This window comes from Chanodichthys erythropterus, chromosome 10 (assembly GCF_024489055.1).
Source record: "Chanodichthys erythropterus isolate Z2021 chromosome 10, ASM2448905v1, whole genome shotgun sequence".
Taxonomy (NCBI): Eukaryota; Metazoa; Chordata; class Actinopteri; order Cypriniformes; family Xenocyprididae; genus Chanodichthys; species Chanodichthys erythropterus.
In genome coordinates, this window is record NC_090230.1 from 10369786 (window position 1) to 10441874 (window position 72089).

The window sequence follows — 72089 nt, forward strand, 5'->3', positions numbered from 1 at the left end:
AATACATTTTAAAAACACACACACACACACAAATTGTTATTAAGTCAATAAAAAATTATGTTATGTTATGTTATGTTATATTATATTATATTATATTATATTATATTATATTATATTATATTATATTATATTATATTATATTATATTATATTATACATTTTCAAGTTTAGCTTATTTATATAGCACCATTAAAACAGCAGCAGCTGACCAATGCTTTACAACATCAGATAAAATAAATGCAAGCAAAAACAATTAAATAATAAAAAATAAAATAAAAATAATGTTATGAATAAAATGTCACATATAAAATTAAGACAGTCTGACCAACAAAATATCAAAAGAAAATCAAAACACCAACAGAAGTCAAAATACAAAAATAAACCATCAAGGGACATTAAAAGCAATGGAAAAAAAAAAGTTTTAAGCAAAGATTTAAAAATTTGCAATGTCGGAGCAGATCTAATATTAACTGGTAACCTGTTCCAGAGTTTAGGGCCCGCAACAGTAAAAGCATGTTCTCCTCTTTGTTTTAGTCTAACTCTGGGGACAGTGAGCAATCTAAGACTACTAGATCAAAGAGCTCGGGAAGGGTTATGTAAAGATAAAAGTTCAGATAAATATGAGGGGACGGAGTTATTTAGGGACTTAAAACCAAGAACTAGAATTTTAAACTCCACTCTAAACCGCACAGGAAGCCAATGCAATGATGCTAACACAGGTATAATGTAAGTGGATTTACGGATATTATATTACCGTATTATATACAAATTATAATAATATACATATTATATTATTATTATATTATATTATATTATATTATATTATATTATATTATATTATATTATATTATATTATATTATATTATATTACTTTAGAAATTAATAGAATATTTTCAGTCTGTTCAGTCTATATATATATATATATATATATATATATATATATATATAAATATATATTATATATGAAAGAAATGGAAAGCTTGATGCAGGGTATAGAATAAATATCATCCGCATCATCACTAAAAGAAAATTAATAATTGATCAGGCAAACTAGACGCCAGGGAAAAAGTGATTTTCCTTGAGGGCCCCTGGTGACAGATGGCAAACCACCGGATTCAAGTCTCCGCCCAGTAGTCTCCCAGTCCCCGCCCCTCTCTATGACATCACCGGAGCTCTAGCCCCGCCCAGATGCGATGCGAGACGCGTTTGCCCAACAACCACAAAGGAGCACAAAGTGACCAACTCAACACTACAACTGCGCGCTGCTTTGGATACACATAAGAGGAACGCAGAGGTGAGTTTATGCCATCTTTGCGCTTTTGTCTCTGTTAATCCTCTTGGCTGCTTTTGAAATGATTCGGATTATGTTTTGAAACCTCCGAAATGTTTGTTACTGTCTATAAGCGCTCTGTGTTCAGTAGTAGAACATGCGTTTCTTGTAACATTTCAGCTGCTTTTACAAGCCTGAAGTTGTAGTGATGCACACATATCAGGTGTATTCAAATTTTAGGCAACACAACATGAATTATATATATACATAAAAAACTCTATTTTTAGTACTAGAAATGATGGATTTTATATACTTATACAGTTAGGCAGTATAAAGTAAAAAGCTTGAACAGTCTTATAATTGATATTTCCAGAATTCCCTATGTGAACCATCACTAATTATTGTATGCAGCAATGTAGCCCTTCATTGAGATATGACTGTGCCTGTCTGTAAAATGTCTTTATTTTTTGAATAATTATAGTGATTTCTCCCAACATATCTTGTAAGTTGGCAAAATGGTCAAACCGATTTAAAACCAGTAAATACACCAGCTTATGCCAAAATATCAAAGTGACTGCAGTTGCTACTACTAAAAAAGAATTAATTAAGAATGAATTTGGTAAAAGTGTCTAATTTTGAGGAATAAACTACTGAAACTATGGCTACAAAGGCACAGTTTCATTAGGAACGACTTGGTCTTGTTTGACAGTTGGTTATTTGTTACCGTGGTTATCAGTGTTTGATAGTCACGACCACCCTGGTGGTAATTTCTAATGGTAAGGACATCCTATACATTCCTCCTCCCTCTCTGCTCCCATTCCCAGCCGTCGATCCCCTCTCCTCTTTCTCCCTCCCCTTCCCACATTCCTTTCAGACTTTGAATGGAACAGGATTGACCTGTGGCATAACTCAGCCTCGTTTTTTCTACAAGACCTCAGCTTCCCCCTGTTATATTAACAATTTATTTTCAAGTTAGGTTGTTTATTAAATATTCATGGCTCGCAGAACAAATGGCTGCAACTTTAGATCAGTGTGGTTGTGTGTGTGTGCGTGTGCGTGCGTTTTTGTGACATATCAGAACACAAATTTGCATAATGACAAGGGTATGATATAGGCATTACAAGGAGAGGGTGACTTATGAGGATATTACCCCATATCCACATTTTTCAAAAGGCTTATAAATCATACTGAATGAGTAAAGAAAGTAAAATTGTGCACAGTTTTCTGTGATTGGTAGGTTTAGGTCTAGGGTTGGTGTAGGGCGATAGAAAATACTGTTTGTACAGTATAACAACCATTATGCCTATGGAATGTCCCCACAATTCACAAAAACAAACGTGTATGTGTGTGCTTATGTATTTTGAATAACAAAATTATATTCTATATCTGTATCAAATGTTTTTTTAATTGTAGCATATGACAGTAACTTCTTTTTACAAGCTTGCTTGCAGCAAAACCATGTTTAAGTCAGAAAACATCTATAAATCTTGACATGTCAAGATATAAGAGCCTTTCCAGCTTTAAGCAATGTTCCAGATTCTATACAAGTTAAATCTGTCGATAACCTGCTGTGGATAACCACATAAAAATGGTCTTATTTGATTTGGACTTGTCCTTCAGTTTGTAAAAACAAACTAAAGATACTTGTACATTAACACACTTACAATGGAACTAAACCTTGGCTTCAATATGACAAGTCATGAGTTTTAAACAATTATATGTATGAACATGAAACTAACGATTAAAATAACTTACTAACCTTGCATGTGCTAAAGCATGTGTCTAGAAAAGAGAACAGATTTTAATTGCGTAAGTGTGTAAGTGTAAATGTAACGCAAATTAAATATATTTGTTTTTACGAACTGATTATCAATTATTTACTGTCGTAATTGACCAACGATGTAAAAAACTATGTATTTTAGTTGGTGGATTGACCGAATGACAATTCGACTAATCAATCTTAAAGGTGTCCTAGAATTAAAATTGAATTTACCTTGGCATAGTTGAATAACAAGAGTTCAGTACATGGAAAAGACATACACTGAGTTTCAAACTCCATTGTTTCCTCCTTCTTATATAAATCTCATTTGTTTAAAAGACCTCCGACGAACAGGCGAATCTCAACATAATACCGACTGTTACGTAACTGTCGGGGTGTAACTCCATTATTTGCATATGCCAGCCCATGATGTTCCCAACATTATGAAAGGCATTAGACAATGGCAGCCAGTAACATCTGGATCTGTGCACAGCTGAATCATCAGACTATGTAAGCAAGCAATAACAACAGCGAAAAATGGCAGATGGAGCAATAATAACTGACATGATCCATGATATCATGATATTTTTAGTGATATTTGTAAATTGTCTTTCTAAATGTTTCTTTAACATGTTGCTAATGTACTGTAAAATGTGGTTAAAGTTACCATTGTTTATTACTGTATTCACGGAGACGAGCCGTCGCTATTTTCATTTTTAAACACTTGCAGTCTGTATAATGCATAAACAAATATTCATTCTTTATAAATTTCTCCAACAGTGTGTAATGTTAGCTTTAGCCACGGAGCACCATCAAACTCATTCAGAATCAAATGTAAACACCCAAATAAATGCTATACTCACATGATCCGAAGCATGCATGCAGCATACATAACGAACATCTTGTAAAGATCCATTTGAGGGTTATATTAGCTGTGTGAACTTTGTAAATGCAAAAAAATACAATAACTAAAATAAAATACAGTGTTACAAATGCTATCTTGCGTAGTCCAAAAACAAAACAACACAAGACGCATTGTCCAAAGTCATCCGTCTGAAATATCATTGGCTATAGTGTCCGTTATTTAAGGGTGTGTTAACACTTGTAGACCAGACCTAAAGATATAACACACACACAGAAAAAAAATGCTTTTATGATGTATATTTTGCGACTGAACTTACTGAGAACTCATGAAGAGCTTATCAAAACAGCACCAGGATTTTTTCCTTCACACACATAAACGAATGCCTGCGTTATGGCTTTTCAGACACCTGTACCGAAATGTAATGGGCAACGTAGCGCCTATGATGAGAAAAAAATGTATGCTTGAGAAGTAGACACATCTTGTGACATCACATCCTGTTTTTGGTTCGTTTACATGTCTTTGGTCCGTGTTGCATTCATATTCCATTTGAATTGCATCAGAGTTTGTCTTTTCAGGGGTCTCGGTCTGTTTGTTTGGTGCACACCAGGGTTCGGAAGGCAGCGTTCACACTTATTCAAATGAACCTGACTAACAATCGCACCAGAGTTCATTTTAATCAAACCAAATATGCCAAGTGTGAACACATCCTCAGGCAACCTTTAGCACAGCACGCTAATTTAAGAATCACCACTAAAATGTCAAAACTAAATGAAAAAATGCATATCTAGCCTGTAAAATAACTAAAAAAATAATAATACAATACATTAAATAAACAACAACACACCACCATACAGCTTAACTTGGATCAAAGCTGAAACATTCCTTTCACAGAAGTGCCTATCAGCCAAAAAACACTCTTCTATTATTTGTGTCATGTCCACTGTACATAAAGCCATGTTAGTCCAGCTTAGAACAGCAGTGTTAAAATCCCCCTTGAGTCAGATGGCAGTAGACTGTGAAAGACAGGACATAAAATGGCAGATCGTTTTACGAGGATTTAATGTTTCAGAGTTGGCCATCAGGAGAGATTACATTATAAGTAAATTGTGGCTTTTACAGTGTTTATCCTGAGGCAAGCAGGCCTGATCTAGAATCACTTTGTTCATCCAAATGGCCTTTCCATTCCCGTAGCCTTTGGCCGCTCTTCCAATATGAATGCGACGATTATAGACGCTCTGCGTTATGATACTATGTTTAAAGAAAGCCACTAGTTTCAGTTCAGCTAAGGGTAAGTATTACTCAGAATAACCTAGAATTATATATTCTCTTTTGCTTTTTCTGTGTGTCAGGATGAAGGAGTGTATTGTTGATGGTATCAGTGGGTGTCTTTAGCTGGGATCAGGACCAAGACCTGGGCGGTTTGTTTTCAGGACTCATAAGACGCTCAACGGTCTGGGGCTCCTATTTAAGCCTGTTGTCTAACTCTCTGATTCCTGGTGATTCATCAGCCACAGATGTGTTTATATATAAACTAGACATCTTTGTTCATTTTGCTCAAGTAGAAGCATGAAACATGTCAAGAATGGCTCATATTTTAAGCCTAAAATCAAAATAAAGAAACAAGAAATTGGTTTGTTGGAGAATTTTTTTTTAATTTTGTTGTAACGTTATTCATGACAATTAAACTCATTTTCTCCAAAATTCTATATATATGTGGTTAAAAATCTGAGGATTTAAATAATAAATAACATTGTGAAAACCTGCCTAATTAATAATTTACAGTAAGTTATATTTTTGTATTAAATAATAATTATATTATTAAGTTATTATATTAAAAGTTATATACAGCATGTGTGTATAATATAATTATTACTATTATTTTGTTTTTGGAATAAAAATGTGTTTTAGGAGCATCACTGATTTAGCTGACTGACATGTGCTTGCCATCTGTAGTTTGTCAGCGTTCTCTGGCATTTTTGCTTCCTAGATTTGGCCCAGAGGAAGCTCAGGGTTATGAGTGAGATTCTTGTGCTGTTTATGTTCTATCAGCTGAGGAATGATATTAAATTCCAGTCTGTGGCAGCCGATTTCCAGCTGGAGGGCTTCAGATACACGTAACAGCAGTAGGAGAAGATGGGGAGGGACGCGAGCTACTCATCAGCCAAGCATTTCCTCTCTTTCTTTTTCTCTTTTCCTCTCTTGCTGTTTCTCCTTTACTCTGTCAGTCTCTCCAGAGCACTTCCTGTCATAGTTCGGCCACTTCCTGTTTAAGTAAACAGAGTCGTTGTACAGGAGAAGGTTTGACCCTTCTGAAATAGTTTACGGTATATTTCTTTTGGATGGATTTTTAGATATTCACCCTTAATCCTGTTTAATCCTGATAATTGGTTTCTTTCCACTTTCCTCAGGAGAATAAGGCATTCTTATTTTGTGTTTTGATGATTAATTTAGTTAATGGAAGCTTTTGAATGTCTAACCAGACCAAGTACATGTTTATGGCCCATTTAATGAAGTGTTTCTAAGATAAAGTCACAGCAAACGAACTCTGACAGTCAAAGATGTAGAAATTATGCTATAGTGCGCAACTTAATGATTTTCTTTAAATTGAAAGATCTACTCATTAGCCTTTGTGCTTCCATTTGTTTTCTAGCCAAAAGGGCCTTTGGGGAAGTATTTGGCATCTGAGAAAGGCTCTCAGCTGAAATGCAGACGCGCCACACAATACATGCATTTGAGATGCAGGCTGTCTGATATCTGAGACGTGGAATCTGATTGGCCCTTGCTATTCTGGAGTTTGGCCAATCAGGTTTTTGATTCTGTCCAAATGAGTGAGAGATTGAAGTGTCTGCTTGAGTTTCAATAATGCCTTAAATATCCAAATTTGTGGTTGACCGATGTGGATTTCTAAATGGCAAATCTAGATTTGGACATGGTCAGTTTATTACCTTTGTCACTTCTTGTTCCTGGTGCTGCATGGTTTTGAGTTTGGCTTTCCAAGCTTTAATTATTTTTAATTTAATGTATAAAATAAGTATATTTATTATATAAAATAATGTTATCATAGTCCTTAAATATAAATAATACATTTATTAATAAGTATAATGAATTATGTATAATATTTTATATTAATATATTATTAATTTTGTTTTGATGTTTAATTTAAATTTATGAAGATATTTTATTTGAATGATAATTCTTAATTAAATTAATTAATATAATTAATAAAACAATTATATAATATAATGATTGAAATGTACATAATTTAACAAATGTTTATATATATATATATATATATATATATATATATATATATATATATATATATATATATATATATATATATATATATATATATATATATATATATATATATATATATATAACATTTGTTAAATTATGTACATTTCAATATATACATAATTCATTATACTTATTAATAAATATATTATTTATATTTAAGGACTATGATAACATTATTTTATATAATAAATAAACTAAATATTTTATTTATTTAAAATAAAATAAAATATTTTATTTTAAATAAATATAATATATAAAATAAAATATATTTTTAAATATATTAATATAAAACAGGAAATTATAAATATGAATATTATATTATAAATTATTACTGATTTATTTATATTTATGTAATTATTATATATTATTATATAATATTTTAAGTTATATTAAATAATCAGTAATAATTTTAATATATTAAACTATTATAAATAATTTAGTAGAAATACAAAATTATTTATATTTAATATAATTATTTTATATTAAATAATTATTTAAAAAAATAATAAAATTACTAAATTATTTATAATGTAAAATATTATTAATATAAAATTAAATTACAATAATATTCATATAAATATTCAAATAAATAAGACAAAATAAGTAATAATAAAATATTAACTAATTATTTATATTAATTATATGCTTATGTAAATCATTTATTAATAATAACATATTAGTATTTAAATAACGCAGATTGTTCTTAACCTCATAACATTTCATAGACAACAAAAGACACTCTAAAAACTATATCTTACAAACGAGAAAGGAACTTCAAAAATAAAGACACATTTTGGCATTTTGGCATCGTCATTTTTCTTATTACAAGTTGTGGTTGCATCATGAGATGGGGTACAAAATATCTCCACGGTTGTGTGATGATGCAAGGCATCTGATGTGAAGACTGCACCACCCCAGTAGCCAAACAGACACTCGTGACAAAATACACACAGACATCATGCACTTTTTTTTCCCCATCATGCAGGTTTTATTTAATTTCAGGCCACATTTGGTGTGTAATGTAAAATATGATTCCATTGCACCATGAACATGTTAAATGATGAAAGTGCAGGGATGCTGGCTTCCTGTCAGCACTAGTCTCCAGAGACGTGTGTGTGTGTATGTGTGGGTGTGTGTGTGTGTGTGTGTGTGTGTGTGCCATTATAATTAGGTTTCACTCCATGGTTTTGCTCTGGTTAGTCTCTGCAGGGTTTCTCCTCCCACCAAGGGCTTCACTCTCCCCTAAACACATGTACAGTTCTGCTCAAATGTTTACATACCCCTTGCAGAATCTGTGAAAAAGTGAATAATTTTAACAAAACAAGAGGGATCATATGAATTTCAGATCCATCTTTTTACACTGAAGACAATTGAAGGACTCAAACACAACTATTACAAAAGATTCAAACATTCACAGCGCATTAAGAGCCAGGGGGTGTAAACTTCTGAACAGGATATCCAAATTGTTCTTATATTGTTTAAATATCATATTTTTTTCATTTAGTACTGCCCTTCGAAAACAACAAAAGATACTTATTTCCCGGAAGACAAATTAAGAACAATTTACCTTGATCTTCAAATTCAAACAGTTTACACCCTCCTTCTGGAGCATCAGTGAATGTTTGAACCTTTTGTAATAGTTGTGGATTTTGATCAAATTAATCACATTTTCACAGATTCTGCAAAGGGTAAACTTTAGAGCACAACTGTCCGTGCTAAACTCTGAAAATAAATGATTATGCACTTGCTGAATCACTGAAATCACATCCTGTAGAAGGTCATGTGTCCAATTACTAGAACTACAGCCAGAATCTATACAAATACTCTACGAAGTAAAAGTAAACATTGCCAATGTACAGTCTTGTTGAGTATATAATATTGTGTGTTCTGGATGGGTTGTGATGGTTGACTTGTCAACTAGTTGCTCAACAACATACATGTTGGCTAGATTTTGTTCTTTAAGTTGTTGTTGAGCCAGAGCTTAATTAGCCTGCTCTGTTTTATCACTTAGCATTAGCTTAATCAGTTAGCTAGCTGAAGTCCCATTTAATTGAAGCTTTCTTCACAATATTATTTTCTAACTGTTGCCCTGCCATGACAGTAGTTTACCTGAAAGACAAACTGACTATAGAAGAAGACGACAGATGCTAATGCTTGCTTATATTGTCTCTTTGCGCTTGTGTAGCTAGATATTTGCATAGCTAGTATTTGACACCTAACATTGACACAAAAATGATGCACATGCCTAAATTTTAACAAATGATTGTTGACATATCTACTGACAGCAAATCTCCTGAATCTGATTTTAGTGGCCGAAAGCATGACTTCTGCAGCGTTGCGATCTAAACCTTGCGAATCCCTCAGGAATAGAACAAACCTTAAAAAGCACTATCGTCATCAGTTTCCACAAGCACAATAGTGTTGCATTGTGTTTCATAATTAATGGGGACTCAGCACAAATTCAGTCCTTGTAATCCCCCTAAATGCCCCTGTAACTCTTATTGTCAGTCGGCGTGCCTCCCGAGGCAAATCTTCACTGGCTTATGGTGAATGCACCGAGGTATATATGTCTTTCAGAGTAGTCGGTGGTGTTTGTGAGCAACGCTAGGGAAAAGTCTTCATTGATATGTAGAACGTTTCTTGAGAGATGGCCCGACTTGAAGCAAAACAACACAGCTCATTTACAGAGGACTTTGTTTAAACCTTGGCTAATCCAGACCTCCCAACAGGAATGAAACCTGGCATTGGGTTCTTCTGTCTTTGGAGAGACATTTGGGAACACAGTTTACTGGCCTTGAATTCTTTCTTTTTGTGTATTCATGTATGCAAATTAAATTCTGAGTGTAATTGAAACAACAATATGATGTGTTCTCCTTTGACTTGTGGTACACCAGAAATAAAATTAGTGCACATGCTTCAGCACAACGAGCCAGCTAGGATGAGCTTGTACATGTGGCAACATTCGTTGTATTTTTGTTTGTGATACTGACATACATTTTAGAAAATATATAGAATTTTTACGTATCTAAAATGTAAATGATTTTATATATTTTAAATCACAGCAGCAGGTTTATTAGGCTGCTGTCACTCTAAGACCTGGCAATGCTGCACATGACGAGTATCTGACACATCCATTTCAGACTTCATTTAACTCATTTAAGACTGTGCTTACGAGGATACTTGACAGCTGAAGCATCTGAAGCAGCTTTTTGTGCGCACGAGTCATGTTTCTGCCACAGGAGATTCACAGACACCGCACCAGTACTGCACTGCATTCTCTTTTGTGTCTTGTCGCAATTGAATCGGTTGAATGGTTGGTTTAAGCATTAATTCAAGCATTTGCATGAATTATAGCATGGTCAAATAATGCAACGCTAGCCAAAGGATGACGGGAATAAAAGGACGCTGCGTTAACGGTGTTAAATATTTTTAACTCGTTAAACTGAAAAAAATCATCACATGTGTCAATACAGTAACGTGACAATAACAAATAACGTGATTTATGTAATCAGATTACTTTAAGTAACTAGTAAAGTAAAAAATTACTTTTAAATGATCTGAGTTACTTTTTCAAATAAGTAATGCAAGTTTGGGTTTAAATGGGTACTTTGCTTTCCCATTTATTGACTGACAGCTTTCCTGTCTCTAAAAAAAACATGGTTCTATATAAAGTGGTTCTTTGGCTCGTAATCATAGGGGAACAACCAAATCTTCAGTGGTTCTTCAGCAGTTCTTCACCAGTTTTTTGGGATGACTCAGGTGCTATATAGCACCTCTACCATATACAGAACCTGTTAAGCCCCTGTATGGTTCTTCAGCGGTTCTTCAGTGGTTCTTTGGGGTGGTTAAGGTGTCATATAGCACCACTGCCATACAAAGAACCTGTTAAGCCCCTTTAAAGGTCCTTTATGAGCCAAAGAACCACTGTTGGTGCTGTCTAGCACTATTTTTGTTGAGAAAAAAAAAAGCGATATGGCACCTCTTATGGGTTCTAGCACCAAAAGTGGTTCCCCTATTATTATGAGCCAAGAACCACTTTTAATGCTACCCACTTTTTTTAGTGTGTTAAATGAAATCAAAAGTAACGCTGCTTTCCTGATGAGGTTGGACATGGGGATTTCCCAAATTAAATGTCCCACTTCAGACCTCAGTGAGTTTTTCGCAATCAGATTCACATTCACAGTCGCATTCACTTGCTAACCACATGATGTTGTCACAACACAATGAGAGCATATGGTGTTTTTGTGTCAATTATGGCGAAAACGGAATAAAAACAACATAAAATCGCTTTGACAAAGCAAAAACGAAGGTATTATTACATAAACTTAATGTCTAATAAAAAAGTTTGTTTTTACATTTGAAGAGTTTCGTTGCAAAACGAGATAAATCCGTTTTTAACATTTTTGTCAAAACATGTTTATTATTATGTTATCATGTTATTATTTTGTTTTATGGTGCTACTTAGCTGTATTTTTTAAGTTATGAAGGTTTAAATCAAAACAAACCAACTGCAGTTGAATTGATATTAATTGGAATGCACAACCAAAAAACAAGATTATTATTTAAAATTAAAAAAACAGAGTTATCTCGTTTTGCAACGAAACTCTTCATTTATGCTCATTAGAAGCAGGATTTGCCGACATCTCGGAAGTGAATTATTATAATTATCAAAAGATATGTGCAATAAACATTTATGTTATGCCACTATGTCCCTTTTGACCAATCTTTTTATGCAAATATTAGACAAACAAACAAAAATAAACCAAACTTAAAAAAAAAACTAAAAAAAAAACGATGCGCTTGTTTGTAAGGACGGTTGTGAATAGCTGTCACATCACGTAAAAAAAAGAACGAAGGTCTCGATCAGACCTGAAAGACTCAAGAGATGAACTAATCATTCAGTTTCTGCATTCAGCCTATGGGGCTGTGACGTGATGAACGAAAGACTCGAGAGGTGAACTAATCATTTGTGTTTCCAGTACAGACTACATAGCTTGACTATGGGGCTGGGACTTGATGAACAAATGACTCAAACCCGAAAGAATCAAGAAGTGAACTAATCATTTCCGTTTCCTGTACAGAACCTATGGGATGTTGCACATGCGTGGTCAACAGAAAATGAACGAATCGCTCTCTGGGACAATTTGTTGTTCTCGAGTCATATTAAAGATTCGTTAAAAATGAATGAATCGTTCATAAACGACACATCACTAGTGTGTGTGTGTGTGTGTGCATTTTTGTGATTTGTATAATAACATGGGTATTACACTGGTATTATGACGTAAACATAAAAGTCTTTATTTAATATAATAATTTAAAATAGCTTTAAAAACATACTAAACAAGTTTTATTAAAAATGTACAATGTACAGTTTGTACAATATAAAAACCATTATGTCTATGGAATGTCTTCACTAAAATAGCAAAACAAACCTCTGTGTGTGTGTGTGTTTAAAAAAAAAAAAATAATAATAATTAAGTAGTTGGGTGTTGTGTGTTTACTTTACTGATCCCTAGTCAGAATGATCCAGTTTGTACTGAGGAATATGTTTGATAAAGTGGCTTGTAATGTCAGACTCATTTGTGTTAGCTGAACCTTGTCAGGTAGAATGACCTATTCACGTAGAGACGATAAATGAAGTCTGTCATTTAATGGACTCCTGAAATTAGCCTCTTATAGGTGCTTTGAAATATTATCTTCCATCCACACCCCTCTGCACTTTACCTGAGTAAAGCTTTTGTTTTAGAGTCAGTGGTGAAGTATGGACTAGCGGGGCAGTGGAGGGAGAAATTGCTTTGTCCTCTGCTATATATATACCAGGTGGTCATATTTACCAAGTGATGAGCTGTCGGCGGAAATCCCACTCGTCTTACTCACCCAATTAGCTTGTCAAAGTAATATAAAATTCCTCTAAATTATCAATGGAACTAATAATAAAATTTTATAACCACAGGCCGTAACGTGCCACATTATCTCTGTTATTGCCCCTATGCCACGTTTTGGAAATGTAATTATAGTAATTCAGTTGAAATGACAGGTGTTTTAATGCGAGGCGGAAGGTTAAGTTTGATATGGATGTCGTAATGCCGTTCTGTTTGAATGAATTAATTCAGCCAAGCACCGTGTATCTGTATGAAGCTGTCTGAAGGACGATAATTAAGGAGGAGTGCTTGAATTTAAACTCATGAGGTTTCTGCAGAGCTAACAATGTATCTAAGAGCATCTAAATTCCCTGGCCTCCAGCTTGAAGTGCTTTCAACTCATCCTCTGCGAGTTACGTGCCACATCCAAGATAAGAGTTCTCTCTTGTCTTATGGGACACCCGAGAGTTGTGGATTACCAGTGTTTCATGTTGTAGACGGATGGTTAAAAATGTCTCTTTGGCTGAATTATACGACGTTGTGACTATACGGGAATTGCAAGATTTTGTTTTCGATTTCACTTCCATTAATGGTTCTTGTAGTACTTTTGAGGAAGTATTGAGATTTATTTTGTAGAGCATTACGCCATTCCGTCCATGTTGGTGGGGAAAAATGCATCTTTTAATTAGTTCACTTTCAAATGAAAATTAGCCCAAGTTTTACTCACCCTCAAGCCATCCTAGATGTTTATGACTTTCTTCTTTTTGATGAACACAAACAGAGATGTTTTAATAAATATTCTGACGCATCTGAGCTTTATAATTGCAGTGAGCGAGACAAATGTGTACGAGCTGAAGAAAGTGCTTCAATTGTAAACGTGTACTCCACAAGGCTCCGGGGGGGGGGTTAATAAAGGCCTTCTGAAGTGAAGTGATGCGCTTGTGTAAAAAAAAAAAAAATCCATATTTAACAAGTTATGAAGTAAAATATCTAGCTTCCGCCAGAACACCTTCCGTATTCAAGTTAGGTAGAAAGTGTAAACTTGGCTTCAGGTCAGTTAAGATTTTTGTAAGTTGAATAGGGAAGACTCCTGATGTAGTGTAAGCTTTTTGAACTGCAAGAGTTTTACAATTTCTTCGTACATTGAAAACAGAAGGTGGTCTGGCAGTAGCTACATATTTTACTTAATAACTTGTTAAATATGGAATTTTTTTACACAAATGCATCGCTTCACTTCAGAAGGCCTTTATTAACCCCCCACCCCCCCGGAGCCGTGTGGAGTACGTTTATGATGGATGGATGTGGATGTAAACACTTTCTTCAGCTCATACTCATTGGTCCCGCTCACTGCCATTATACAGCTTGGATGCATCAGGATATTTATTAAAATATCTCTGATTGTGTTCTTCAGAAAGAAGAAAGTCATATACACCTAGGATGGCTTGAGGGTGAGTGAAGCTTGGGGTAATTTTTTATTTGAAAGTGAACTAATCCTGTAAGGCTGATTTATACTCCTGCGTCGGACCAACGCCAGAGTCTCTGCACCGTAGGCTATGCGTATGTTTTCATTTATACTTCTGAGTCATTGTCCACGTCGATGTGCATGCAGACTGCTAGTAGGCAGTGTCCGCAGTCATGTTGAGTATCAAGGGAAAAGTCGAAGAAGAAGCAGCTTGTCATGTACATTGTCAGAGAAGCTTCAGCAGTTATGGTGGCAAATAGGCAACAACTTTTGTTTTTTCATTCCCATGGAAGTTAAAAATACTCGCTCTTCTACGCTTGCTCCCCACCAGTTCTTTGACCTGCGGGAGGGGTTCTAGCAGACCAATTAGAGCACTTCCCAATTTCACTGACTAGTAGAGTTTTAGGGGCGCAGTCACGGCCAAAAAAGGCCACCACAGTCTTAAAAGATAGATGAATGTGTTTGGGCCCGTAGAGACCCAGTCTAACTTTTTCATCATATCAAACAGATGAACTGAAGGTAACATGTTGGGTCTGGACAACAATGGCTACATACATGCAGGGCTCCAAGTTGTCCAGCTGAACTTGAATCGTATCACCTTAAATGTATGCTTGTGGAACAGGAGAATAAGGACCCTCTTTATAGTCACTTCTTACACACAAAACCTCAGCCATTGGACTTTCACGTCAGGCTACATCGCAGTACGTTTTGTGTTACAGGGATGTGCCTATATGGGAATTGCAAGATTCTGTTTCCAATTCCAGTTCCATTAACAGTTCTTGTATTACTTTTAAAGTAATATTGAGTGTTGTTTTGTATTGCACAGCACCATTCCATCCATGTTGGAGGCATAAATGGGGAGCAGATCAGTGAACAAGAGAGTAGCGTCACTTTTTCCAGTGTTGCCCAGCACGGCTATACCACGCATGTTACAGCACATACATAGAAATTTGATGTCGGCGCGTTATTTGAGTGGACTTTTCCGATGAGCATGAGCGGTACATGAGTGGAGCGTTTGCATAGGCCATGAGCAACTGAGCTGAGCGCATGTGCTCGTATTTTCAACCATTTTCCTCTCCAAAAAATGAAAATGTGGTTTTTGACCAATAATTTCCGGTAGCTAAATTTTGGTGCAATCCTTACAGAAAAAGTGTAGCGATGTATGAAGCACTGCTCACAAAGAAGTCACTCTCAAACCAAGCAGCTTACTGATGGTCAATGCGGCAAATTTGTGAGACCAATGTAAACATGAGCAAAATCCTCACACGAAACTCATGGTTGTGTGGATTCCTATATAAATGACTGGATATTGCACACAAAAGTTCACCAAATAATGGTAAGTGTGACTGTACCTTCAGACCGCAATTGATAATAGCAGTCTGATATTGTCAGATCAATGACTAAATAGCTTTATCACCAGAGTCTGTGACAATAGATGCTAAAGATAGGAGGGAAGGAGGATAGAGGGATTATGGGTAGGAGACACTAGTCTTCAGTCATTGGAGTGCCCCAGGTGATGTTATCAGAAACCATGATTACATCCGTGTCAGACCTCTAGGTTTCTAATCCATCAATTGCTCTTCCTCTGCTTCCTAATACCAAAATCCAACTGTGTCAGTGATGGCCTCGTGCACCTTTTATATGTGGGTGCTCCTAGTGTTAGAAGAACCATAGACCTTGATGTGACATTTCTCCAGCTCTGATAGAGCTGGGGGAGGTCAGTGTTGTAATTTTTACAATTTCATGTTATACAGGAATGCACTTTGTCCATCAACTTCTGATGGCCTGAATTATGAATAAAATAAAAGCATTTTTGACGGGTTGGACTGAAGGAAATGAAAGATGAGTGGTATTGCTGACCTACTTCAGCATCTTATGTAGATAAAAAGAAATGGACATTTAAAAGGGAATGAATCCTTCCACAAGTCTTTTGTGAGAAAGGCTTTTAAAACATACATGTCAAAGATGCTTTCCTTCTTTTGAAGGGTTCATTAAGCTTTTAAGAAAGACATGAAAGGTCCTTCCAAGGCCTTCATGGATTTCTTTCCAAAGAGCCTAAAAGTATTTTAAAGCATTTTTCACCACAAAATTGTGCATTCATATAAGTAGAAGTAGTACAGAGACACACCATCGTGTCATTTCAACCTCATTTATAACTTTCTGAGGATAACGCTTTTGTAGAAATTGCATTATTATCAGCTACTCTGAGTTACTTGGTCCTTTGGTCTTGTTTGATATTCTTATCATGCTTCTGTGATTATTTAGTCCAACTAATTATAGCTTGTTTTACATCTCTGTGTTGTTTTGCATGTCTGTCACGTCAAGAGCAGATTAATAGCACTCATCATCTCAGACATAAGTTGAGGCAATCATGCATGGAAATTGAGTCTGTTTCCTCCTCCCCAAAAGCCAAACTGTTGCTCAGCTAAAGAAAGCATAAGTCATAACAGGAAAAATAGCACCTCTAATCCACAACAAAGTGCAAAAATTGATCATTTTATAAGAGTTTGCGAAAAGTTTGCTTTTTTTTTTCTTGGAACCATGCTGACACAAAAGTAATGTATTCACTTTTAGAATGGTATTTATTCTTTGCCATCACCCAGCGGGTGTTTTAGTCTGTTTAATTGATGGAACCCCTGCTGCACCGTATGCATGTGATTTTTAGTTCAAGGTGTCCTTTGATATGCTTTGATATCTTTCTTTCTGAACCCGGCAAATCAAACACTACCAGTGATAAAAGACTGCTTCGTTCAGATCTATAAATTAGTAAATTTTACATGGTTGTTGTTGTTTCCAGCCAGGATAACTACCTTATATCTGTTATTTTATTGATGGTGTAAACGACACATCTCTAAGTGATTCTATTACATTGTTTTAGGTAGTGTGGCTTTTTAGGAAATGTGCACAGGGTGCTATTATAAGTGCCTTTTTATGCTGAATTAAATTATTTTCTGAAATGCTGTTTACCTCCGCAATCTGTCATATTTACAAATGAAACTATTCAAGATAAAAAAAAAATAAAAATAGTCAAAGAGGAATTAATGGCATTAGCTGAAATAAATGTTGTCTCAGAAATGCAGCAAGGCAATACATTTTGATAAAAGTCTTGATGATGTTTTTGTTGTTGTTTAGAGTAATGTACACAATGAGACCAGGAAAGTGCATTAAGTAAGCAAATTGGATCAATTTTGATTTCATGCTGGCTTTAAGCTTTATTAGCAGTAAGACGTCACTAAGACATTTTCTGAGAGATTAAGTAAATTAAAAGTTGAAGTCAAATGAAGTTCAAAGATTAAACACATATTGTCATTTCCGGAGGTTACAGCACCTTTTTATGGCTGTAAATGTCTTATTGATTGTTCTTCTGCCTCCTTCATTGTCATCCCTTGGCCATAGATATTCCATCAGTTAAACCATGATGTGACTGGACTGAATGTTATGAAATTAGCAAAGACCATTAAAAAATACTGAGGTATTCAGAATTCACCAGGATCTTTTGTTTGTCTAAACTGTTTCAGACTGTTTTCAACTTCTAAATAGACGTCAATGCATAAACCTCTTCCAAGATAGATTAAATGGAATAGACTTTAAAGATCTTTTAATTTTATGCAGTACATTTTGAGTTGCATCTTGTCCCAGTCTGTCCCTTTAGCTATACTAATCTCTAGGTACAATCTCTTTGAAGAGTTTTGCCTTAATGATCCAATAATCTGATTGGTGCATGTCTCATTATTGTCAGTGCATCAAGTGTTTGTCCTGCCACACAAAACTAATCAAGATTGTCCCTTTCCTTTTTGTTTTCTCAGCAGAAAAAAATGGAAAACTGCCAGTGTTTGATTGTCAGGTTTGGAGCAATGGTAAAATAGCTTAACCAATGCAAGATGGCCGCCCACAGGATCAGAGTAACCAACAACAACAATGTGCTCCCTAGATGTAAATCAGAGGGCACTCTTATTGACCTTGATGAGGGAGTGACTGAGGCGAGTCTCATAGATGTCAAAGGTCAGTTTATTACATTGCAAATAAATAAAGGGGACATGTGATATGATTGTGCCATGTACATTGTAAATCAGTAATTCTTATTAATATGTTTATCTTTACAGTGCCTTCTCCCAGTGCCTTGCGTTTGGCCCCCTCAATGTCATTTGGGACTGCACATGAAGTAGTCGCCATAAAGGATTACTGTCCATCTAGTTTTACCACTCTAAAGTTCTCCAAAGGTGATCATCTCTATGTGCTGGACACATCTGGTGGGGAATGGTGGTATGCCCACAACAACCGAGAAATGGGATACATTCCTTCAACATATGTGCAACCAATTAACTACAGGAACTCATCTCTAAGTGACAGTGGGATGATTGACAATCTTGGGGACTGCTCGGAGGAGGGAGCAAAAGAGCTGGACCTGCTGGGGGAGTGGACTGGAGTGTCGCTGAAGCCCTCCATGCCTTATGACAACAACAACCCCTTCTCCATGCTCTCCTCAACCAACCCATTCCTAAATGGGTCCATGGATGACGTCCTTGATCAGAACAGCAATGAGAAGACGAACCAATGCAACAGCATGGATTTGCTTTTTTTTGACTTGCCTTCAGCCCCCATCTCCACCACCAGCAACACAAAAGGGTACAGCAATAGTGTCTTTGATGGAACATCCACCAATGCTGATCTTGAAGCCTTGCAGATGCTTCGCAAGGACAATCCATTTTTTCGGAGTAAGAGATCTTACAGTTTATCAGAGTTATCAATCTTACAAGCTCAGTCGAATCCTCCGTTGCCTTCATCAGGGTTTTTTACAGGGCTTAAAGCTCCCTCACCGGAGCAGTTTCAGAACAGAGAGGACTTTAGGACAGCATGGCTAAACCATCGAAAGTTGGCACGGTCTTGCCATGACCTTGAGTCCCTTGGACAGAACCCAGGCTGGGGTCAAACACAACCAGTAGAGACTAACATTGTCTGCAAGTTGGACAGCTGTGGAGGGGCAGTCCAGCTCCCAGATACAAATATCAGTATTCATGTTCCCGAAGGCCATGTTGCAGTGGGAGACACTCAGCAAATCTCTATGAAGGCTCTTCTAGATCCTCCCTTGGAGCTGAACAATGACAGATGCTCGACTGTCAGTCCAGTGGTTGAAATCAAACTGAGTAACATGGAAATAAAGTCATTCATTACCTTAGAGATGAAGGTATCCGTCACGACTAGGACAGAAAGTCCAATGGCTGAGGTTTTGTGTGTAAGAAGTGACTGTAAAGAGGGTCCTTATTCTCCTGTTCCACAAGCATACATTTATGGTGATACGATTCAGGTTCAGCTGGACAACTTGGAGCCCTGCATGTATGTAGCCATTGTTGTCCAGACCCAACATGTTACCTTCAGTTCATCTGTTTGGGATCATATGATGAAAAAAGTTACACTGGGTCTCTACGGGCCCAAACACATTCATCCATCTTTTAAGACTGTGGTGGCCATTTTTGGCCATGACTGCGCCCCTAAGACTCTACTAGTCAGTGAAGTTGGGAAGCAAGCAAAGTCTGCCCCTCCTGTTTCACTACAATTGTGGGGGAAGCACCAGTTTGTCCTTGGCAGACCTCAGGACTTGCAGATAGGTATGTACTCTAACATGTCAAACTATGAGGTCAAAGCAAATGATCAAGCTAGGGTTGTTCGTGGGTTTCAGCTCAAACTAGGCAAGGTGAGCCGGCTAATCTACATGATTACGTCTCGGAACGCAGATGAGATTTCTGACTTCACGTTACGTGTCCAGGTAAAAGATGATCAGGATTGCATCCTCGCACAATTTTGCGTTCAGACACCACAGCCGCCCCCTAAAACTGGGATACGGAACAATGGCCAGAGGCGGTTCCTAAAGAAAAAGGAAGTTGATAAAATAATTTTGTCTCCTCTGGCCATCACCACCAAATACCCACAGTTTCAAGAGCGCTGCATTACCAACTTGAAATTTGGCAAACTGATCAAAACGGTTATCAGGCAGACCAAGAATCAGTACTTGCTGGAATATAAAAAAGGAGATATTATCGCCCTACTAAGTGAGGAGAAGATCAAACTCAAAGGACAACTATGGACCAAAGAGTGGTACATTGGATACTATCAGGGAAAGATTGGTCTTGTACATGTAAAAAATGTGCTTGTCTTGGGAAAGGTTAAGCCTATATACTTTTGTGGGCCAGACCTTACAACCACAATGCTGATGGAACAAATCTTAAAGCCCTGCAAGTTTCTCACTTACATTTACGCCTCTGTGAGGACAATACTTATGGAAAATCTGGGGAACTGGCGAGCATTTGCTGATGCTCTGGGCTATGTGAATCTTCCTTTGACGTATTTTTGCAGAGCAGAGCTGGATAGTGAACCGGAGAGGGTTGCCTCAGTGCTGGAGAAACTAAAGGAAGATTGCCTCAACATGGAGACCAAAGAGAAGAAATCTTTTCAGAAGGAACTGATGATGGTAAGCCTATGTGTGTGTTGGTTTGTCCAAACTGCATAGTTTTCAGATTATTGTGGTTGTGTTTGCTTTTAGAAAATAGTAGAAGTCCGCTTCTAAATGGATAACTATTAGAAATTTGGCCACAGAGTACTTGATTTAAACCTGTTTTTATGCTGTTCTGCTTATCTGCCTTTTCTCTTATTAATGCTTGAGGCTAATTCTGATGAGAGTGCACTTAGCTGCTCTGTGCTGCCTTTCTTATCTGTACAGCTGTGGAAACCTGCAAGTACAGCAGCCTGATCCCTTCTTGGCTCACTCAAATTCAGAAAGAAAGATTGCATTTGTATTAGTTTTTTTATCACTGGGCACAGGATGTCCAGGGTTGGTAATGTACAGTATAAACTGCCCCTGTTTAATCCCCACAATGTCCAGAAATATAAACTCTTTGGTGTCCTTAAAAGATTAGTTCCTCTAAAAATTAAAATTGTCTTTTTACTCGCCAATTTTGCTCATGTTGTTACAAAGCTTGATGGTTTTCTTAAATGTGAACTTAAATTTTGATCTGTTCCTCACACAAAGTTATTGTATGGCTTTAGAAGACTTAAAATATCATTCACAAGTCATATGGAACACTTTTATAATATGTTCATGGTACCTTTTTTAAAATGCTATGACAGCCCCAGACCTCATTCAATTTCATTATGTTGAAAAGAAAAAAAAGTGTTTGTTTAAAGTGCTCTTTTCCACTATTGTAGAGTTACTGTCAGAACAGCACAGCAGATGTAGTCATTTCTAACTTACATTCTACGAGTACTGACTAATATCCCATTCATAAGTAAACAATTTAGCCCCCTACTTGTGTCAGCTTAGGTCTTGCAGATCTGAGAATACAGTGCATGGAGAAAGATGTATTATTACTTGTTCAGACTGGACAGCAGAAGAGAGAACAGATGTAGTAAGTCCAGTCTTATCTTTAGCAAAACTCTAGCTTCAGCATCTTATCTTGGATAAAAAAATAAATAAAATAATAATAATAGTAATAATAATAATAATAATAATAAAAAAAAACATTAATACAAGTTTTGCTATATTGCTAAGTATTTTTGAAGGTTCAAATGGGGATGCTGACTATTCACTGACCTCAATGTTATAATGTGATATATCCCTGGAAGGAATCTTCGTTTTATCTTTCCATCCACAACAGGCAGAGCTTTTGTTAACGTTAAATTATTCAAGACTTGAGTGGGCGGTAAGTGCCTGTTATATCTCAACAATCATTTGCGTCTCTTTCAGAGTGTTTCTGCTTATGTTTCTGCTGGCTAAGAGGGAGCTTCATCATTGTTTCCCTGCCGTGCTTCTAGTGCTGACACATTCATCAAGTGGAGATGAGGCTATTAGCTATTATTCCCATCCCAAGGCCTGACGTCAGAGGCTAGCCGATTGTCTTTTGTGGTAGTGAATCGATTTTGAAATTGCAGCTTGTAGTCCCTGATGGACGCACACCCTTTCCTTGCCTCCCCTTGATATTATTTAGCGATTTATCTTTTTGAGTTTGGTAATTACACCCAATACTTCTGAGCCTGGTGACATTTTGAGCTGTGCAAACAATGAGATGGAAGAAATTTTGCTCAACGTTAAGTCTGACATGCCAGCTATTAAGCTTAGCATAGCAATTTATAGGTCTTTCAAGCTAATACCTGCCTGTATTGTGATAAAAATTCTGTATGCTGTCTCAGTATCCTAACTTAGAGTTAGCATTCCACACACACAAATGTGCTTAGCCTAAATCCATAAATATATGACTTTTCCTATTAAGCTAAGTTTTATCGAGTCAAATGGCAGCTTGCCACCTTTACTCAGCAAGTAGTGTGTTTTCAAAACTTGTGTGCTAGGTGGTTGTCTAGGCCTTCTGGAAGCTTCCAAAGACTGAAAGAGCTTGGCAGCTGCCTCAGCCATATCTAAACACTCCTAAAATAAAACTAAACAGCAGGGGGGCACTCCAAGGCCATCAGACTAGTAAAGAAAACAAGCTAAACTGAGCCTTTTTTAATGTGCTTGGTTTAAATATTTGGAAAAGGCAGAACTGGGGTTATCGCCAGCTAACAGTGAGCCACCTGCTTTGGGCTTGATGCAGCTTCTTTATATAAATGTCACTGTAGTCACAATAGCCAAAGCATTTTGTTGTAAGATAGCATAATTAATTTGTTTCATTTTTTTTCTTCTATTTTTTCTTTTGCTCTTGTATAACTCTGGAGAATTCTGTAACATCAAGCTATTTCTAAATAACATATTTTATCTCAATTTGCTGAGAGTTTTTTTCTGTCTGTCTGGTTTAAACTGGCCATCTCTGCCCCTAAGGGTTAAATAATGCTTTTATAAGAGATTTTCTACAGCTTGTGCCTGAGGAGTGGCTGAGCCCTGACATTTTTCTCAAATAGCCATGGTGTGATGGGACACATTTTACATGCTTCTTTAGAAATCAATGTGAAACATGACCTTCACCTCTCCCTGCCCTCTGGTAGCACAGCTAAAATTAGATCATTTTCTGTGGCTGTTCAACCATATCCGCAAAACTTTGACTCAATTTACAGTAATTATTGTGAGTGGAAGTAGTATATTGACGCTTTGTGTCCGCTACTGTATTCAGCAGTATCATTTATAGTGGCATGAAAAAGTATGTGAACCCCTTGCAGAATCTGTGAAAATGAGAATTATTTTAATAAAATAAGAGGGATAATAAAAAATGCATGTTATTTTTTGTTTAGTACTGTCCTGAGTAAGATATTTTACATAAAAGATGCTTGCATTTAGTTCACAAGACAAAACAATAGCTGAATTTATTAAAATAACCCCATTCATAATCATCTGACTGGATCTCTGACCATCAACAACACGAGAGTCACAGACTCGAAATTTATAAAGTAGAGAGTGAACCATTGATTGTCAATACTGTGTGTGGTTACCTGATGATCCACGACTGTTTTTATGTTTTGTGATGGTTGTTCATGAGTCTCTTGTTTGTCCTGAGCAGTTAAACTGAGCTCTGTTCTTCAGAAAAATTCCTCCAGCTCCTGCAGATTCATCAGTTTTCAAGCATTTTAGCATATTTGAACCCTTTCCAGCAGTTACTGTATGATTTTGAGATTCATCTGTTCACACTGAGGACAACTGAGGAACTCAAACTCAACTATTAAAAAAGGTTCAAACATTCACTGATGCTCCAGAAGGAAACACAACGCATTAAGAGCCGGGGGGTGACAACTTTTGAATTCAAATATCAAGGTAAATTGTACTTAATTTTTCGGGAAAAATGCAAACATGCAAGTATCTTCTGTTGCTTCCGAAGGGCAGTACTAAATGAAAAACAATGATATTTAAACAAAATAAGAAAAATTGTGACATCTTCATCCTGTTCAAAAGTTTTCACCCCTCGGCTCTTAATGCATCGTGTTTTCTTTTGGAGCATCAGTGAATGTTTGAACCTTTTTTAATAGTTGTGTTTGAGTCCCTCAGTTGTCCTCAGTATGAAAACACAGATCTCAAAATTCTACAGTCACTGCTGGAAAGGGTTCAAATATGCAAAAATGCTTGAAAACTGATGAATCTGAATCAGGAGCTGGAGGATTTTTCTGAAGAACAGAGCTCAGTTTAACTGCTCAGGACAAACAAGAGACTCATGAACAACCATCACAAAACATATAAACATCAGGATCGTGGATCATCAGGTAACCACACACAGTATTGAGAATCAATGGTTCACATACTTATGAATGGGGTTATTTTAATAAATTCAGCTATTGTTTTGTCTTGTGAACTAAATGCAAACATCTTTTATGTAAAATATCTTACTCAGGACAGTACTAAACAAAAAATAACATGCATTTTTTTATTATCCCTCTTATTTTATTAAAATAATTCTCATTTTCACAGATTCTGCAAGGGGTTCACATACTTTTTCATGCCACTGTAGCTCTGATGAGTTTCAAAGGGAAAAGCTGAAACTTTGCTCTCCCTTTCACCTACTCACATTCTAATTTGCATACTATATGTTTATAATAGTATGCAAAATTAGAATTTTTGGATTCTAAATGATAGTATGTTGATCATGGCATTGCAAGGTGCCCACATGGTATAGTATTTCCAGTAAATTGTCGAAGTATGCATTTTGGCATGCTTTTTCAGGTTGCCCACAAATCTTTGCACAACAGGCGTTTATAATATATATGACCCATGCAGGCAAAATGAGTCAGAATGCCCACAGGCTAATTATGAGCTACAGGCAAAAAAAAAGTGGGGGGAAAAAAAACTCAAATTCTACCAAAATAATTTCATTAAGCCTTCATCTAGCAATCCCAATGTTCCAAATAGCAATTAAACATCATAAAGTATCTTTATTTATACGTTTTCTGTAAGAGGAGAACCTTTCTTTTGTCCATGAAAAATTTAGTTTTAGCTCTGCTCGATTCTCGACGACTGGTGCTTCCCCTCAGGACCAGTTTGGTATAGTTTTAAAGTGCAGCATTCCAACTTTGTGAATATTCATAGTGAATTCTCGATGGCATGAGTCTGAACCAATGAAATGTGATTTTCAAAACTCATGCTGATGTAAACAAAATGATCTTACTCATGCTGACACGAAGTGAATGCACAAAGACACTTCAGACAATAAAAATAACAAACTCATTTTTGACAATTTGCTTATTGCAACTCATAATACATATGTTTGCATATATATATATATGTGTATGTATGTATGTTTATGTATGTATAGGGTAAGTGTACCCATTAAGCCCACTTTCAACTCTGAAGTCAAATTTAAAAAAGAGAAAATCATATTTTATGCTGGTCATTATTTTAACAAATCCAATGATTTGTTATTTCCCTGACATTTTTTATTGCATACCAATCACTTTTGTTAATGTCGAGTTAGCCCCACTCATGTTCATGCTGTCCTAGGCAACCTCACACAAAGACACCCAAAAACTTCAAAAAAACACATTTTTGCAATTCAGCCAGTTCTTTGGAAAGTACACTGATATTATGTCAAATAAGAGATAAATGTTTTAACCTAACTAACCTTTTACCTTAACTTACCTTATTACTACTTTAATTTACAACTATATTTAGATAGGCCTACATATTGGTTCAGACTTTGTCCTAAAGTTTCCCTGTGTATAACCAGGCATAACTCGAGAGCCAAGCTGAGTTAAAGCTCCAGACTTCTAGCATGGGGGGCCCACTAGGAAGCCCAGAGTACGGAGCCCAAACTCGGCTTGGATCCCGAGATACACCCGGTCACACTTCCAGCTTGACTCCATCTACAACTCCAGAGTCAAGCCAACTTAAGGCTCCAGACCACTGGCCTGGACCCCCAGCCACTAACACCTACCCATCCCACAACATTAGTAAAAGGAATGTTTAAATACTTCCCTGTCACTGAATAAATATATATATATATATACTATATATATATATATATATATATATATATATATATATATATATATATATATATATATATATAGTGAATCAATCATGATTTGGGCATATTTGGAACACATGTGGGCTTAAATGGTGCCAAAAGTACCAATTAATCCCATGCCAGATTTCTCACCTTATTCACAAAATATCTTAATAATATATTCTAAAATGTACATCAACTACTTAATATTTTTTTAAATGATAGGGAAATCTTGCATTTTAACAAATTATTTTTCTTATAAACCATGTCAATATCTATGAAAAACACCTCAATAGAGATCTCAACTACATCACACACTATGCTTAGATGTTTCTCCTTAGCTAGAGATTCTGGTGGTCTCACATTTGTCTCCCCTATAGATACAGAAAAGATCTCAATATCATGGGGGGGTTATCTTTCTCTAGCAATTTTCCTGAACGGCATCTGGTACATTGCTATTTCCAACAACAAATGATTTGCCCTATGCACATGAACTGTACAGCTTTCTTATTGTATCAACAATTAAGAGTAACGTTAACCTCATTTCTGCATATTTTCACTCTCAATATAGGCTTAAATAATGAAATTATGGACTTTTTTTTTTTTTAATCATAATAAATTTCAGTCAATTTCTTCGAGTTAAAAAGCGGTCTTTTATTTTGACGGGATGTAGTGAAGAGCTTTGAGTTTCAGTGTATTTGACAATGGTTTTTCTCAAATAAAATTATGAAATGCTCATTAAGCGCTATCTCAGAGCATGGATATGTTTGTGTTCATGTCCTCTGATAACGAGACGGCAAACACTGAAAAAACAATAAGAGCGTCGCACATACTTGAGTATGTAGTACAGGAAACGGCGCAGCTCATTCACACAGACTGACACGCAAAACAAACAGATTTATACAGCCGTCTTTTTTTATTCACAGACCCCGCCTAGACCATGTCACGATTTTATTTATTGTACAGCTCTGCTTTCGTTTTATTCATCAGTCCAACAAATCGCGCGTTTTTACCTGACATCGCTGCTGTGTTCACACCAGACGCGACTTGCGCGAATAAATCTCGCTATTCGCGCGTAGTTGGACGCTTGAACATTTTGAGTTTACTCGCTTCATTCGCGCGTGACATTCGCTTCATTCGCGCGTGAAAATCCCTTCACAGACGCGAATTCGCGTCATGAGAGGGGCTCTCCCGCTCTGTGTCCCAGACTCTCCCACTGCTGCACACTTCCTCTGAATAAACACAACTTGTCAGTGGGGAAATAATTGTAAATTACAGCGAATAAGCTCAATTGGTCGTCTTTAGTTGGCTTGTCTTAATATGTATTTATATATATATATGTATATATATATAGCTCAAATTGAGTAAAGACCGTTTTTTACAACTTATCAGATTGTCCGACCCCCTCACTCACTTTCTTTCAAACACGGTACTTTTTATTTCTGTTTCTATAAATGTATGAAGATGTACAGCGACGATGATTTTGTCCTCCATTGTTGTTTCGAATTTCTGCCTCAGCTCGCTACGTCACGTCACTACTAGAGCAAGCTCCCGATTGGTTAACGCGGCGCGGAAATTCGCCAAAGTTCAGATTTTTCAACTTGCGCGATTCGCGCGAATCGCGTCATTCGCGCGAATCGCTCAATTCGCGCCGCGTCATTCGCGCGAATCGCTTCATTCGCGCGAATCGCGCCGCAGGATGTCAATTCGCGTCTTTGCATTGACTTAACATGTAAATCACTCGCGCTTACCGCTTCATTCGCGTCCGGTGTGAACGCACCATACTGTACCATTTTCATGACTGGATTCTGGGATTCCATCTCCATCACGCATATAATACGACCTAAGTTATAAACGGAACATACCTGCATCTACACGGATGGTGTTCTCGAATAGGTGAACATGTTCGATGCGTTTCCTCCTTTTGCAGGTAGGCCTACTTTGCGCCCACATTGTTTTTGGATATCTACACTCGAGAACAGCCCCGCGTTTGTTTTTCAATACAAGTATTCCCATAATGAAAAATTGTAACTTATTTTTCAACGGGGAATAGATTAGAGATAGCAACTTCTGTTTCTGACATTGTCTGCTGTATGTGTGGAGCAAGTTTAGAGTGTAGTGAAGTAGAAAGTTGTCAATGCGCAAGTGAAATTCTGCGTCTTTTTTTTTTCTTTTTTTTTTTTTTACAATACCGTAAATAAGCAAATCTACACGATATGATAATCGTACGTGTTCATACCGTGGTATATCGTCATACCGGTATATCGTTACAACCCTAGTTAGCAATAAGATAAAATGTTTATTTCCTAACTTTTATGAAATAAGAAAAATTAAACGAATTTAGCTAGATCCTAGAACGTTTAAATATTGACACTGAAGTTTTGCTAGATTTTAGTTAATGATAATGCTAGATTAAGCTAGAAGTGTGTGTGTGTAATATTGATATAAATAAATAAAATATTAAATATATTAATAATTGATCCAACTAGTGCATTTGCATGTTCTAGAGAAAAGAAAAGTTATATCTTAAAGGCAATTGGCTTTGTTTATATACATACATACTTGCTTCAATGGTTCGCTGTTCATACTTTTAATGCCTCATATAAGAATCCATTGTCTCAGTCTCATAGCTTAAATGTGTTAGCAAGTCCAATTAGCATTCATCACAGTAACCTTTTCAGAACTGCATTCCAAGACTTTGACTTATGCCAACTGCACTGCTGCATGAACGATTCGAAATCAGTTGGAATTATTGCTAAACTATATCACTGTGTTATCAAGACCTTACCTAATAAGTCAAATCTTACAAGTGAGATCCGGCCGGTCTTGTCGACAGAGGTCATTCATTTCCTAGAGTTACTTTTTCCCTCTGCACAGTGTGTTCTGACAGCAGACATTTGCCGTAAATTTATTTCCTTAACCCTGCAGACTACAAAACACTTTTACCTCACGGCTTTCAGTCAGATCTGTCTGATCGGGGTGTCATGTGTGGTGCCAACAGTTGATCTTGGCAGGTGTAATCTATCTGATGATAGAGGAAACCAGGTAATGGGAGGATGCCAAGGGTAAATCCAGCAACTATGATTCATTTTCCATGGCATGATGGATGCCGTGATGTATCACTTGGTAATTGAATGCTTGAGATATCCAATCATTCCCTGAAATGAAAGTTAATGGGAGGAAGTCAGCTAGACCTGAAAGTAAAATGCAAACATAGATTCAATTTTGGAATGATTGATAAAAAATATATAAAACAAAAACATTCATTTTTTTTAAGCTGAATATATTTTAAGCAGTATTTTTTCTAAACCTGAAAAAAAAATATTCTGGAAGTTATTCAAAATTTAGAAGTAATAGAAATGTATAGTGAATACAATACAAAAGTCTAAGATCACTAGTTACAATAATTCTGTATTTTTCTAATTGAATTCAGATGTGTTCATTACAGATTATATTATCGGCATAATATATACATCTGACATTTCCAAAATCCTAAAAATGTATTTGCTGGTTTAAATTAATTTTTGAATCAGATTTTCTATATGGTTTCAGACTTTTGCTATTCTTGCTTTGAAAATTATGCTTGAATGCCATGTTCACTTTTTATTGCATGTTCCACAAAAGAAAGAAAGTCATACAGAAAGACATGAGGCTGACTAAGTGATGAATTGTCATTTTTGGGTGAACTATTCCTGTAATATGTTGGCCAGAATGCAGAACAAATCTGATATTATAGATTCTCCCGCACAGGCAAAAAGCCTTTCAACTAGAAAATAAAACTAGGCTCATTATTCTTGTCACTGGAGAGATAGGAAATCCTTGGCGGGTTCATTTTATTCAGTTTTACAAGTAAGAAAGAAAATCTTTCGTCTTCCTCCCACTCATTGGCTTGCCTTCCCCCCTGCTGTTCCTTTTCTTTCCATCTTTTTTTGCTTCCCATCTCTCTCTAAACTACCGAAACGCAGGAAGCCACAGCAGACATCTAAACTGTAGAAAATGAGATGCCACTGTTCCTAAGCTCACAGGTCAATTTCATCTGTCCATCATTCCCATCAGGTTGTCTCTGGAGAAAGTGGACAACATTGTGCAGAGGGTGAGCGGCTCAGCAATCCCATTTGAGAGCATGTCTCTTATAGTCAGCCGTTCAGCCACTATTCCGACACCCTTAATGGGGTTTTTTTTAGTGATTGGAACTTTCCTGTAAAACCTGAAATTGGTTTCAATCCCACTTTCAGGTCTGAGTCCCTGAAGACCGGTTTGTTGCATTATAGCATGTTTCGCTCAGAACTGAAGGGCTACTTCAGTCTTTAATGAAGTGTTTTCATTTATAAAGCTAAACCAGGAGATTTTCATCCATTATAATTTGTGGTATATCTGTCAATGCAAGTCTTGTGAGAAATCCAGCCCAGTCCTTGAGTATTTTAAAGCAAGTTAGAGTTAGCAAACATGGCTAAATATGTAAGGAATCGCATGCTAGCATACTTTTACTTTGCATGTGGTGTAGAGCATTGTAGCATTCCTTCCATTAGGTTTGTGCACAATATCAGTGTGAACAGATATTTACATGGGAGAAATAGGAAGTGTAGTATGCTATTCTGAATCCAGTGATAGGCTTCTTGTTAAGGTAGCAGCCCATTATTTGCTCTGATTGGTCAGATAACACAGTCTGTTTTGATTGGTCTACCGCTTACAGCGCGTGTCGGAAAAGGAACGACCATTACATATCTGAATTTCAGCTCTGGATGTTCATCAGCACCTTTATACACAGTGATACAAACAGTAACAATGGTGTCGGTTTTACCATATAAATTCAAGCTTGAGTCCTTGTCTTTTTGAAGTGCATGCAAAGGGTATTCCCAGCGCAGAAAACAGCTTGTTCTTGACATGTCGGCAACACGAACCAAACTCTTCCAGATCTCAGCTATCTCCTTAAAACTGCAATGAAAAAAGACAATCTCAAAAATGTGGTGTTTTTTGCATCACAAACTACCTTGTAACCAATCATGTGAACGTGTGGGCAGGCTTTAGCATATCATTAACTATGCTGCAAAGTAGGGGGGTCTCAAGAGAAGCCAGGTTATCCCGGAATATTTTTCTGTTGATTATGAAAACTCGGGTATATTTAGCAATATAGCAGGTGACTTATGTATAATATTATGATGAACTATATGCTTTTCTCCACTGGCAAGTTGTTCAAAGCATTTCTAAGGATGCTGATATTTGGAAGAAAGCTGTCTGAATCTGAGATGGCGAACAAGAACATGGTTTTTGTAACATTAGCAACACATTATTAGCTGTTTGATAACATATTCAAGAAAAGGGCTAATATTAATATTAATTCATATTAATATTAACCATTATGTGTCTGACAGTCTAGAGAGCAATACATAAAATGCATTACCTTTCTGATACATAGACTTGTAGATGAGCCTGTATAATTCACTCTTCCACTTCTTCTGAATCAGTTTCTTGTTCAAACATATATGGCTGAATTAAACCAGTATTTCCATTTGCGCTAAAGTTACGTGATTTCAGTAAATGAGGCTTCGTTACGTCATTAGTGTTTCAAAATCTCAATAGTTCATGTGACTTTGGCAGTTTGATATGCGATCCAAACCACTGATTTGAAACAAAAGATTCGTAAAGCTACGAAGCAGTGTTTTGAAATCAGCCATCACTAGATATTGTTGCAAAGTCGTTATTTTGTTTTTTCTCATCATCGTCACTTTATAATATTAAGGTTGAACCACTGTACTCACAATAGAGGCCTCACTGAGCCATCGGATTTTATAAAAAATATCTTAATTTGTGTTCCGAAGATGAACGAAGATCTTACAGGTGTAGAACGACATTAGGGTGAGTAATGACAGAATTTTCATTTTCGGGTGAACAATTTTTTTAAAAGGAAAAAAAAGGTTTAAATATGCCATTTTAATGATTAAAGATGAGTTTTAAGGGATAAAATGATTGACTACGGGGGTGCAAACAACTATATTACACACTGCATGAAAGGTAATATTCGAAAAAACATAATTGGGGCACTTTGTATTGACAAAACTTTGAATTTCACCTCAGATATTTGCCTACATAACGACACCATCCCAAAGCCGATCATCTTCCCGTTTGTGTATTGAAGCATCTTATTGAGCTTGGCATCTACATTCTGATATTTTGTTTGACTTCGATAACACTGTGGTAGTGGCTTTAAGGCAGTTTATTTAGATGTCGCCCTGCACAGACGCATGTTAACATGCATAGAGTTCTGATGTTTGCTCTATTCCAAATTACATGTTCTGTTTTAGCCTCATTAAAGTGGTCACATTCCGAACAGGTGGCCTGCTGGCCTCCGGAATGTTCCGTGTTCTAATTCCGGAACATTCCTTTGTGATGGATAAGCACAAGAATTCTGATCATGCCTTTGGTCCTATTCCTTCACAATTCATTATTTTCTTATTAACCAGGTAATTCAGGAGGTATTCTGGTCTAACTGGATGCATCTGTAATGCTCTTGTTACATTCCAAACACATTCCAGTAGGGAATTTACATTCCTGTGAGTCTGGAACCTGGATAGGTATTCTAGTGAGGCGATTTAGGCTCTGCAATTTCAAGTCAGATTTTAATCAGAAAGACGGATAGGAACCCATTTTTGCTTTAGCAGACATCTAATTGAATTCTTTATACAAAAACATTCAATCAGTTATGCTTTCATGTTTCGTTTTTCACCTCTTTTTTTGTGAATTCCTTTGGGCCTGAGTACTATATTAGGGGATACTCTTTATGGTCTTGTTAGTAAAACAAACATTTTAGAGCTTGAAACATTGTTCCCATTGTTTATAGAGTTAATTTTGGAAAGACTTACAAAGATGAAAAAGCTCAGGAAGTGGATACATAAATACAAGTCTATTCAGAGAGTGCCAGTTCACCAAACCATCTCTGGAAATAGACGCTTGACACCAGGCAGACTAGACACATTCAAACAATAAATAAACCATCCGCCATCCATTACTTTCTAACTTGGCGTAAATAACCACTGGACACTGGAGATAGTGGGAATTCTGTCATTTTCTTTGACAAGGTTATGGTAATGAATACCACCTACAGTTCTTCAAATCCAGAAATGGTCCCGTGTGGTCCAACTCTTGACAGCATAATAATGATTCGTATTAACAAGATCATTACATAACAATGATTATTAATGTCAAACTATAGGCCTACATGCATTTAATCATTGCAAATCCTTGAACAAGTAAAACATGCATTTAAGCCAATGAGACATTTAACAACAGAAGGTGTATATGGCGAGTGTATGATATTTGGTCATGATGTGGTGAACAAATTTATATTTATATATTTATATTAAGTGTTTATCTGCTGTAGGCTATTGAATCTGTTCACGTCTTTCGCATTTTATCATTAGAGATTTTTGTCAAAGATATTTATCGTGTTAATATTAAATAAATATTAAATAATAAAACTTATTCATTTAGTTTTCATGGATTAAAAGACAGGGCTTATAATTTTTAAGTGTTTTAAGATGATTTTTTGTTGTTTGCTTGTTTTTATTTTATTATGAGCAGTTTAAATATGTTTTAAACCTATTATTTTAGATATTTTTTTTTTTAATATCCTATTTGGTTTCATACAGAGAAACACGTTTCACTTGTTCAAGGCTTTTTAAAAAAAATGGTTATATTTATTTGACATTAAATAGCCTACGTTACATAATCTAAGTATTATTTGTTACAATTTGAACATGAAGGAAATAATACGATCAAATATACAGTCAAATGGGAAACACTTTACAACACACATTAATTATTATTTTTAATCATTTAAAGGCTGTTTTAAAATTTTGCTTTGTACATCATAATATCTTATGCATATTATTTGAACAGAAAAGTGACTTTATTTAAAAGTATTGTTGTTAAATATTGTAGACATCAATCTGATCAAAATCCGTTTAAAAACAACTTGTATTTAACAAAAGACAATGACATGTATGGGCAGTGCAAATTTGGCTGTTAAGCCCCGCCCCTCAATTATGTTCAGTGGTTGTGGTTCTGAAACTGCTGTTGTTGCGGGTCTGCAGCTGGATTACTATTGCTTTGATGCGTTATTGAGTAGTTCACACATAAAGACTGGCGAGCGCCGATCACCCGCTGATTTTCCCCCAATCACAGCCTGACCACTCGGGGAGCTCGTTAACTTGCAAATCGGGCTTAAATCGGGCTTAAAATCCTGTAGTGTAAACTTGCCATTATGAGGCAATCATGTACTCACCCTCAAACTGTTGTATGAATTTCTTTCTTCAGCTGAACACAAAATAAGGTATTCTTGAAAAATGTCTGTAACCAAATAGTTTTGTCCATAGTTTTTTCTTCTCCCCATACTGTGGAAGTCAGTAGGCCCTGGGTCTGTTTGTTACCGATATTCTTCAAAATGTCTCATTTTGTGTTCAGTAGAAGAAAGAAATTCATACAGGTCCTGAACAACTTTAGGGTGAATAAATGATGACAAAATTTTAATTTTTGGGTTAACTATCTTTTTAAAGAACCTTTTTTTTTTTAAGCAAATAAAAAACATACTGCACAACCAGTGTAGTATGATTCCTGAATGAATGTCTTTTATGAGTCAATTCTTTTTTTCATCAAAAGTACTATATTCACCATGAGTCTTACAGTATGAATCAGTTCTTTTAGTGGATCAAAAACATACAGCCCTTACATTTGAATCAATCTGTTTAGAAATGATGAATTCAGAACAGCATACTACTACTATTTCTGTCATAGAAAGAAATTATAAAAGTAGTAAGAGTAGTATACTAGTATGCGGTTCCGAATTCAGCAAAAGTTTTACTATGGCCACCGTATTCTTATGCCCCATGACGCTTTGCACGAATTATGGGTGTAACTTCCATTAAGCTGTAAACAATCAGTGAAAGTCTTGCTCTATGAACAGTGAACACAATAATATGTTTGTTTTTTAAACTGGGTACAATGAAATGACATTATTCTACTCACCCTTCAACCACTGAACATTAAAAGGACATTTAAAAGTGTAAAAGCATCAACAAGGTACTTTCAACAGACCATGAATAACCCCAAAAGCACAACTCTTTCCACAGCAATAACAGATGGGTTAAATATCACAGTAGAAATGTGTATGTATATATATATATATATATATATATATATATATATATATATATATATATATATATATATATATATATATATATATATATATATATATATATATATATGTAACCCCTCACCTAGGTCCTACTTGCCCCAGGTTCGCTGTGTGGGCCTCGAACCTGGGTGTCTGGCATGGGAGTCGGACGCTCTAACAAGGTGGCTAAAGGCTGCAACCTTTAGTATCAGTCGCTAGAGCATCTCTTGAGATCAGGGGAGTGAGGTTTACACACACAGCTCTTACTAGCCTACGTCTGTTACACTCACCCCCTAAACCTCACTTCCATCTGGGTCACGGCACCAATGTAACCCCTCTCTTGCTGGCCTCCATTACATATTTCTCTATTAAATAACATACGTTGCCTTAATCATGTGAAAATGTTCATAAACTTCAGCATTGCGTGATACTATTTCAAAGTGATTTCTGTCATTTTGACAGATAATAAAATTGTATTTACTTTTGAAAACAAACCTGAAAAGAGGACTATTCGATTTATTCCAGCAAAGTCCCTTTCAAGGAAAGTCTGTTCACTCGGCAGCAATATTTGCAACAACTCCGGGCAGCTATTTCAGGCATCCAAGACCAAGTCCAATATATTCGAGTGGCGGAATCCTGAAATCTCAAAAACTGCTTGGCGACCTCCCAATTAAATTACATATTTCAAATCAGCAACAAAATATGACATGAACCATCCCATAAATGTTGTTTCTTATGCTAAAATAGCATTAAAAAAGCTTATTTTTCAGGCTAGACGAGCTACTGCACATGTGCATGGGAACCGGAGCCTCTAACAGCAGCTACAATGACTTTATCATTCGGCAGTTGGCTTTTTTACTTAGAAGGTGGGACGTATTCCACCATATTGCACGTTGCAATTTTTCCCATTCATAACTAATAGGAGTGAACCGTCTTTCTATATCTATCTATCGTCTTTGATTCCAGTGAATTATTAATGGGATTAATAATTCACATTAATTAAAGTAAATAAAATCGGGAGAACAGGACAAAAATGTGCAGTATCTGTTGTCCTTTTCATACTATTACAGCGGAATGCAAATGGGGAAAAAAGAAAGCAATCATGAGGAAAAGGATGCAGTGATAAGAGCTCTTGCCATAGATATACTTGTTATAACATCACGTTAAAATACCAAGCGTTACGTTATTCTCATGATGTCTGCAAATGAAACATGAAGGAAAATTGACAGCTCAATCAGTCAAACTGACGGATAAGCTTTATTTGTAGGTAGGGCTGCACGATTAATCGCATGCTATTCTCACGCGCATTTCGTCAGTAAAGCCGGTTCCCTGATTACCGCTAAATCGCCATCACCTGTTTTTAAACGGAGCGCCTTTTAATAGACAGAGCCGTAGTTCACAGACAAGCCACGCAATATCGCATTCATTATCGCAGGCGATTCATCTGCGATATGAACGCGATATTGCGTGGCTTTTCAGTGATCTACGGCTCTGTCTATTAAATGCCGCTTCATTTGAAAGCAGGTGATGGCGATTTAGCGGTAATCAGGGAACCGGCTTTACTGACGAAATGCGCGTGAGAATAGCATGCGATTAATCGTGCAGCCCTATTTGTAGGGCAACCTTATGATTTGAAATAATTAGTTTCAGTCTTTTTGAATGGAAGTTCCCCAAACCTGAATTGCCACCCAAAATTCAAAACGCAGTAGGCTCATCAGGAAAGAAGTGGATATATTGTGGACATTATGCAAATGCACCAGGATATTTGAGATCTTTGCAAGTAATTACCTGAAAGACTCATCAGTCATTCATTAAAGATTAGCTGGAGGTGTTGTTATGAACAGAAATGCAACTCTGTGCATTTTTTTTTTTTTTTGGTGAATATTTACACAAAGTGAGCCTTCCAACAATAATAAATTACAAGGCCATTTGGCAAAAAAGGAAATTACCCAGGGCTGTTCAGCTGAACGTATTTTTCCCTCTAATGACTGTGACATTTTGCCATCTCATCCCAAATGTCAGGAATCAGCAGACCTCTTGAGTGCTTTCAACAGATCCAAAACGAGAATCTCCTCTCTGGCTGTAAACACAGTGAGGATGTCTGGAAGGGTCAGGCGTGGATCGGTCCGCAATCAAATTAAAGAGTGCAAAAAGAGAAAGAGAGATGGAGGGAAGATAGATGGAAAAAAGAATAGATGGAAATTGCTTTTTCAGAAAAGCATTACTGCATTTATGCAAAAGGCTATTTGCATCCTGTGGTGTCAGATACTGTCAAAGCAATATGTGTATATATTTATGTGTGTATATATTATATATATATATATATATATATATTATACAGACAGTACTGTGCAAAATCTTAGGTACGTCAGCATTTTCACCCCCCAAAAAGGGTTTATATTATATCTTTTGCTGTAGTGTGTCAGTAGGAAATATCATTTTGACATTAATTGTAATACTCGAGTAAGATTTTTGTATTCACAAGGATTCTGACAACTGTGATTAGACGAAGAAACAGATGAAACTGAGATAAACTAAATCCAGAAGAACTGTGGACGAAGAACGCTTGAAGAAATTGACCTGCAAAAATACAGTACTGTGAAGAGTTTTAGCCACTTGTGTAAAAATGTTATAAAGTGAAGATGCTTTCAAAAATACTGCCATAAATAGATTTTATTTACCAATTAACTTCTATTAACCTTTGCATTTAAAACAGCTTTTGTCCAGGTACACTTGGGCATAATTTTTCAGGAAGGTTTCTTCAAGTGTCTTGGAGACACATTTTTTAAAAAAAAATGTTTTTCGCACTGCTTTTTTTTGTGTTTGTGTGTAGATATTTGATTGTTTTTGTCCCTCAAACTAAAGTGTCAGTCCTTTAGGTTTAGATTTATTGAAGCTTTCTGTAGTTGCTTCTTATCGAGTCGGTAAAGAATATCAATGCGTCCTTTAAACAAGAGAACTCTCAGCACTGCGGGGGAATAAATCTGAAGTTGCCTCACAGCTTTATCACGCTTTACAAGCGATACTTACTTTTTCTGGAAGTTTCCTGCTCCTTCGTCTCACTTATACGTGTACAGTGTCTCCCCATCAAGCAATGAAAAGGAAGTCATTGACTTTATTTATCCAACAGGGAGACGTAATGTGTGCGGCGGTTCTCATGATTGTATACATCTTATCGTCTCACTGAGATTCTCCCCCGGCTCTAGTTGTGTTTTTCTTTCCTCTCTTCCCTTCTTCGGCAGCAAGCATGAAAGAGAGAGGGGATTACCACTCCATTCTGCTGGACCCCAGGGGTCCCGTCTCATTCCAAACATTGCTGTGTTTGTGTGTGTGTGGCAGGAAACGGGGTTGGTTGGGTCCTCTGAAAGGTTCAGTCACTCATCCGCAGAGAAAAAAGTACAAATTCGACCTTGCATTTTTGTCTTACCTTAACCATTCTTTTTTTATGACTGTATATTTACTTCTGACACACATGGGCATTGTTTTAAAACACATTTAACTTCACTACGGTATGATTTCCTATCCTAAGGGAGGCTAGATCACTCTCTATATTATGTGTGCTGGGAGGATCGTGTGTCGCACAAAATTGGATTTGGAAGATTTGGAAATACGGCTGTCATGGAGTGTCTAATCTCTCACACTGTATTTCGGTGTGTGATTGTTATTATTGGCTGTTTTTTAACTTATGTGGTACTATATATATATATATATATATATATATATACACACAGAGAGCTGGGTATATAGTATATATAGTAAAAAAGTGGTGTTTTTCACACCGCTACTTTTTTTTTTTTGTAGATATGATTTTTTTTTTTTTTTTTTTTTTTGCCCTCAAACAAAAGTATCTGTCCTTTACAATAGATTTAAATTTACTGAAGCTTTCTATAGTTGCTTATCATATTGAGTCGGTAAAGAATATTAATGTGTCTTTTAAACAGTTATTTTAAATTGTAATTTTTCATAATTTTGTTGTTTTACAGTATTATTGATCAAATAAATGCAGGCTTGTTGAGCATAAAAAGACTTCTTTCAAAAACATTTAAAAATCTTACCATCCCCATATTGTTATTACATATTGCTTGTTATATATATATATATATATATATATATATATATATATATATATATATATATATATATATATATATATATATATATATATATATATATATATAATATAGTAACCATATATATTATTCAGACACTAGATATATTTTTTAATTTTTTTTACTTGTGGGTGCAGGACACTATAGTTCATTTATGTAAGTGAGGATAGCAAAATAAACTGTGACATATTATACCCAAAAATTCTTCATACAGTGAACTACTAGTAAAATTTACTGAACTACCAGTAAAATTGATAAAAAAATAAATAAATTGGGACCAAAAACTATTTAGACACTTTGACCTGACCATGTTTTGCTTAAAGGGGTGGTTTATTATGATTTCACTTTTTTTTTTTACTTTAGTTAGTGTGTAATGTTGCTGTTAGACCAAACCACATCTACAAAGTTAGGACGCTCAAAGTTCAAAGCAAAGGGAGATATTTTCTGTTTAAGGACTACAACAAACGGCTGGTAGGGACTACAACAAGCTTCTTCCTGGGTTGATGACATCACTAACCCTAAAATTTACATAAACCCTGCCCCCGGGAACATGCAACAAAGGGGGTGAGGCCATGTTATTGGAAAACAGTACATAATACAAATGCAATAGCATGTCATAAAAGCAAGATGACAACATGAAAAGTTACAACTGTAATTAAACTAAACTATACCTGTTCTATCTTCATGCAGCATATATTCTTTGGCTTTGAAGGATCTTACAACATTTCCCACATGAGCGATTTATAGATTTACAGAATATGCTAATCAATGACTTTAAGATAGCTACATCAGCTACATAAATTTATCAACTAACCATTAAAATTTGCATTCCACATGTTGTCACTTCTTCCTGAGTCTCTCCATCATTGTCCGACGTTTTGAACATAAAAGGCTGAACAGTTTCTAACATTTTAAGTCTGCGTGAGGTAATCAGTGCAGCAGTGCTAACACAAGCTCTTAAAACCCTCTTCTTAAGAGCAGCAGCTCATTTGCATTTAAAGGGACACACACAAAAACAGAGCGTTTTTGCTCACCCTCAAAAAGTGACAAATTTAACATGCTATAAAAAATATCTGTGGGGTATTTTGAGGTAAAACGTCACATACACACTCTGGGGACATCAGAGTTTTATATCTTGTAAAAGTGGCATTATATGACCCCTTTAAGTGTTATCTGACATAATTAAGATACCTTTTTCTGACACGTTTTAACTCTGAAATCTTGTCATGTTTATTACCTTTTTTTAAACTATACTAAATAAATTTTAATAATGAATATAATTTTGTTCAAGGTGTCTGAATAAATTTTGGTTTGACTATAAATGATACAAATTAAATGTATCTCTCAATTTCTCAGTTGATTGGGAATTTGAAGGACACAAAAGTATAGGTAACACTTTATTTTACAGTTCTGTAGTTACACATTACTACATGTACTTACTATAGTTATAACAGTCATTTATGCATAATTACGAGTAACTAACCCTAAACCAAATACTAACCCTAACTGTAACTCTATAGTAAGTAGGCTACATGTAGTTAATTAACAGTACTCAGTACTTATTTGAGTAATTACAATGTAACTACGTCACTGTGAAATAAAGTGTAACCAAAATATATTATTCATTAAATAAAATTAATGGCAAATCTGGGATACATGTAAAAAAAAAAATTAAATAATAATAATTAAAAAATTATAAAATTCATTACATATATAACCTCATATGCCAGCCCTATATGAGTCAATACATTTTGGTGTATTATGGCTCTAGAAAGATTTCAAGTGATGAAGAACTTAAAATAACACTGTATAGAAACTAGAGACTTCCTAATAAATTCTAATGAAACTCTAAGTGTGTCATTATGAGATATAATGAGCATTTTATGCAGGGCCAGAGGGCAGCACTAATGTTAATAGTGTTGCTTGTGAAACATTAAATTAAAAAAACATAAACCTTTAGGGCAAAGTGCGACTTAAAATATTGGCAAAATTGCAGATCAGTATTTGAATACAAGTCATAAGGGTGATATTTTTGGCCTAGTTCAGTTATATTGTTTGTTGAATTCTTCTAGAGCATTTGATCTTTGAATAACTTTGATTCTGGGATATCAAATTAAAGGAGACCACTTATGCCCTGTTAAAAAATCTTGATATTGTTTTTGTATAGATATTTTCATGAATGTCCAAAAAACACCTTATTTTTCACATATTTGACATTGCAACACCTCTCTTCCCAGTCTGTCAGTAACGCTCTGTTTAGTTCCTGTCTCTCCTTCTGAAAAGGGCATTGGTCAATCACTTGTTTTGAAAATGTCATGCCATGTACCAAAAACACGAGTTTCAACACCAACCCAACTCAACCTAGATTTTTTTTTTTTTTTTGTGTATGCCTTGAGCGGGAATTATGTAAATGAGTGATATTGTGACATGTTCGTTCCCACAAGAAAATTCAATCAAGGTGTTTCAGGGAGTTAAGAAACAGTGTGCAATGATAAATAGAATAACTCCTTTTGGAGTGACTTTATGCTTTGTTGCATTGCAGACCTTTTTCATGCTCAAACAGTAACATGTAAAAAAAAGAAATATAAAAAAGCATAATAGGACTCCTTTAATATAATATTTCTTTCTTTGTGTCTCTCACCCAGGCTCTTTTGAAAATGGACTGTCAGGGTTTAGTGGCCCGGCTCATCATGGACTTTGTGTTGCTGACGACGGCAGTGGAAGTGGCTCCTCGCTGGAGGGAACTCGCCGAAAAACTCGCCCATGTATCCAAGCAACAAATGGAGGCCTATGAGGCTCCACACAGAGACAAAACCGGGATGGTGGATAGTGAGGTGAGGAAACAAAACTCCCTTTTCAATATGAAAGAATATAGTTCTCATTTGTGAGTTCAATCACAAGATATACCCATTTACATTTATTTTGTAATTTCAGGCCATGTGGAAACCAGCCTACGACTTCCTGTTGACATGGGCCGCTCAGATTGGGGACAGTTACCGCGATGTCATCCACGAACTGCACATGGGCCTGGACCGGATGAAGAATCCCATCACCAAACGCTGGAAACACCTCACCGGCACCCTTATCCTTGTCAATTGCCTCGACTTGCTTCGAAGCTCTGCCTTTAGTCCCGCCCCTCAGGATGACTTTGCCATTTAGCTCCACCTCCTCACAATCCTTGCAGAATCAGTTTCTGTTTCGACATCACCTCGGATGACTGCTGAACTTTTAACGGATATCCACTTTTCTATTTCACCATCAGCTGTGAGTTTACCTCAATCCAATAGACTAGGATGTCCTGTACCCGCCCACGTCCATATAAGGGCATGCGGAAAGCCAATAAAGCCAAAACACAGAGTGTTTTAATTGTAGCTATTTTTTTTAGATTTCTGAAGGTGTTTTTATCAGTTTTGTTCTTTGTGATATCTATATTTTTTTATATCGGATGGCACAAAGGAAATTTTTACAATCACGTTTTTCAAAAAACAAAGCAGATTTAATCTTTGTTCATTGCTAAAAACGAAGGTCTATTTTGTGACGTCACATTTACCCGTTTGTCTTGGTCCAGCCGTTCTGTAATTTGTTGCCAAATGCTTGAGCCTTCCACATTTGTGATTTTATTCCAAAATCTTTAATTGTTGTTGCGTCAGATTTGATCGATTGCTTTGCACAAGGAAGAAGACACTAGTTTTACCAGACACATAAAACACCACAAACTGTTTACGTGAGAGGAAGGAGCATATGGTAAGTTCTGACTGTGGGTCATGTGTTTTATCCTTTCAAGCTTTTGCAAAATTTGCAAAGTTTGCTTTTGAGTGACCGGATATCGCACCATGTACTAGGTATTAAATTGCAGTGTTGCTTTAGTTTCAATTTTGAGTCATTCATTAAGTGTTTTTGTCAAGAAACAAATGTAGTCGGATGAATGAATAAATCATAGCGTGATTTTATTTATGACTGATGATTTTTTTTTTCTTTTGTGTTCTACATTATATTTTTTGTACCTGATATACAGTTTTTCCATTTTTAGACATTTTATGTTTTTGTTAAGCTTTTTTGTTGGTTAATTTGTTTTAAGTAATAATCATTTATTTTACATCCTGTACATGTCAAGGAGATTTTGTGCTGTTTACGGTAACAGCATGTTGGGGAAAAAAAGCATATGTATGTGTGTATATATATTCTGTGATTCAGAGTTCTGTCACATTTATGTCTTGTTTTTGTGTTAGCTCTTTGAGAGTAACTGTTTGAAAAGTTATAATTCACACATTGTCTTAGTTGCAGCCAAATGTTTAGCAAGAAAACAAATTAAACATGCTGTCCCATGTTGTTCCCATGGATTCAATAAAGCAGCTGTAAATTGAGAATGTTGTTGTTGTTAGATTTGTCAGCTCTTATTGTGACTTTTTGTCATAATTGCACATTTGTCTCACAATTGTGACTTCATTTCTATTTATTGTTATTACAGCTTTCCCGAAGTGCACTTTATAGCTCGTTTCTTGTTATTGTGACTATTAGGATTGCTACAGTATATCTCACAATTGCAATGTCTTTTTGCAATATTGAAACAACAATCTCACAATAGGGACTTTACTTCTCGTTACTGTTTATAAAACTGTTCATAAATTTGACTTTGTCACATGCAACAAAATATATTGCGACAATATAACTCACAATTGTGATTTCATTTCTTGTTATTGCGACTATATCTCACAATGCAATATTGCTACTATCTTACAATTGGGACTTTTTCTCATCACTGCAACTGTTCATAAATTCGACTATTTCTCATTTGCGACTAAATTTTGTTATTGTGACTATTTCTCATAATTATGACAGTATATCTTTACATGCGACTTCATTTCCTCTTATTGTGGCTGTTTCTTTGCATCTGTCACAGATGTGACTTCATGTCCTGTTATTGTAACGTTAGGCTTGTTCGAGATGCATCGGCGCTGCCAGACTGATTGGCGTATGACATCAAAGTACCTCGAGAGGGTTTGGAGAGCATACGACTCCTTATGCTTTTGAATCACTCTTACTGTACTTTGATGTCATACGCCGATCGGTCTGTGCAGAGCTGATGCATCTAGAACAAGACATATCTTATGTTATTGTATCATTTTTTTCTTTGAGACTTCATTTCCTGTTATTGTGACATTTTATTCTTTCAACTATCTCACAATTGAGAATTTATTTGTCGTTACTGCAACTGTTACTAACGATTTTATTTTGTGGCAGAAACAGGCTTACATAGTGATATACAGGTTAAAATGTTAAATCAGTAGAAATCAGAAATGCTAATCCTCATTATGGCACTCATAAATTGATAAAGTTTTACTTATATCATCTACCCGTTATTACAGACACTGGATCGTCATTTGAGTTTTCATGCATTTAAAGAGTCTGTGCCCTTTAGTGTGTGTGTGTTGCAGTTTTTGTCTGACCTCCGCCCAGTCTGCAAGCAGCTTTCTGCATCCCTAAGCACTTCAATAGAGCTGACTGGGAAAAATCAATTTACACTATATTTAAATTGCTAGATTAATTACAAGCTTGCAGAAAGTCGAATGGGCACTATAAAATCAAGATCGTTTTATTACGATCATAATTAACGAAGAAAAGCACAATGACTAGAATCAATGAAGACGTAAATACAGAGCAAACACATCAAATCACAGCAGCAAATGCTGTATCCTTTAAGAAGAAATGGGTAGATCCAGTCCTGGGTGCTGAGTGTTCGATACAGTGTTGCAGCTGTGCTAAATTAAACAATATAATAACAGCTATGATGCAAAATACCTGTTCACAATTATGTGTATATCACAGAACCCATAGAGGCAAATTTCAATCTGTTTCTCACAAAGTTATTGTTAGGCTTCTGACGATATGTTTAAATGAAGCATAAGTCACACTAAGTAATTGTATGATATTTGGTGTTTTTCTCACTTTTGAAGCTTGACATACTCTGTCTCATTTTTTATAAAAGATTGACAAATAAATCATCAAAATATCCTTTTGTGTTCCAGAGAAGAAAGAAATTCATACTGGAACAACAAGAGTGTGAGTAAATTACTGTATATGTTTGGTTGATGTCAGGTGCATTATGGCACTTAATTTGCTAAATATTTAAAGAACATTGATATTTTTAATATTTCTTATTTTTAACATTCTTAATATTTTAATTTAGTATGATAGTTCTATAAATAAGTCATCAAATATAGACAATTACTCTTACATACTCAAAATCCTTGTTTAGTAGACTGTGGATTTGGCATTGAAGTGTTTAAAATGACTATAATGGAAAGAAATTAAAAGGAACAAACCTGTAGCAAATATTTAAGTCTTTTCACAGGTGTCAAGGGCTCTGATGTGCTTGATTTCATTGTTTGCGATGTCTACAGTTACTATGTCAAGTGTCACTGACAAGAATTGTTATGGCTAGAAACCGAGGAAATTAACAAATATTCCCTTGGGTCTTTCTTTCATCTTCATCGCACATTCTTTGAAGTTAAACAGCACATTTTGTCTCAAGTTAAAAAGATACTTTTGTCTATTATGGTTTTCCTTCACTAAAATACCAGTGAATCTCACTAAAGAATCTCTCAAGAACATGTCCAGGCAAAGTTTTACTCTGAAATCTAAAGAAAGAAAGAAAAATTATATATTCTTTACTTTAATATTTTATATATACAGTACTGTGCAAAAGTCTTAGGCACGTCAGTATTTTCACCCCCCAAAAAAGGTTTTAAAGGTGCCCTCAAATGAAAAATTGAATTTATCTAGGCATAGTTGAATAACAAGAGTTCAGTACATGGAAAAGACATACCTTGAGTTTCAAACCCCATTGCTTCATCTTTCTTATGTAAATCTCATTTGTTTAAAAGACTTCCGGAAAACACGCGGATCTCAACATAACACCGACTGTTATGTAACAGTCGGGATCATTAATATGTATGACCCCAATATTTGCATATGCCAGCCTATGTTCGAGCATTAGACAAGGGCAGCCAGTATTAACGTCTGGATCTGTGCACAGACAAGGTAAGCAAACAAGAACAACAGCGAAAAATGGCAGATGGAGCAATAATAACTGACATGATCCATGATAACATGATATTTTTAGTGATATTTGTAAATTGTCTTTCTAAATGTTTCGTTAGCATGTTGCTAATGTACTGTTAAATGTGGTTAAAGTTACCATCGTTTCTTACTGTATTCACGGAGACAAGAGAGCCGTTGCTATTTTCATTTTTAAACACTGGCAGTCTGTATAATTCATAAACACAACTTCATTCATTATAAATCTCCCCAACAGTGTGTAATGTTAGCTTTAGCCACAGAGCACAGCCTCAAACTCATATAGAATCAAATGTGAACATCAAAATAAATACTATACTCACATGATTCGATGTATGCACACAGCATGCATGACGAACATCTTGTAAAGATCCATTTGAGGGTTATATTAACTGTGTAAACTTTGTAAATGCGCTGTAATATAATCAAGAGCTCATGTGGCAGGAAGCGCGCGATTTAAAGGGGCGGTGGCTGAAAAAATCAGTGCATAGTTAATGATGCCCCAAAATAGGCAGTTAAAAAAATTAATTAAAAAAAATCTATGGGGTATTTTGAGCTGAAACTTTACAGACACATTCAGGGGACACATTAGACTTATATTACATCTTGTGAAAAAGCATTCGAGGGCACCTTTAAGCCAGTTATTTATATGTTTTGCTGTTGTGTGTCAATAGGAAATATCTGTTCACATTTCCAAACATTAATTTAGCCATTAATTGTAATAATCCAGTGAGATTTTTGAATACACAAGGAGTCTGACAACAGCCGCTGCTCCATATGGAGATCAGAGCTCACCATCATCAAATCCGTCTGTGATTACATGAAGAAACAGATGAAACTGAGACAAACTAAATCCAGGAGAACTGTGGCCGTGTCTCTAAGATGCTTGAAGAAACCTGCCTGCAAAGATATAGTACTGTGAAGACTTTTAGGCACTTGTGCTGAAAAATGCTGTAAAGTTAGGATGTTTTTAAAAACTACTGTTATAAATAAATTTTATTTATCAATTAACTTATATTAACTATATCAAAACAATATTTTGTGTGACCACCCTTTGCATTTAAAACAGCTCTTGTCCAGGTACACTTGGGCATCATTTTTCAGGTAGCTTTGGAGGCACGTTTCTTAAAATCTCTTGGAGACACGGCCACAGTTCTTCTGGATTTGGTTTGTCTCAGTTTCATCTGTTTCTTCATGTAATCACAGACGGATTTGATGATGGTGAGCTCTGATCTCCATGTGGAGCACCGGCTGTTATCAGTCTTATTGTGTATTCAAAAATCTCACTGGAAAATGAATGTTTGAAAATGTGAATGGATATTTCCTATTGACACACTACAGCAAAATATATAAATAACTGGCTTAAAACCTTTTTTGGGGGGTGAAAATACTGACGTGCCTAAGACTTTTGCACAGTACTATATATATATATATATATATATATATATATATATATATATATATATATATATATATATATATATATATATATATATATATATATATATATTATATATATTATATATATAAAACCTCAGGACACCTTATGAAAATTCAAATTGGAGGCAAAATGTCAGTAATTGCTGTGAAAATTAAATGTGATGTGGACATGTTTTTGTGAGATTCACTCAAAGCCAAACTTCTATGAGAAAGAATAAAATGGCTCTTCTTTAATGAATAAATGAACTGAGGAGTGATTTAAAGGTGCCTTCTATTGAAATATTAAGCTTTAGGTTTTTTTTTTTTGTTTTTTTTTAAGGCATTTGATCCGTTTCTTCATCATCTAATTGAGTCTTTTCATGTTGGTGGCTTCAAAGCTTGATGACTCTCTGAGGGAAAAAACTTCTCGAGAACCAAAGGAGGATGAACCTCCAAAGCACGTCTACACTTTTCTATTTATTTCACACCCTTCGTTTCTCATTGACTTCAGATTGAAACTGAAATGCAAAACAAGTGGCAGAACGGATAAGCAAATGAAACGGTGGGACAAAAAAACCTCAAACAAACAACCAACATTCTTGTTTTCTTAAAAAAAAAACATTCATGATGGTTTTGTTTAAAGGCTCTTTTGTCTGAATTATTACTGTTATGCAACACTCTTTTTTCTTCACTCCTTTTAATAAGCTCACATTCCAGCTAATGATCAAATGAATGCATCATTCTGATGACATAATTGTATGTCACAGGCGTCCATTGCAAAATTAGGTTAATTAAACATTCCAGCAATGTGTTACGCATCACAATGGGCAGCTGACACTGAGAGCTTTTGCACATCCACGGCGATGAGGCAAGGCCACACAGCGGGAGATGTAGGGAAACATTCCAGATGGTTGCCAGGATACGAGAGAATGCTTGAGGCTGATTGGCTAAAGGGGAAGAGGTCATTGCCTTGTGAAGAAGCTGAATCTTAAAATGTCAAAATAACATGGTCCTGATTAGATATTTAGTTTAAAAGGTTTGCAATATCAGTTTTGTTGCTATTTTATTTTTCTCCCCTTAGTTGTTGTTTTTTTTTTTTTTGCACCAAAATCTTTTTATATATATATATATATATATATATATATATATATATATATATATATATATATATATATATATATATATATATATATTATTGCATTTTTAATAATATTTTTGTGCTGTCATTTGATAAAAAAAAAAAAAAAAACTAATTAATCGTACATATTTTTCTGTAATTAATCACAATTAAAAACATTGGAGTTTTTAATATTTTTATATTGTAATTATAACTCTCCAAATTAATGTAGAAACAACTGTGGCATCATGAGAGGGCGTGTTCCTGAGGGCAGATATATTGCTCTAAGATGGCTGAAGCAAGAGGGCATCTTAAGAACTACCACTCCCAGTTCACCACACCTGGAAGCTGGGGGACATGGCTGTCTATTAAGGACTACAAAACCCAGGTTGCCAGAGAGAGCTGCTGCAGCTAATAAGACCAGTAGCAAGGTCTAATAGAGGGTGGCCCGGTACCAAATGGCACCCTAAACCCTCACAGTCTTCCTCTGAGTCCACACTTTCGTGATGTAATGCCGCTTTGACTGCCGGGTAGCTCACAGACTTGCAGGCTCAGCTGAAGTACGCATCGAGGGCACATAGTGGCCACAAAGGGGGGGCGCTCGTGAGCACCCTTCTGAAACCTAAAATGATGAATGGGACACCCTACGGTCTCGTAGACTTAACGGACACGCACACGCAGCAGCCATTGTACGTCCACAAGACCGAAAGTGCATAGAAGTGTGCCATTCGGGATTCAGCCATGCAGTGTGGGAGAGCGGTGAAGTGTGCATGACTGGGAAGAGACATGTACCTGTGAAACGTAAAAAAAGTATTTGTTGTTGTTAGCTGAAAACCCTTGGTTTGATTATTAAACCCACACCTGCATACCAAAAAGACTGCTGAAGTGGTGTTTACTGGGAAACTACACAAGCTAAAGATCCTGAACCTCTCATGCTGTCACAAATGGTGGAGAAGCGGGCATGTGGATAACTGCTGATGTTCCAGAGTGACGTGGATGACCTCACCAGCCTGTTTTCTAAGCTAAGTACACTGTCCATTGATTGTAAAATGGAGGAATTACAGAAAACAATGATAGTAAAATCCAGCAGCAAATCCAAGCGGCCTTACTGGAAGAACAAAAGAGGGCTAATAACCTTAAAGTTAGAGAATTGGAACTGAAACAAGTCCAAGATGTTAGCAGGGGAGAAGGTCCAGTCAGCAAGAATCCCCTGTCGAAAGCATATTGTATAAACTGAGAACATGTTCAAAGTCTAACACACCATTTCCTTCCAGTGCAAACACGGATGGATGGGGAGACAACCTGGAAGAGATGGATTAGCAAAAGAAGCATGGGAGGAACAGCCTTGCCCCCATAGGTCAAAGTCAAGTGTGTCAAACAGACACAATTTTCACAGACAGCGCATTCTCATTTGTCTTGTGGCAGTTGAATGATTTAAAAGCATTTGTGTGAATAAGAGCATGATCATATAATGTAACGCTAGCCAAATTATGATGGAAAAAAATGGATGATGCCTTAATTGTGTTAAAGGATTAGTTCACTTTCTAATTAAAATTTCCTGATAATTTACTCACCCCCATGTCATCCAAGATGTTCATGTCTTCCTTTCTTCAGTCGAAAAGAAATTAAGGTTTTTAATGAAAACATTCCAGGATTTTTCTCCATATAGTGGACTCCAATGGAGCCCAAACGGTTGAAGGTCAAAATTACAGTTTACAGCAATCCCAGACGAGAAATAAGGGTCTTATCTAGAGAAACCATCACTCATTTTCTAAAAAAAATAATAATTTTTATACGTTTTAACCATAAATGCTCATCTTGAACTAGCTTTCTTCTTCTCTATTTGAATTCCAGCAGTGTATTACTGCCCTCCACAGGTCAAAGTTTGAACTAAATTGTCATATAAAATATGCTAGTGCAAGTACATAACAATTAGTTCAAACTTTGACCTGTGGAGGGCAGTAATACACTTAGCAGTGTCTACACTGCTGGAATTCAAATAGAGAGCTAGTTCAAGAGCTAGTTCAAGATGAGCATTTATTGTTAACTTATACAACTTATACATCTTGGATGACATGGGGGTGAGTAAATTATCAGGAAATTTTAATTAGAAAGTGAACTAATCCTTTAAATATTTTAAACGCGCTAAACTGAAAAAAAATAATCACATGGATTAACGCGTTAATTTTGACAGAATGTTTTGAATATTTTATTATTTTTACATTATATATTTTTATATTACATTTATTTTATTTATGCACTATTTTGCACTGGCCTACATGGAAATCACCTTTGACTACTGGACTAGTCATGTGTCTCCATTAGGCAACCTGCTCCATGTAAAATAAATCTGCTTTTATTGGACTACTGATATGTCGGGATTATGCCTGGAGTACAATTTCTTTTTTAAATAGTTTTTTTCATATTTTTCATCATATTGTAAACCATTTTTAAAAAGCAATAAAATAGCCTATCATTTACTAAAATCTTTAAAATATGATTTTTTTTTTCAACATACTGTTTACTTCATTAAAGGGTTAGCTAACCCAAAAATTACTCATCCTCATGTTGTTCCAAACCCGCAATATTTTTGATGAAGTCCAAGAGGTTTTTTATCTCCCATAGATAATACGGTCCATATAAGCAGTAAATAGATTGTTAAAATAGTCAACGTGACTAGCGGTTTAACCTTAATGTTATGAAGTGACAAGAATTTTGTGCGCAAAAACAAAACAAAAATAATTTTAACCAACAATTTCTTCAGTTGACGCAGTTCAGTCAGTAGTTGCATTCCCAATGACGCACTATATACTTATGCACTATGTACTCATCCATGTAGTGTGTGAATTGTTATTCAGGTTATTTTGACATTTAAAATTGGAGTCTGACAGCCCCTCCCCCTCCACTACGTAATTAAAGCTGCAACAGTTGAGTGCAGGTGCGTTCACGCGGCCTCGTAATTCCTGTAGTTACGACATTCTAGCTTGTAAAAAGCGTTCACGTCCTCGTAGAGCTCGTAATTACAGCTTGTAAGCTGGGAGTTTCCTGAAAGCTCCCACATGTACCACGTGGCCGCTGTACCACCTGACCGCTGTAGATTGATTTAGGCGTTGATAGTGGTGCCATAGAAACGCATAATTCCCAGTCCAAGGACCAAAAAGGACGTGAACAGCTCCGAATATAATGTCACGTGCTGTTATCTCAAGATTCCGGTAAATACGAGGTGACGTGAATGCAGCATAAGTGTCCAACATTCCACACTTTTTTCCACACACTTTTTTCTGTTAATTTAGTGCATCATCCGGGTATTTAAAGTGTACTTTATTCTTTTTGGAATTTTCAGTGTGAACACACTACATGCACTATTTATACTTAAAAACGTCATAGAAGCACAAGTACGTGAATTGGGACGCACCCATAGACAGTAAAAGAAATGGACACAGCGACCCCATTGGAACTCAATTGAGACAAGTGAAGCCCATTTTTAGCGATTTTTAGCACTTCCGTTTCTGACGCGCAGACTCAAACTAAGCTTGATGACGTCAGCAACCTGTCTGACAGATGTAAATCTTCTAGTAGCTGTGCATGCAAACTGCCATCGTAATCTTGCAGAGACGGCGAGCTTGAGCGGGGAGTTCTTTGGCGTGAGTGAGCAGGAGTAAGTATTCTGATTAATTAGTTTGTATAGTATTTTAAAATGTAAAGCCAGCACGCCATATTGAGTTAATGCATACTATTGCCTGCGAGCTTCTCCTCCTGTCTGTACGGTAATTTCTCTACTGTGCGACAGAGAGTCGAGTGGTTATGACGCAATCGTTAGCTTATTTTTACAAAAACTGTTTCTACGGGGCCATAATGTAACATAGAAGGTAATGGAGCCCTTTATACATTGTCGTGTATCTTTGGAAATAAATAATGGACAAATGGAGTCTTTAAACGCCTCAGATGTAAAGTTATTCGCTGTCAAAGTTACGCCAAAATGGATGGGAGTCAATGGGATGCTAACGCAAGTGAAGTTCTGCTACAAGATGGCGTCACGCGGCCGACTTCAACTTCCGGTCGACTTCCTTGGGCACTGGACGCACCTGGTGCTTCCATGTTTCCGTCCGAGCTGCACAACGCATGCGTGTGATGCTGAAGCAGGAGCCGGTCAATATTACTTTTTATGTTTTAATGTCTTGATAAAACTTTTTTATTGGTAAGAACCTTTAAACTGTTTGTGTGTGTTTGGCATATTTTCTGCACTTTTTCTAATGGGCTGTCTCTATGACAACCATGCAGCTGCTTGTCAGCAGTAGGCAATGTGACGACGGAGTAACGGTTTCCTCTAGACTAGAAAACAAAAGCGCGCGCTCGAACACACACATACTGTACACAAAGCCTGAGGTAGGGGACGAATTTAAATTTCCTTTCTCTGAATTGAATAGGCTACCCAGCATCCTGTGAGTCATTAACACCCGTTTGTCTTATATAGCAGCAATGAAAGGTGAGTAAACAGCTTGGCTGAGGACCCAATCTTGCAGTAAAACAGCAGAAACGTCTCCTGAGGGAGCAACCATATTCATATTCCTGTTCGGACGCTTCAGACCTGTGAAGGTGAATGATGTGCAGATGGAAGAAACAGACTCGGAATGGAAAGTTAATATGAAAGAAAGTAAGAGAGCTCGAATTGTCCTTGCTCTTGAAGTAAAGCCCTTTAATTAACATCTCCTCATCCCGCTGAGTGCAGTGGACGGATAATAGTTAGAAGAATTAATCAATATCTCCTCCTTCTGCTGCTCATCTGTGGATGAATCTAGCCTCAGTAAAATGTGCAAACATTAACACGACTGAATGAAAACCAAACCGGTCGCTTAAGTGGAAGTCCTTTAAACAACATTCAAAACCCATTTAACTTCTGCAATATGATTCTAGCATTTACAAGTAAAAAAGATATCTTTACTCAGTGGCAAATAATGAAGGGCGCAAACTTCATTTTATCCATTTATTTAGATTATGCACACTAATAAAAAGTAGGTACCCTAAGTAATGCCACATTTTTTGGACATACGGTTATTTAGGCTATTTATTTATTTATTTATTTATTTATTTACATAATGCAATATCATTATCATTCAGAAATATAGGCTACCATGGGAATACATTTTGTTTGTTAATACCAAATACATTTACCATGTTAAAACCAATACATCTACCAATAAAAACAAAACATTTACCTTGTTAAAACCACATTTTTGTACTCATACCATGATTCTTTAAGTACTTTGTAATTAATATGGCAAACATTCAGTATTGGCAAATTATGTGATTGCTGTATGGCAACAGTAACCTTTTTTGCTTCAGAAATTTATTTTTAGATGAAACATGTTTTATAATTATGCACTGATTAACTGTGCACAATAAGCCCAAGAGCATTCATTTTAAACAAAAATGTTGATTTCTAATTAAGGTTGTCTTTAAGAACTTTCAATTCAGTTCACATTTAACAGTTTTGACCTTTCTGTAATCACAAACATATTTCAGTGCAATAAAACCCAACAAGCATCTCCCCACGCTTTCTGGCATTCTTTTGTAACTGAACTCCTATCTCCTAAATCTGTGGCAGGCCAGTGATGCTAACTCATTTCCAATTTCACAAGGTGTCCGACAGAGCTCATTTCCATAATTACATAGTATATGCAAAAGCTCAGTGACAATGGTATGAAAAGAAATGCACTTCGAAACCGGAATCATTTCATCTTTGGGAAAGCAACCTTTTGAGATGGAGAAAAACTACCTTTATGCCCTAAGAAGAATGCAATCATGTTGAGGCAAACAGAGAAATCGAAATTTCCACTTCAACTACAAAACAACAAACAAACAAGATATTTTATAGTTCTTTTTTTATTTGCTTGAAATACATTGTCCTCGTTAATATGTAGAACCTTATTGTAAAGCATTCATCTTTAAAGAATATTGTTTAATTGCTAAATTCACAAACTAATCGTAATCCTAAAGAAACATCCACCAATCAATGAAGCATTTTGATTTGGTCTTCTCACACTTTCTAAATATTTTGCAATCACGACTACAAGGGCAATACATAGCGAAAGATAAAATAACATTTAGAATATAAAAATTTTAAATTACTTTTAATATTTTAATTTTAGAATTTAAAAATTTAAAAATTTCAGAATATATATTACAGTGTTTTAAATTATTTTATACTTATAATGCATGTAAGTGAATATGACAATATACATTTTATAAATAAATATAAAAAAATAAAATATGTTTTTAATCTACACTTTTATTTTATGGAAGCCCGTTTCCGCCACTAAAAAAAAAAAAACGTATTGCGACTTTTTATCTCAGAATTGCGAGTTATAAAGTCAGAATTCTGAGATATAAAGTCGCAATTGTGAGTTATAAGGTCAGAACTCTGAGATAAAAAGTCGCAATTGCGTGATATAAAGTCAGAATTCTGAGATATAAAGTCGCAATTGCGAGTTATAAGGTCAGAACTCTGAGATAAAAGTCGCAATTGCGTGATATAAAGTCAGAATTCTGAGATATAAAGTCGCAATTGCGAGTTATAAGGTCAGAACTCTGAGATAAAAGTCGCAATTGCGTGATATAAAGTCAGAATTCTGAGATATAAAGTCGCAATTGCATGATATAAAGTCAGAATTCTGAGATAAAAGTCGCAATTGCGTGATATAAAGTCAGAATTCTGAGATATAAAGTCGCAATTGCGAGTTATAAGGTCAGAACTCTGAGATAAAAGTCGCAATTGCGTGATATAAAGTCAGAATTCTGAGATATAAAGTCGCAATTGCATGATATAAAGTCAGAATTCTGAGATATAAAGTCGCAATTGAGTGATATAAAGTCAGAATTCTGAGATATAAAGTCGCAATTGCATGATATAAAGTCAGAATTCTGAGATATAAAGTCGCAATTGCGTCATAAAAAGTCAGAATTCTGAGATATAAAGTCGCAATTGCGTGAATTTCTGACTTTTTTTCACTACTGTGAAACGTTATTTCTCACAGTTCTTACTTTACTTGCGTTTCTTTTCATTGCGACTGACCATCAGGATTACTGCTTTGTTATTATTATACATAAAATAGAGGACATCATAAATGATTATTTTTAGCGCCGATTTACCAATAAAGAAATATTGACTTCACTGGAGGAGACACATAAAGATTAGTCTCCGGACATATGCATTATGCAGGAATATATGCATATATAATGTTTCCACGGTAACCTTGTACACAGCGTTTCAAAGAGAAAAAACAGCTTTTACTGCCATCTAGTGGGCTTAATACTAAATCAACCAATACCTATCATGTTTCATTAACTTTGCAACTCAAGGGTAGAATCATGCAATTCTGCAAATTACAGTCGAGGTATTTGGACAATAAAAGTTTTTTTTTTAACAGAATGGCAATAAAAGTCTTTTTTAACAGAATGGATACACTAATGAATTTTGCACGATAATAACAATATCATAATAATCATAAGAAGAAGAAGAATCAGCTGTGGCGGAGGCGCAATAAATCAGACAAAGCTGAAGTTGCACATTTTAATACATCCAACAGCTTCAGACTTCACTGCAGCACGGCTATCGTTGATGCACTGTTATAGACAGAGATACTGACCATCAGTTAATTGCGAGAAAAAAAGTCAGAATTCTGACTTTTTATCACGCAATTGCGACTTAATATCTCAGAATTCTGACTTTATATCACGCAATTGCGACTTTATATCTCAGAATTCTGACTTTATATCACGCAATTGCGACTTTATATCTCAGAATTCTGACTTTATAACTCGCAATTGCGACTTTATATCTCAGAATTCTGACTTTTTATCACGCAATTGCGACTTTATATCTCAGAATTCTGACTTTATAACTCGCAATTGCGACTTTATATCTCAGAATTCTGTCTTTTTGTCACGCAATTGCGACTTTATGGAAGCCCGTTTCCGCCACTAAAAAAAAAAAAAAAAAAAGATTAATTGCGACTTTTTATCTCAGAATTGCGAATTATAAAGTCAGAATTCTGAGATATAAAGTCGCAATTGCGTGATAAAAAGTCAGAATTCTGAGATATAAAGTCGCAATTGCGAGTTATAAAGTCAGAATTCTGAGATATAAAGTCGCAATTGCGAGTTATAAAGTCAGAATTCTGAGATAAAAAGTCGCAATTGCGTGATATAAAGTCAGAATTCTGAGATATAAAGTCGCAATTGCGAGTTATAAAGTCAGAATTCTGAGATATAAAATCGCAATTGCGTGATATAAAGTCAGAATTTCTGACTTTTTCTCACTACTGTTAAACGTTATTTCTCACAGTTCTTACTTTGCTTGCGTTTCCTTTCATTGCGACTGACCATCAGGATTACTGCTTTGTTATTATTATACATTAAATAGACCATCAGGATTACTGCTTTGTTATTATTATTATACATTAAATAGACCATCAGGATTACTGCTTTGTTATTATTATACATTAAATAGAGGACATCATAAATGATTATTTTTAGCGCCGATTTACCAATAAAGAAATATTGATTTTACTGGAGGAGACACATAAAGATTAGTCTCCGGACATATGCATTATGCAGGAATATATGCATATATAATGTTTCCACGGTAACCTTGTACACAGCGTTTCAAGGAGAAAAAACAGCTTTTACTGCCATCTAGTGGGCTTAATACTAAAACAACCAATACCTATCATGTTTCATTAACTTTGCAACTCAAGGGTAGAATCATGCAATTCTGCAAATTACAGTCGAGGTATTTGGACAATAAAAGTTGTTTTTAACAGAATGGATACACTAATGAATTTTGCACGATAATAACAATATCATAATAATCATAAGAAGAAGAAGAATCAGCTGTGGCGGAGGCGCAATAAATCAGACAAAGATGAAGTGGCACATTTTAATACATCCAACAGCTTCAGACTTCACGGCAGCACGGCTATCGTTGATGCACTGTTATAGACAGAGATACTGACCATCAGTTAATTGCGAGAAAAAAAGTCAGAATTCTGACTTTTTATCACGCAATTGCGACTTTATATCTCAGAATTCTGACTTTATATCACGCAATTGCGACTTTATATCTCAGAATTCTGACTTTATAACTCGCAATTGCGACTTTATATCTCAGAATTCTGACTTTTTATCACGCAATTGCGACTTTATATCTCAGAATTCTGACTTTTTATCACGCAATTGCGACTTTATATCTCAGAATTCTGACTTTTTGTCACGTAATTCCGACTTTATATCTCAGAATTCTGACTTTATAACTCGCAATTGCGACTTTATATCTCAGAATTCTGACTTTATAACTCGCAATTCTGAGATAAAAAGTCGCAATTAATCTTTTTTTTTTTTTTTTTTTTAGTGGCTTTTTTTTTTTTTTTGGATTTTTTTTTTTAAAGTGGCGTTTTTTTTTTTTTTTCTTAGTGGCGGAAACGGGCTTCCATACGACTTTATATCTCAGAATTCTGACTTTTTATCACGCAATTGCGACTTTATATCTCAGAATTCTGACTTTTTGTCACGCAATTGCGACTTTATATCTCAGAATTCTGACTTTTTATCACGCAATTGCGACTTTATATCTCAGAATTCTGACTTTATATCACGCAATTGCGACTTTATATCTCAGAATTCTGACTTTATAACTCGCAATTGCGACTTTATATCTCAGAATTCTGACTTTTTGTCACGCAATTGCGACTTTATATCTCAGAATTCTGACTTTATAACTCGCAATTGCGACTTTATATCTCAGAATTCTGACTTTTTATCACGCAATTGCGACTTTATATCTCAGAATTCTGACTTTTTATCACGCAATTGCGACTTTATATCTCAGAATTCTGACTTTTTGTCACGTAATTGCGACTTTATATCTCAGAATTCTGACTTTATAACTCGCAATTGCGACTTTATATCTCAGAATTCTGACTTTATATCACGCAATTGCGACTTTATATCTCAGAATTCTGACTTTATAACTCGCAATTCTGAGATAAAAAGTCGCAATTAATCTTTTTTTTTTTTTTTTTTTAGTGGCTTTTTTTTTTTTAGTGGCTTTTTTTTTTTTAAGTGGCGTTTTTTTTTTTTTTTCTTAGTGGCGGAAACGGGCTTCCATACGACTTTATATCTCAGAATTCTGACTTTTTATCACGCAATTGCGACTTTATATCTCAGAATTCTGACTTTTTGTCACGCAATTGCGACTTTATATCTCAGAATTCTGACTTTTTATCACGCAATTGCGACTTTATATCTCAGAATTCTGACTTTATATCACGCAATTGCGACTTTATATCTCAGAATTCTGACTTTATAACTCGCAATTGCGACTTTATATCTCAGAATTCTGACTTTTTGTCACGCAATTGCGACTTTATATCTCAGAATTCTGACTTTATAACTCGCAATTGCGACTTTATATCTCAGAATTCTGACTTTTTATCACGCAATTGCGACTTTATATATCAGAATTCTGACTTTATATCACGCAATTGCGACTTTATATCTCAGAATTCTGACTTTATAACTCGCAATTGCGACTTTATATCTCAGAATTCTGACTTTTTATCACGCAATTGCGACTTTATATCTCAGAATTCTGACTTTTTATCACGCAATTGCGACTTTATATCTCAGAATTCTGACTTTATAACTCGCAATTGCGACTTTATATCTCAGAATTCTGACTTTATATCACGCAATTGCGACTTTATATCTCAGAATTCTGACTTTATAACTCGCAATTCTGAGATAAAAAGTCGCAATTAATCTTTTTTTTTTTTTTTTTTTTTTTTTTTAGTGCCTTTTTTTTTTAATCGGCGTTTTTTTTTTTTTTTTTTTAGTGGCGGAAACGGGCTTCCATACGACTTTATATCTCAGAATTCTGACTTTTTATCACGCAATTGCGACTTTATATCTCAGAATTCTGACTTTTTATCACGCAATTGCGACTTTATATCTCAGAATTCTGACTTTTTGTCACGCAATTGCGACTTTATATCTCAGAATTCTGACTTTTTATCACGCAATTGCGACTTTATATCTCAGAATTCTGACTTTATATCACGCAATTGCAACTTTATATCTCAGAATTCTGACTTTATAACTCGCAATTGCGACTTTATATCTCAGAATTCTGACTTTATAACTCGCAATTGCGACTTTATATCTCAGAATTCTGACTTTTTGTCACGCAATTGTGACTTTATATCTCAGAATTCTGACTTTATAACTCGCAATTGCGACTTTATATCTCAGAATTCTGACTTTATATCACGCAATTGCGACTTTATATCTCAGAATTCTGACTTTATAACTCGCAATTCTGAGATAAAAAGTCGCAATTAATCTTTTTTTTTTTTTTTTTTTAGTGGCTTTTTTTTTTAAGTGGCGTTTTTTTTTTTTTTAGTGGCGGAAACGGGCTTCCGTATTTATTGACTAAGTCAAGAAAATAAATTAGCATTTTTTAAAAAATAGAAATATTTAATACTGAGCCGGTGTTTGGACATAAACATGGAAGCACTGAATTGCGTTTCACTACGTCAGCTACATATGACAGTTCAAATTGTCAAATAAACTTTTTTTTTTTTTGCACACAAAAATTATTCTCGTCACTTCATTACATTAAACTTGAACCACTGGTCACATGGACTATTTTAACCATGTCTTTAATACCTTTTTAGACCTCAAAAGGTGCAGTGACTTTGCTGTTTATGTGTGGTAGAGAAACTCAGATTTCATCAAAAATATCTTAATTTGTGTTCTGAAGATGAACAAAGGTCTTATGGGTTTGGGACAACATGAGGGTGAGTAATTAATGACAGAAATTAATTAACTAACCCTTTAATAATATAAATTTGTATTTTTGTATACTGTTTTTATACTTAAAATCAATGACTCTTCGTCTTTAAAAGTTTGATAAAACCGTATTTTAATGCATCACAGAATGAGTAGTTCATTCCTTTATTAAAAATAAGTACACAATCTGTTTTAATTTTTTTGCTTCAAATCAAATGTCACAGAGTTTGTTGGTGTCACGGAACACAGACCAGGGAGATGGGAAGTATAAATGAAGACAGGCTTTGTTGAACACAGTGGTAATTGCAATGGTGGATATGGAATGTGATTGCAGCAGGATGGACACAGAACAGGTGAGTAGCCACACACACACACACATTTAACAGTCACCAATGAATATAATCTGAACACTTTCCTTTATAGGACGAGAACACAGGACAAGGAGCTGGTGAACAGAGATGAAGGAGAATGGAGTCTTTAGGTGACTCGTATCAAAGGAACACATCCGGTGGGTCATAGACAAGACTAGACAAGGAGTGTTTGTGTGGAGAGTCCTTATAAACAGTGCAGGTGATGAGTGACAGCTGGTGGTGATCAGTGGTGATTGTTGACAGAGTGCAGGTGAGTTAAAGGAGGGATGATGGGAAATGAAGTCATCCACTTAGAACGGCTGGTGACTGTGACAGTTGGTTGGTTTAATGCTTAAATCTCTTTATTGAATTTGTTTTTAAACCATGGAGAAAATTAATGAAAAATATACTAGAACCAAGGTCACTGAAAAAGTGAGTGGTCACTCTTACGCTCTAGTGCAGTAACAAAGAATTTAGTCTCATTTAATTTGCTTTTAATTTGAAACACTCCCCAAGGTCAGGTCATAAGGCCGGCCGAATGGTGTAAAAAATCTCGGCAATGGACTCCAATATTTCTTTCAATTCCCTTGATCTGTGTGAGATAAATGAGCTCTCTTGTGCCTGCGGTTTGTCATTGGGACAACCCTTTAGGCCACTCACAGATCAGCTGATTAAATATGTATTCCATGCTGGGTTTTGTTCCAGATGGGTTTTGGACTGATGTGACATGCTTTGATTTGTCAGACACTGTGGGTAGATATGGCACAGTAGTGTCATGTCCTCCAGAGGATGTAGTTTGTGACTTTGTGTGTAGAGACGATGTTTCACAAAGGTCTGAAGCCTGTGTGTGTCAAACAGAGATTGTGATATTTGTCTTTGATCACATGGAAATTGATTCTGAACAAAAAACTGACCTATAAATTCACTTAAATTAATATCGAAGTTTAGACCCCATCTCTAAACATATTATGTAGTCACAGTTTGCAAAGTAAGTCATTTATCAGTACTAACCTTGAAATGCAACATTATTATAATTTTGTTGCAGTAAATAAAAAGTCATACACTTATTACTCTGGGAGCAATCCACATTATAATGAAAAAATTATTATTATTATCATTATTATGAAAATTTTCAATATTATAATCTAAATATTATAATCAAAATCCATTGTTTTTCGCTTTCAGTGTTGTCAAACTTATTACATTACACACACTACTGAAGACCAGTACAAAAATAATCAGATTTTCTGTAAAAATCTATTTTTCCCCCATATAACTTCAGCTATTCAAGTGTTAGTTCACCCTAATATGAAAATCCTGTCATTAATTACTCACCCTCACCCTTCATCAAAAGCCGATTCAACTTAAGCCGAAGGTGCGGAACACACTGAGAAAACTCAGTCGGTCGACGAACAAAAACTGCCCGACGGCCGACCGTCAGCTTGGTGTGATCCAGGCTTAAAGGGATAGTTCACCCACAGGGTTCCTACTCGGTATGGAAAAGTATGGAATTTGATTTGAGTAATTTCCAGGTCTGGAAAAGTATGGAAAAAAGAAATCAGAGTATGCAAAAATATTTGTGTTTCCAGACTATTGTCTCTATTCAGTTTTCTAATTTATTATACCTGCAAACTAGACACTTTACAGCGAAATTAGTTCTTTTGAATCAAAATACATAATTTATGTGAATCATGTAGATCCGAAGAGGTTTTTTTCAGGGCGAGTGCATGTCTCAGGATTCTCACAAGAATTGAAAATGGGCTACTTTCCCATAGACTGGAGTGAGTCGTGATCTTTCTTGGTGCTCTGTGGCGTGATAGATCGCTGTAGCGCTCGTGAACCGACCATCTCTTCTGCTTTACTAGTTACAGCACAAAATAAACATGATTGAACATCCAAAGGTATGTTGAAAGATAAAGTACAACTTACTGAATTCTGTATCACATGCAATCGATCAATCATTGTTTCAACTGCAGAAAGGCATCAATAAAACAGCATGTAAAAATATCACATTTAGCCTACCTCAGAAAAGCCGTTCAATGGCCAAAATCTCATTATTCAGCTACATTATTCAGGAGCATTTTGCTAAATATATGCACTATAGGCTATTGCATATTCATTGTATTTGTACTTAACATGTGCTTCGATATTAAATGTATAAATCTGTTTCATGATAGCCACCATTTAAATATTTAGGCCTAAATAAAAAAAAAAAAAAAAAAAGAGTAGAAAAGTAATTGTCATTAAAAATTTATATAAACTTCCTTATGTGTAATTTAGCCTATATGAAAGTAGCTTGCAAATCAGTTTTAACCTAATATTATAATGATGTACCAGCTGTGGTTCCTTGTATAATTTACAGAATTAGTTGAGAGAATTTTTTTTTTTCTTTGAGGAAATGTACTTGACCTGATAGGCCCCAAATGAATCAATATTGAATCGAAGGTAATCAAATCAAAATCAAAGCGCAAGCTCCTGAATCAAAATCGCATTCAATTGTGAAATTTGTGTCAGTTCTCAGTCCTACTGTCAATAATTTATTATTTTTATTTATTTATTTATTTATTTATTTATTTATTTTTTACTTGAAGCAAATGTTGGTTCCCTTTCAGTCGGTCACGTTCGACGTACGTCAGTAGTGACCGACGAATTGGGATATCGCTTAGAGAGCCCTATCATCTTCGTGTAAACTAAAACAAGCCAATGGAATTGGCGTGCGATATTTGCATAATGCGCACCGCCCCCGACAGGTGTATATAAATAGGAAGCAGATGCAATCGCACTCTGTCTTTCGCTTCGGAGCCATTCACTGGTGTCCTGTTTTAGAAGACTCCTTTCTTCGTTTGTTTTATTCTAAAACATTGCCTCAGAAGAGGATTTACAGCGAGCTTTCAGTGCTGGTGAAAGGGCACGTTCAGCGAGGTCGCGAGTCTCCGAGGAGCTGAGCTATAAGCTCGAAAACTGCTGTTTTCACAGCAACACAAAGAGTGTGTGCGTGTGTAGCGATTTGGGCCGGTTCCTCGGTGTGTCAGGGAGTGGTGTACCTGACACATCGCGTCGCTCCCTGGGTGCTTCAGCACGAGTGAGTTGACTTCCCCTTCTAAAAGAGCTTTACAGACGAACCCTGACAGTATGTCATTTCGTCTGTGCGTTAATGGGTGCGGTCGTTCCCTGGTCCCTGCTGATGGGCACAATCGTTGCATCTCGTGTTTGGGCATTCTGCACGCTGAAGCAGCTTTTGTGGATGGTTCATGTTCCCATTGGGAACATGACTATCGCGATGCTGAGGTCGAGACTCTCCTTCCTGAAGTCTCAGGAAGCGGGGTCCCCTCTCCTATGCCGCGTACGACCGTTTTTTCGGGCCCCGGGAACCGGAATGACGGTACGGCGCTGTATAGGAAGGGTGACCGGAGGATTACGGTCAGGGCTTCCCCGCCGAGCGGAAACGCTCCTCGGGCCCCTGCCGCCTCATCAGCACCGCAACCCATCGTGCCACCGTTGGTTTCCGCTGGGCCCTCTACGGACTGTCCAGCCGTTACCTTTGGTGTGCTGGCGGCGGATCGGATGTCGATCGCATCGGAAGGTGAGCCTGAGTCCTCGGGGGAGGATTCGGACGCGCTGCCGCCCGGGACGGTAGCGTTGCCCGAGTCGGATCCCGAGCTCACGGCTGTGCTCTCCCGGGCCGCCTTGTGCGTCGGGCTTGAGTGGAACCCTCCACCCTGTCCCGGCCCATCTCGGTTGGACGATTGGTACTTGGCGGGGGTACGCGAAGATCCCGCCAGTCGAGCGGTCTGTTGCGACGCAGTTGTGTCCAACGGCCGCTGGCTGGCGCGGTGAGCCGCGTCTCCCGTCCCAGGCCTGTGAATTCTCAGCCGGTCTGACTGAGAAAGCTTACAGTGCCTGTGGGCAGGCTGCCTCTGCCCTGCACGCGATGGCCCTTTTGCAGGTCTATCAGGCAAAAGCGCTGTCGCAGATGCCCCAGGAAGGTCCTGACCAACAGCTGCTTGGGGAGCTGCGCGCTGCCACTGACCTTGCCCTCCGGGCAACGAAGGTGACAGCGCGTTCTGTTGGCCAGGCGATGTCTACTTTGGTAGCCCAGCAACGCCACCTCTGGCTGACCTTGGCAGACATGAGGGAGACCGACAAACATCGGTTCCTGGATTCCCCCGTGTCTCCGGTCGGCCTTTTCGGCGACGCGGCGGAGAACTGTGCCCAACAGTCCTCCGCTGCACAGAAGCAGGCTGAGGCTATCAGACATGTCATGCCACGGCGGTCCGCTGCTGCCTCCACCCAGCCGCCCGTGGCTCAGCCTCAGCCCGCTCGTCGCCGAGGGCGCCCGCCTGCATCTTCCTCCGCCCCTGCTAAGTTGGCAAAGCAGCAGCCTACACCAGCCAAACAGCAGAGTGCCGGGCGCGGACGTGGTGCCCAGCCCGTCTCTGCCAGCCAGGTGGCAAGCGGTCGGGGAAAACTCGGCCCTGAGACGGGCGACCTGGAGCGGAAGGTTCCTGCCCTTTGGGAGAGTATTCCATCTGCTCTCCCACCCCCGGAGGAGGGCCGGGGGGGATTTTGTGGCGGCTGTCCATCTACCGCCGCTGGCTCTCCGGAGTCCAGCGGTACCCACTTTGCCACAAAAAGAGCAGTTTCCTCAAACTCCAGGTCACAACAAGGGGTGTCTGCCAGTGTGCCAGGCTCCGCCTCGCTGCTGTCAGCTCCCTCCCCATTCGCCAGCAGGTGGCAGTGTTGGTGCAGACCGCGTCCCGTGCGCCGTCTCCCATGCACACTGCTGCCTCGCAGAGTCCGACCCCACTCCGGGCCGCCCTCAAGCCGTCCGAGTCGGGTCCCTCTCTGCCTTGCTGCCCCACCCCCGGTGCGTCTGTGGTGCCTTTGGTCCCGCTGGCTCAGTGTCTGGAAGCGTGGAGCACGCTCCCCAGCCTGTCCAGTTGGCTCATTCGTACTATCAGACTCGGCTATGCGATTCAGTTCGCCCGGCGTCCCCCGGTCTTCAGGGCTGTCCACTTCACTCCGGTGTCGTTGGACAGTGCTCCTGTTCTCCGGGTGGAGATTGCTGTCCTCCTGGCGAAGGGTACAATCAAGCCGGTCCTCCAGCCGATATGAAGTCGGGGTTTTACAGCCCCTACTTCATTGTACCGTAAAAGGGCGGTGGGCTACGGCCAGTCCTGGACCGTCCCCAGGATTGGTTTGCAGCAATAGACCTGAAGGACGCATACTTTCATGTCTCGATTCTGCCTCGACGCAGACCCTTCCTAGGTCGGTCTGTGTTCGAGGGTCGGGCATGTCAGTACAAAGTCCTACCCGACATGGTTGTAGCTCCCAACCGGTTGGGTCTTCAGGTCAACTGGGACAAGAGCAAACTCGCCCCCGGGTAGAGGATCTCTTGTTTCGGTCTCGAGCTAGACTCGGTCGCACGGACTGCGCGTCTCACCGAGGTGCGCGTCCAGTCGGTGTTGAACTGCCTGAGCTCGCTCAAGTGCAGGACAGCGGCTCCACTGAAAGATTTTCAGAGGCTCCTGGGGCATATGGCATCTGCAGCCGCGGTAACGCCGCTCGGATTGCTTCATATGAGACCGCTTCAACACTGGCTCCGCGGCCGGGTCCCGAGATGGGCGTGGCAGTGCGGCACGCTCCGTGTCCCCGTGACACCGAGCTGCCGTCCGCACCCTTGTCCGGTGGTTGGACCCTTCGTTCCTGTGGGCCGGAGTACCCCTCGAACGAGTGTCCAGGCACGCTGTGGTCTCCACAGATGTCTCTGCCACGGGATGGGGGCCACGTACAACGGGCATGCAGTGACAGGTCTTTGGACGGGGCCTCAGCTGCATTGGCATACCAATTGCCTCGAGTTGCTAGCGGTTCGTCTTGCGCTGGCCCGCTTCAAGGAGCTGTTGTCAGGCAAGCACGTTCTAGTCCGCTCACTAAGCATTGCGGCCGTTGCGTACACCTACCGTCAAGGTGGTCTACGCTTCCGTCGCATGTTGCAACTCGCCCGCCATCTCTTGTTGTGGAGTCAGAAGGATCTGAGGTCCCTTCGGGCCACTCGTGTCTCAGGTGTGCTCTACCGTGCAGCCGACGAGCTGTCACGGCAGCATCTACTTGCGGGCGAGTGGCGGCTCCACCCCCAGGCGGTCCAGCTGATTTGGCAGCGGTTCGGCGAGGCCCAGGTAGTCCTTCTTGCCTCCCCGGAAACTGCCCTCCGCCAGTGGTTTTATTCCCTGTCCGGCGGCACGCTCGGCACGGATGCCCTGGCACACAGCTGGCCCCCGGGTCTGCGCAAACAGGCGCTTCCCCCAGTGAGCCTTCTCGCACTATTCATGTGCAAGGTCAGGGAGGACGGGGAGCAGGTTCTGTTAGTGGCTCCGTACTGGCCCACTCGGACCTGATTCTCAGACCTCATTCTCCTCGTGACAGCACCTCCCTGGCCGATTCCTCTGAGGAAGGACACCCTGACTCAGAGACGGGCACCCTGTGGCACCCGCCTCCCGATCTGTGGAACCTCCACGTGTGGTCCCTGGACGGGATGCGGAGGTTCTGAGTGATCTCCCGCAAGCGGTCGTAGACACCATCACTTCCGCTAGAGCTCCTTCTACTAGGAATCTCTACGCGCTGAAGTGGAACCTGTTCGTCGAATGGTGCGCCTCTCGCCGAGAGGACCCCCGGTCATGTTCGGTCGGATCCGTGCTTTCCTTTCTGCAAGATGGGTTGGAGCGAAGGCTGTCTCCCTCCACCCTCAAGGTGTATGTTGCCGCCATTGCCGCACATCACCATGCAGTTGAGGGTAAGTCCCTGGGGAAACACGATCTGATCGTCAGATTCCTGAGGGGTGCCAGGAGACTGAATCCTCCTCGCCCTTCCTCCGTACCCTCTTGGGATTTGACCCTGGTTCTCACAGCTCTCCGGGGTCATCCCTTCGAACCTTTGCAATCAGTCGACCTGAAACTAATGTCTCTTAAGACGGTTCTTCTGGTTGCATTGGCTTCCCTGAAGAGGGTAGGGGATCTGCATGCATTTTCGGTCGACGAAACGTGCCTAGAATTCGGGCCCGGTGCTTCTCACGTCATCCTGAGACCCCGGCCTGGATACGTGCCCAAGGTTCCTACCACTCCCTTCAGAGATCAGGTAGTGAACCTGCAAGCACTGCCCTCGGAGGAGGCAGACCCAGCCCTAGCTTTGCTCTGTCCCGTCCGCGCTCTGCGCGTTTACATGGACAGAACGCGAAGCTTTAGGACCTCAGATCAGCTCTTCATCTGTTACGGAGGCCAGCAGAAGGGAAAGGCTGTCTCCAAGCAGAGGATGGCCCACTGGATAGTGGATGCCATCGCCTTGGCGTACGAATCCCAGGGCGTGCCTTGCCCGCTCGGGTTGAGAGCCCACTCCACCAGAGGGGTGGCCTCTTCCTGGGCGCTGGCTCATGGCGCCTCGCTGACAGATATCTGTAGAGCTGCGGGCTGGGCGACATCTAACACGTTCGCTAGGTTTTATAGCCTACGTGTAGAGCCGGTATCCTCGCGTGTACTCGCATCCACTAGTCGGTAGACGTGTTGTACCCACTCTAAGTGTCGGCTTGCAATGCCATTCCTGCCACTGGCCGGATACGTGCATACTTTCACTCCAGTCGTGTTCCCCGCTTGGATAACCCTGTCGAGTTCCTCCGCCTCCACCTTCGGCTCGGACATTGCGGAGTGTCTGATGCCAGGCCTACATCCGTCGCTGACGCTGTCTGTTGGCTGGGGCCCATATGTCGTGACCCCTCTACGTGAGCGGTCCCATATGTGTATTTTCCACGGTTTAAAACTCCCTACGGGCCGAGTCCGTGTCTTTCCCTTAGCAGAGCCAGCTCTGCTGTCACCTGTCAGATGAGTCTCCCCCTAACCAGGTGGAGCCATCCCAGGGACTCCATATGCGTACTGCCCCCCCGGGCCAGTCCATGTGTGTATTCCCACGTAAACTCCTCCCCCATTGGGTAGGTAGTGGTTTCCGCAGCGTCCCTTATGGGTTCGCTTCCCCAGTGTGTCTAGTTTACTTAGTGGGTAGTGGTTAGACAGCAGTAGACTCTCTCGGTGTAAGCTCGCCCCTTCACCGCCAGCCGGTGCCATGGGCGGCTGAGCTTGTGCTGGGCACTGGAAGGGGTTTCGTAACTGTGGCGCTTTAGTTGGGATCCCATGTCGTCGGTCACTACTGACGTACGTCGAACGTGACCGACTGAAAGGGAACGTCTCGGTTACGTATGTAACCCTCGTTCCCTGAAGGAGGGAACGGAGACGTACGTCCCGTCGCCACAGTTTCTGTACCCTCGCTGTAGTGCGGACACCAGTTGTCTCCTCAGCGAAAAACAGAGTGCGATTGCATCTGCTTCCTATTTATATACACCTGTCGGGGGCGGTGCGCATTATGCAAATATCGCACGCCAATTCCATTGGCTTGTTTTAGTTTACACGAAGATGATAGGGCTCTCTAAGCGATATCCCAATTCGTCGGTCACTACTGACGTACGTCTCCGTTCCCTCCTTCAGGGAACGAGGGTTACATACGTAACCGAGACGTTTTCCCATTTATGTTGTTGCCAGAGTGCACCAGAATGCTTCATTTACATGTTAAAATCACAAAAATCTGCTTTGCCCCCAGACCCCCCTACACATCATCTTTTACACCTCTTTTTAAGTTTGCAGATGTTTATAAACTTATGAATTTTGAAAATATTACAGAAACTGATACTGCACTTGTGTAGGCTACTCATACTCGTAGGCTACTCTATAGAAATGTTTTGATACCAACAAATACTGACAACAGAACAGAATGGATAAATCAGAGAAGGATGTCTATGAAGTAAATGTGTCGAATTATTAGAATGTTAAACAAATTAAATATTTATGCCTATGTAGCGAGTGGTATGGTCAGAAAGGGAAACAAAGTAACTACCCTTTTAAAATATATTAGTACTTGTAGATTAATCCGCAACAGAAGTCACACAGTAATGTAGTTTTAAGAAGAGAAGGGCCTAGACGTGAATACTAAATAAAAAAAACTTTATTTCAACAATCAAACACTGATTTAAAAATCACTAAAAGACTGTAAGACCCCTACTACAAACATGAAGCAGAGAAAACATAGAAAAGGAGACCGAGGCTTACCAATGGCAGAACATCATTTTGAAGGAGGTCTGGAAAAAAGTATGGAATATTGAAATGGAAAATGTGTAGGAACCCTGCACCCAAAAATGAAAATTTTATGTTTATCTGCTTACCCCCAGCGCATCCAAGATGTAGGTGACTTTGTTTCCTCAGTAGAACACAAATGATGATTTTTAACTCCAACTGTTGCCGTCTGTCAGCCGAATAATGTGCTTCAATGGAACTCCATCTATGAGAGTAAATAAAACTTGCTTAGACAAATCCAAATTAAACCCTGCGGCTCATGACGACACATTGATGTCCTAAGACACGAAACGATCATTTTTTGCGACAAACTGAACAGTATTTATCATTTTTTACCTCTAAAACACCACTATGTCCAACTGCATTCACCACTCGGTTAGTGAGGTCTGATCGCACTCTGACAACGGCAGTGATGTCTCACACTTATGCTTCAATGGGTTTAATTTGGATTTGTCTAAGCAAGTTTTATTTACTCTTATAGTAGAAGTTCCCATTGACGCACATTATTCGGCTGACAGACGGCAACAGTTGGAGTTAAAAATCATCATTTGTGTTCTACTGAAGAAACAAAGTCACCTACATCTTGAATGCCCTGGGGGTAGGCAGATAAACATCAAATTTTCATTTTTGGGTGAACTATCACTTTAAGTCTTTCGTTCATCTTCGGAACACAAATGAAGATCTTTTTTGATGACAGAATGCTGTCAGATTTCCTTCCATTGACCGCCTTTGTAACTACCACTTTGACGCTTCAAAAACTTATAATATAAAGATATGGGAAAACTAATCCATATGAATTGAGCAGTTTAGTCCAAATTTTTTGAAGAGATTCGATCACTTGCTATAATGAAAAGATTTAATTTAGGCTTTTACTCACATGTAAACATTGATCAGCGAACATAAACAGAAGCTCAACCTAACCTGAATAACGCAGTAGTTATTGCGTAAATGCAGCATAAGCTCGTTGTTTTTATTCGGTGGGAACTGTAAAAGGTGGCTGCTGTTTGTTTGCAGTGCTCCGTGGCTGAGGACACTGATGGACGTATGATGTCTGCGCGAATAGGGTGGCAAGGGTATGTAAAAACATACATTGTACATACATCGTATTATTTCATTCAGATCGAATATAATAATTGGATGACCATTTTATGGTCCTACGCCTTCCACAGACAATATTTATAAAAATACATTTAGACCATTTAACATAGTGATTGTTATTAGTATATGAGGAGACTTTTAATCAGTGTAACAAAAATTGTTTCTGTAGAGAATCGCACCTTTAATAAACTATAATCACTGGCCTCCGGCAACAGCTGTACGCGAGAGAGTCAAGTTCTGGTGGAAGGGTGACCTTTTTTGGGATCATTTTCATTTTTGGGTGAACTATTCCTTTAAGTGGGTCCAAAAGC

The 72089-nt window shown here is 37.6% G+C and overlaps 1 protein-coding gene across 2 annotated transcripts; it reads left to right on the top strand.

Moving 5' to 3' along the window:
- The first annotated feature begins 1200 nt into the window (after positions 1-1200).
- Positions 1201-44048, top strand: sh3bp4a (SH3-domain binding protein 4a). 2 transcript variants are annotated; one of them, XM_067398580.1, is made up of 5 exons: positions 1201-1293; positions 18323-18518; positions 18620-20982; positions 42349-42537; positions 42638-44048. In XM_067398580.1, the coding sequence occupies exons 2-5, from the start codon at positions 18398-18400 to the stop codon at positions 42860-42862; spliced, it is 2898 nt and encodes a 965-aa protein (XP_067254681.1). In that variant the 5' UTR covers positions 1201-1293; positions 18323-18397; the 3' UTR covers positions 42863-44048. The 2 variants fall into 2 exon arrangements, with proteins under 2 accessions (XP_067254681.1, XP_067254682.1); XM_067398581.1 differs by having other exon boundaries at positions 1228-1293; positions 18326-18518.
- Positions 44049-72089: the final 28041 nt, after the last annotated feature.

Bases quoted from the DNA above. Each gene is read 5' to 3' on its own strand.
- sh3bp4a (XM_067398580.1), top strand. From the start codon at position 18,398: ATGGCCGCCCACAGGATCAGAGTAACCAACAACAACAATGTGCTCCCT. The intron at 18,519-18,619 runs GTCAGTTTATTA...TTATCTTTACAG, and splicing joins GAGTCTCATAGATGTCAAAG to TGCCTTCTCCCAGTGCCTTG. The intron at 20,983-42,348 runs GTAAGCCTATGT...TCTCTCACCCAG, and splicing joins TTCAGAAGGAACTGATGATG to GCTCTTTTGAAAATGGACTG.